This window comes from Pseudonaja textilis, chromosome 1 (genome assembly GCF_049901715.1).
Source record: "Pseudonaja textilis isolate UNSWEBS1 chromosome 1, rPseTex1.2, whole genome shotgun sequence".
Taxonomy (NCBI): domain Eukaryota; kingdom Metazoa; phylum Chordata; class Lepidosauria; order Squamata; family Elapidae; genus Pseudonaja; species Pseudonaja textilis.
In genome coordinates this window covers 178,011,159-178,083,247 of record NC_141990.1, presented here as the reverse complement: position 1 = coordinate 178,083,247, position 72,089 = coordinate 178,011,159, and positions in this window count along the sequence as shown.

Genomic DNA, 72,089 nt, shown 5'->3' with positions numbered 1-72,089 from the left:
AGAGTTGTTAAGCATGTATGTATTCTGTCAATTCAGAAGTGCATAATTGTAGATAAGGCAGTCTCTGAACTTTTCCATCTACAATTGGGAATTTTAAAGTTGACAGTTTATCCAATGGTTGGTTTTTAGATACTGAAAAATAGGGTTGAACTTTTGATAATGCTACCTAGATGTAGCAGTTTATTCAGAGAAGAAAATGTGTTCATCAACTATTCTGAATTGAAGTAACAGTGTTTATTAGGTCCAAAGTGCTTAATTAATTTAATTTTGATTTACCAAAAACTGAGTTCTAGTCTTGCCTTAGGCATGAAAGCCAGCTGGGTAATTTTAGGCCAATTACTCTTCAGTCCAACCCACCTCACAAGATTTTTGTTGTGGGGAAAATAAGAGAAGGAATTAGTCTTTGCTGTCTGTAGTTGTTTGTAAAACATAATGAAGGCAGGGAATAGAATAGAATAGAATAGAATAGAATAGAATAGAATAGAATAGAATAGAATAGAATAGAATTCTTTATTGGAATTCTTTATTGGCCAAGTATGACTGGGCACACAAGGAATTTGTCTTGGTGCAAATGCTCTCAGTGTACATAAAATAAAAGATACATTCGTCAAGAATCATACTGTACAAAACTTAATAATAGTCATAGGGTACAATAAGCAATCAAATTATATTAGCAAACAATCAATAAAAATTGTTAGGATACAAACAACAATGTAATAGTCATACAGTCATAAGTGGGGGGAGATGGGTGAAAGGGAGGATTAATAGTAATAGTAATGCAGACTTAGTAAATAGTTTGACAGTGTTGAGGGAATTGTTTTTTTAACTCTCTAGAACCGTGAGGGGGAACCCATGGCATGCATGCCGGAAGTGGCAGGCAGAACCACTTCTGCCAACATACAAGAGGTCGCCCAGAAGAGTCCCACTGCTCATGCGCGTGTGCTGCCTGCCTGACAGCTGATTGTCAGGTATCTGGCATGCAAGATACGCACTCACATACTCAGAGATGCACGGTGTATATGGGGGTCTCACCGCATGGCACGCATGGGGAGAGCTCACGCACCTGTGCAGGGGGCAGGGGGAGGGGCACGTATTGTCTTCTGGATGCTGGCATGCAAGCTAGATTTTCGGCACAGGAGCTCAAAAAGGTTAGCCACCACTGCTCTAGAATGGTTGTTACCTTAAAGTTGTGAAGCATCTCTAGCTGCTGAAGGCTCTACAGATGTGTTTTGTGGCACTCTGCTTGAAGCAGCCTCTCTTAAATTCCCTGCAATTGAAAAATTGATCTACAGAAGTGTTTCAGTCATGACTAAGAGCCTTCACTGAAGGATGTCCACATGTCCAGAATTGTCAGGGGTAAAGAGTTCATGGGCCAAAAACTCAAATGGTCACTTGATGGATATTCTCTAGATTCTAGAACAAGTCTTTGCTTTTTTTAAGTATTTTCTTTAAGTATCAGCTTTTAATGTAAATACTGTATTTCTAGAAAAGGCACCTAATTTTTATCTAGCTGTTCAGTTTTTGATAATTGCTGAGATACTTCTGAAGAATTCTGAGGAAATACTGGAATTTCCCTCAGGATACAGGTGAAACTCGAAAAATTAGAATATCGTGCAAAAGTTCATTTCTTTCAGTAATGCAACTTAAAAGGTGAACCTAATATATGAGATAGACTCATTACATGCAAAGCAAGATAGTTCAATCTGTGATGTATCATAATTGCAATGATAAGGCTGGCAGCTCATGAAAACCCCAAATCCACAATCTCAGAAAATTAGAATATTGTGAAAAGGTTCAATATTTTAGGCTCAAAGTGTCCCACTCTAATCAGCTAATTAAGCCATAACATCTGCAAAGGGTTCCTAAGCCTTTAAATGGCCTCTCAGTCTGGTTCAGAAGGAATCACAATCATGGGAAAAACTGCTGACCTGACAGTTGTGCAGAAAACCATCACTGACACCCTCCATAAGGAGGGAAAGCCTCAAAAGGTCATTGCAAAAAAAGTTGGATGTTCCCAAAGTGCTGTATCAAAGCACATTAATAGAAAGTTATGTGGAAGGGCAAAGTGTGGAAGAAAAAGGTGAACAAGCAGCAGGGATGACCGGAGCCTGGAGAGGATTGTCAGGAAAAGGCCATTCAAAAGTGTTGGGAACTTTCACAAGGAGTGGACTGAGGCTGGAGACAGTGCATGAAGAGCCACCACACACAGACCGATCCTGGACGTGGGCTTCAAATGTCGTATTCCTCTTGTCAAGCCGCTCCTGAACAACAAACGAAGTCAGAAGCATCTTACCTGGGCTAAAGAAAAAGAGAACTGGTCTGTTGCTCAGTGGTTCAAAGCCCTCTTTTCTGATGAGAACAACTTTTGCATCTCATTTGGAAACCAAGGACCCAGAGTCTGGAGGAAGAATGGAGAGGCACACACTGCAAGATGCTTGATGTCCAATGTAAAGTTTCCACAGTCTGTGTTGATTTGGGGAGCCATGTCATCTGGTGGTGTTGGTCCACTGTGCTTCATTAAGTCCAGGGTCAACGCAGCCGTCTACCAGGAGATTTTGGAGCACTTCATGCTTCCTTCCGCAGACGAGCTTTACTGACTTTCATTTTCCAGCAGGACTTGGCACCTGCCCACACTGCCAAAAGCACCAAACCCTGGTTCAATGACCTTGGGATTACTGTGCTTCAGAGGTGGTATTCAGCCGGTTCACGGTGGTTCTGGTGACCCGGTAGCAAGAATTTGGCATGGGTCACAACCGTTAGTGATTTCTAGCTGGCCACGCCCCCAAAACGGTTCCCGGTCGCCCGAGTAGTCACCGCTGCTTGCTTGCCCCACCCGTCCTCTTGCTGCTCTCGCTGCTTGCTTGCCCTGCCTACTCACTTGCCCCACCTGCACGACGCTCACCCGCCCATCCCAAGCTCATCCTATAAAAACCCTTTGCCACGCTTGCTCATGCTAGTCTGCTCTGTGGCTGCCTGCCTAAGCTGATTTGGTCTTCTACTCTACTCTACTCTACTCTACTCTACTCTACTCTACTCTACTCTACTCTACTCTACTCTTCCCAACGGACCTTCCAGCTTCCTCCTGTCTACAGGACCAGGTAAGTACTGACTTGCTAGCCACCCACCTCCCAGCCCCGGCCCTAATGCCCAGCACTCCTTCCTGTCACCCAGCATCACCCCGACTTTCCAGCCGCCTCTGGAGGCCATGGCTTCCAAACTGGGGCCTGGCACAGCCGGCCAAGCCTCCACGATGGCTTGTGCTGGCTGCCGAAGGCCCCTGGATAGTGGCTTTGTCTGGGGATTAAGTAAAAAACTGGTGTTTATCTGCAGTATTTTGGGGGGTGGGGGTGGGATGCTTTCAAAGTTATCTACTCATTAACAATGATCAAATACTAATATTTGCTTATCCTTTTTACTGGTTTCCTTATATCATTGGTGTTTTCTTTTATATTTTTACATTTCTAACTTATGTTTCTATTAGTTAGCCATTGATAAGAGAAATCCCCTGTTAAAAAGTATTCTAAACCTTCTCCTTGATTGTAAATTTGTAATTGTTAATTTATTCATTTCTGCACATTCTAATATTTTAATTCATTTTCATATCTTTGTTTTTCCACTGTTGTGCAAAAACAATTCTAGCAGCTGTTGTATGTGTAAAATTAAATGAATCTAACAAAATATTTCTGGTTTTAAATCCAGAATGCCCTCTGTTGGGATTTGAATTTGAGCTTAGTTGTCAGATTCCCATGGGGCCATGCAGGGGCAACTCTGTAGGCTGTCCTGAGTCCCAGACTTGGTTGAGCCTTGCTGAATGATGATGTAATATAAAATAGACTGGCCTAGGCCAGAGTAATGGCCCATTAGCAAAGGTTGGGTGGTGCTGAGTTTCTGCCTCTCTTGAGTTTTTACTTTTCTTTTTAGGGGAAATATTCTACCTTTTTAATACATCCTAAAATATTTCATTTTCCTAGGAGAGGGGTGGGTTTTAACTTCCAACAATGAAAAACTGTATCTTTCTTGTTTGTTGGACCCCATGCTGATAAGACTGTACATTGTTGCTGGGTGAAAAAAGAAATCCCTCCCAGTCACATGACTGCCAGGCCATGCCTAGCCAGTCACATGGCCACCAGGCCATGCCCAGCCATTCACATGACTATCAAGCCACGCCTACCAAATAAGCCACACCCATACAGTCACATGACCCCCCAGACCACACCCACAAAATAGGCCACACCCACAGAACCAGTAGTAAAAAAATTTGAATTCCACCATTGCTGGGCTTCATTGGCCAGCAAACTCGCTTGACTATGGGGCATTGCCAAGAGAAAGAAGAGAGACATGAGACCAAACAATGCAGAAGAGCTGAAGTCCACTATTGAAGCATCCTGGTCTTCCATAACACCTCAGCAGTGCCACAGGCTGATAGCTTCCATGCCACACCGCATTGAGGCAGTAATTTCTGCAAAAGGGGCCCAAACCAAGTACTGAGTACATATGCATGCTTATACTTTTCAGAGGTACGATATTGTTCTATGTACAATCCTTGTTTTATTGATTGCATGTAATATTCTAATTTTCTGAGATTGTGGATTTGGGGTTTTCGTGAGCTGTAAGCCATAATATCGCAATTATGACAAATCACGGCTTGACCTATCTTGCTTTGCATGTAATGAGTCTATTTCATATATTAGTTTCACTTTTTAAGTTGCATTACTGAAATAAATGAACTTTTGCATGATATTCTAATTTTTCAAGTTTCACCTGTACTTCCAGCTTTCCTCAGAACAAATTAGAATTGCTAGTGTGGAAAATATTAACATCCTGAAAGTACATAATTTGGAACTGAGAAATTAAAGGATTAGTACATTCTGAGATTACACTTCTGCAGTAGAAGTGCAATCTCAGAATGTACTAATCCTTTAATTTCTCAGTTCCAAATTATGTACTTTCGGGATGTTAATATTCTACTGCAGAAGTACAATCTCAGAATGAAAATCTAACTCATAGATGATTCTTGTTCTTTCCTAAAGAACAATATTTGCAATGATGACAACTGTAAATTGTTATTCCCATTTCTTCAGATATTTTGTTTTGGTGAAACACTTTCTACAAAACAACTGTTTTTAGTATTTATTCTGTTCCCAAATTTGAGGTTTTTAAATTAAATCTAGTATTTAAATGAAGTCCACTACCTACATAGTACATATTTGAATACTCCTTTGGAAAACTGCCTTGCCTTTTTGTATTTCTAATATTCCCCATTTATTGTTTAATATGTATTTCAAGGTAAAAGAAAAAAGAAAGCAAAAAGATGGAAAGCAAAAAAAAAAAACCCAAACTTATTTTGATACAAGAAATAATTCAGCCTCTTTTTAAAGCAAATCATTAAACCTTGACTCTGTGAAGTAATATACATCAGTATTTTCCTCAGCAAGATAATAATCATAAAAGAGTATCTGTGTAACTTACATGGTATTGAGTTCACCCAATTAGCAAGAAAATCATGTTATTTCTTTATAAGCTTAAAGTCTTACTCATTTTATACTGTACTATTCACATAAGGCAGGAGCATTCATGTATTCATATAAGGCAGGAGCCTTTTGCTGAAAGCAAATAATTACCATTTAGTCAGAAAGTAATAACTTGGATATGTCAGGTCATAGCATGAAGCCCTTTATGAGATATTAAGAAGCACATGTTTCACAAAAGGCACTGTGATTGAGCAGCATCAGTATATGGGTAAATTTTGCTATTCAAAGTGATGAGCAAGTAGAGTACGTATTCCCGCATGCTAAAATGGACAACACAGAAGGCCAGTAAAATTATGTTGGTGTCTGGTACAAAAAATGCCAATGATTTTAATGCCCTTCCATGACAGTAAACCCAGTTGTCTGAGACAGATACTTAATCCTGATTTACAACTGAGCAACCATCCTCATATGAGTGTAAAGTTCAGCTATAACTTAAGATCACACTGTGCCAAAAATGAACTTAAGCAGAGGCTTTGAAGAACAAAATCTAACTTTTATTTATACACAGATATGCGAGGAAAGCACATAGACGAAAGTAACTCTTCTTATATCTTAAGATTCTTTTAGAAGTAGAGTAACTGCATTGTAAAACACTCTAATTTACATCCTTCCTGCAAAAAGACAAATGTCCTTCTGGCACTTGTTTATCTTTCATTATCCCTTCTCCTATTGTCTGTCAATCAATCACAATTGACCATTTAAGAGGGCTATTAACAGCATATTTCATACTCCAGATGTAGGGAGTTAGGTTCCCAGGGAGTACGTTCCATTCAAATTGATTTAGATGGGACAATCATGTGTCTCAATAGGAGAGGGATGCAGGCATGTGTTATTATTAGTTTTACAACACCAGTTTTCTTCAACAGAAAGATAAGAAATACCTATAGAGTAAATACTTCTACATATATAAGAAAACAACTGCCTAACATCAAGATAAGACATGCCTATAGAGTAACTCTCTACTTAATGCTATAATATATTTTCCTTCTTTCCTTTCTTTATTACCCTTACATGAGGAAGATACTCAAGAAACTCAAAGAAGAAAAATTCATGACTTAGACTCAGAGTGGAGCCTTCACCTCAGACTTCAACAGTGGTGGGATTCAAATATTGTTGCTATTGGTTCGGTGGGTGTGGCTTGGTGGGTGCGCTTTGTGCACGTCACACACTTTGTGTGCACGCATGTGCCAAACGCGTGCTTTGCACAGGTGCAGAAGCGTTTGTGAAGGCGCAGAGGCATTCTAACTTACCTCCTGCAAGCCTGCACAATCCCGGTCGCTTCAGCAGCTGCCACGCAGCATTCTTCTGTGCCACACAAAGCAGCTGCGCTTCAAATTCAGCAGATAAAAGTGAGTACGGGAGCCCAGGCGAGTGGGTGGGCCTAACAGCAGAGCAACAGAGAGAATTGGTTTGGTCTCTGCTGCTCATCACTCCTACCGGCTCACCAGAACCAGACTGAATCAGTCGAATACCACCACCGGACTTCAAACTAAAATCTGTAGTCAAACAGCAGAAAAGAAATGAAAACTAGTTAGCAATAGTACTTAGACTTATATACCATTTCATAGCGCTTTACCCTCTCTGAACAGTTTACAATGTCAGCATATTTCCCCCAACAATCTGGATCCTCATTTTACCTGCCTCGGAAGGATGGAAGGCTTTGAGCTGGTCAACCTTGAGCCAGTGAGAATTGAACGGCTGGTAGTCAATAGATTAGCCTACAATCTAACCACTACACCACCACAACTCTCTAAGTTACAAAGACATTTGACCATTGTTTCGAATTCAGAATATTTTTCTACAAATTGTATTTTCAAAAAAAAGTAAAATGCAAGGAAACAGGGGGGAAAACTTTTCTGCACTCCCACTTTTGCTTTTTCCATTGCCCTTTCCCTTTCCATTCAGATTGTTGAGGTAGTAACTAAACTATTTTCCCCCCACCCCTAAAAATCTTAACACAAAATGTGAAACCAATTAATCCAATACTTCTAAGTGTGCACTTCATGACAGACTTGACAGAGTTCTTAAATTAAATTATATGCAAGAATGACAAAATGGATATACATTGCAGTTAGTGTTTTCTTATTCCTCTTTACTAGCATTGAATAAATATTTTCACAAATCTTTCACAATCACCAAGATGATTAACATTCAGCAAAAATTAAAAGGATGCTCATTTGTCTTTTTAATCTCTGTTTTATATTTGGCACTCACAGTAATAGCATAAGCTTTCTTTCCAAGGATCAGTGATGGGGTGATGAGAGACACGTTATGCAATGCAGAGTTCAGTTAACAGAGAGTTATGTATGCAGCTCTGCCACAAGTTACTCCCATTACAATTATGTGGAGAGGGAGTTAATTATTGTGTGAAAAAGATTACACACATATCTGCTTGCAAGATAGACATTGGTAAACCACAGCTGTGGAAACAGAAACATGTCTTTTCCATAAGCTGGCACGTGCATATATCTTTCTGTGTAACAGTTTTGGGCAAAGACTCCACTCCAAAATCTGATGGGCTCTCCAATACTCATGTAGAATATTGCTTTTGTTCCACAGATATTAAGTTCAATAACTCTCTTCTAACTAGCCATCTTGAGCCACAGACATCAAGCTGAGTCTTGGAACGCGTTTACGCAAAGAATCACCAAATGGCAACCGTAAGAACAATTTTCAGGGAAATGAATAATAAAATGAACATGGTTCTAAATAAAAACAAATCATCTTCCAAATAGCATTTCACTTAATCATATATTTCAAAAAAAGCATGTTCAGCAAACAGAATTTTGAAACTTTGGAGTTCATCTCTTACTAATGAATCCAGTTTCTTTGTTGTATGTGATAAAGTGTAATTCTCAAACATAACTTTTCGTGGAATGTTGTATATACATTCCCATCAGGGACAAGGCCCATAAGATTCACCCACTAGCTTTTCTATAAAATTTGTTCCTAAATGGGAGGCTACACACAGGACAAAGAAGTGGTCTCCATTGAATTAAATTTCAATTCCTTTTATGCATTAAATTCACATAATTACAGTTAATAATACAGCAAGCCCTGGATGTATTAATGTTTCCATTCAATCATATTAAGAGTACCGTTCAGAGGCAACTTTTAGATGGACTCTGCGGTCACAAGTGGGGTTCTGGAGTCATACTTTTATATGGGTTCTGGGGTCACAACTTTCAAATAAGGGTCCTTAGGTTGTACCCCCCTGCACTGAAGCCTGATTTTATTTACACAGTTCTTATTATCAGGCAGAGAGTAGGTGTGTCCAGTTTAGCACCAAGCATCACTCTCTCTAGCATTTCTGGATTCTCCCAGCAATTCAGTTTCCCTAGTGTATTTTATGATCTTCTAGACCTTCTAGTGCTTTGATCTGGCCGGTGGGGTCACCGTGGAAACAAAGCAAAGGACCAGTCCGTGGTGCCTCTGCCAGCAGAAACAGAGTTTTCCCTGGCAGAGAGTTGCAGGAGGCTGTCGCACTGAAAACGAAGCTCGGGAGCCTGTTTCCATTGGCAGAGTGTTGTTGAGCTGGCCATACCTACTCTGGCCTTGCCCACCAAAGTCAAACACAACCCTGATGAAATTCAGTTTGACATCCCTGTTCTAGACAAACCCCTGCATTGTGATGTCTACTACATGCAGGGGCAGTGGTGCCTTGTCATCTGGGTCAATAGTTAACACACACACCCGGTAGCTCTTTAATATTAGCTGCAGCTACAATTACAGAGGCTGCGTAGCAGCACACTTGTCAGGGTTACAGAAAAACTTAACTCCAATCAAGAACTCCAAGACAGGCATTTTCTCAAAAATTCCTTTTATTTGAGTAGGTATACTGGCACATTTGAGAAAACCTGAATCTGAGAGTTCCAGGTTTTCCCTTAGTAATTCAAAAGTCCTAAGCCAAACCTCTGCACCCATCAGTCCATCACATGATCCAATTACCATCTACCCCAGCTAGAGACATCCCTTCAACCACTCCTCCAGGTGCATGACTTTGACCGAAGAGAAAAATGCTATTATGTTTAACTACCAACATTCTACAATTCCCACCCTCCAACTTTCCCAGGCACAGGAATGTGGCAGTGTGGAAGCTTCTGGTACTAATCTTGCTTCCAAAGCTAACAACAGTGGCTATAATGTCCACCTTGAGCCAAATACAATAAGGGAAATATTAGTTTAAATCTAGCTCTTGATTACCTATACGTGCATTTTGATACTTTAATTTTTTTTCTAGTGGTAGTTCTTTATTTATGATGACAATTGGGACCAGAGTCTCCATTGCTAAGCAAGACAGTTGTTAAGTGAATCACAATCTTTTTGCCATGGTTGTTAAGGAAATAACTGCAGTTATTAAGTGATTTATGTAGTTATTAAAGTGACTCTAGTTTCCCCCATTTGCTTGGCTTGGTGGAAGCCAGTTAGGAAGGTCACAAATCACATGATCTCACAGCATTACAACCATTGTAAATTCATGAGTTGCTAAGCAACCAATTTTGGTCATGTGACCCTTGGAGATGCTGCAGTGGTGGTAAGTGTGAAGACTGGTCTTAAGTCATTTTTTGTAACTTCAGTCACTAAACCAATAGCTGTACATTGAGAACTATATATAACATCAGTTGATATTTGGGTATATGTTTGCATATAGATATAGGTATCAATACATGAAATCCAAAGTAGTCTAATGATGGCACCCAAGATGTATTATATTTTTTGTGGTTAATTTTGCATACAGATCCAAACCAGGGAATTCAATCCATTTTTTTCTTTATTCCAATTCTAAATCCTGTAAAAATACTTATCAAAGAAATTGGAATTCCCAGCTTTATACATTAAGTTCATTTAATTGAGGACAATTAACCAGTGGAACAGCTTGCCTCCAGAAATCGTGGGTGCTCCATCACTGGATGTTTTTAAGTAGACAGACACTTATCTAAATTGGTATAGGTTCTCCTGTTAGAGTAGAGGACTGGACTAGAGGTCCCTTCCAGCTTATTATAGTCTACTACTACTACTACTACTACTACTACTACTACTACTCTATTATTATTATTATTATTATTATTATTATTATTATTATTATTATTATTATTATTATTTTCTAATTGCAATTAATATCACAACAAGCCCTGGGGCTAATGAGCTCAGGCAGACAAGGGCTGCAACGGAGTACAAGATCCCTAACACTAACCGTAGCCCTAAACCTGAAATTCATTTTAAAGGACAAAAGTATTTACTCCAGTGTGGTCGAAAGAGGGAATTTCAACAGTAAATATTCAGATATTTATACCTCATTATTTCTGACAGAGATTAATAACATTGGCAGGTTAAAAAATGGGAATTCCCATTTCTCTAGTAAGTATTTTTATAGGAAAATAGATTTAGAATAGAAATCAAGAAAAAACAGACCAAAGTCCCATGGTTTGGAGCTGTTTGCTAATTAACCACAGAGCATATAATTCATCTTGAGAGGTCACCAATGGAACTGTAGCCCAGCATAACAATATTATAAAACTGTGAAAAGAATTGTTCCATAATTTCAAATGCAGAATGAAAAACAGGTTTATTAAAAGAAAAAGTCCTTTATGCACTTTTTTTTTTACTTTTCCATTTTCTCTCCCTGTTGTCTTCTTGCCAGTGTTTTATTTCTTTTTTACACTGTTCTGGATTGAATCCATATGTGGAACAGATTTTTGAATGCTTCATGAAAGTCTCAGTAAAATCTTACTTGAAAATGTATTATGGCTGTTTGTTATTTATAAATTCAATTATTATTCTGAACTTTAACCAAATATACAGTATTTTGGATTCTGTGGAGCAGTTTAATTCTGAGACTTTAAAAATATCACTATACGAGAGGCCAAACTACATTTTCTTCATGTTGGAAATGTTCTTTAACTAGATACTCATAGATATATATATAGTATCAAAGGTAAAGACTCTTTGCTCTTCCAGATGCATGTAGAACCAGAATTTGCCACCATCAGATGTTTTCAACAGAGACAACCAAAAATCACAGAGTTTATCGATTGCAACTACAGTAGTTATGACTGCTGTTTACTAACTAAATCAGAAACACAATGCCTTAAATTGTAGCACAGAGTAAGAATGAATTGGTCTCCTGTGTAAATCCTTACAGGTAATCCTTGCCTACTAACCACTCTTTCAGCAACCATTCAAAGTTGAGATGGCATTTAACAATCACCTATCTTTGAAGTTCTGGTATCACAATATTCTGGCAATCATGTGATCTACATACACACACACACACACACACACACACATAAATATTAATCACAGTCCATTTTGAATACATAGCAGGAAAAAGAGTCTTGAGAGTTAACAAGGTTGATGCTATATGGTACAAAGCTATTATTACAGAGTTTAATTGTTCTGCTTTGGAGACCTCTTCCCAGAAGGCAACAATGAAAACCAGTTATAGAGAGAATGTTTAAAGTCCCTGACAATGATGTGGACCCTGGTCAAGCAGTGCTTATGTCCCAGACAGAAGGAAGTGAACTCCCAATAATTTTTTCCACTGTCCTCACCACTCTCTGCACAGCCTTCCTGTCTGAAAGAGTAATACTTCCAAACTAAACAGTAATACTGTTTTGTCGGGTAGATCGGTTCGCATTGAGAGGCAAGACTCGGGAGTGAACATTCAGCTCTTTATTGAGAGTGTAGGAATGGAACAGTACAGGCTTGTGAGTCGCTTGGCTTTATACAGCCGGCCGGTGGCTCAGCAGCCAATGGCAGCGCTTTGAATCTCCCGCGATCGGCTCGGCCAATCGCGGTAGATTCTTAGCGCTCCAGTCACAGGAGTTCAGTCAGCCAATCACATAGCGGTCCGCGTGGACCAATCGGAATACGAGTCTTCAAGAATGTTAATACAGAACAAATACAATATAACAGAATATTCTCAATCATCCCTTTGTCGAAGGTGGTAAGTATAGGGGAAGGAAGATGCACTCTTTTAATATGACACAGAAAATGCAGGTGCTGCTGTGCCAGCTTTAGCAGTGTCTCACAGTTGAGTGACCAATCTAACCCACTTGTTAGCTGCACCCCCAGAAACTTAATATTATTAACTCCCTCCACAGCTGAACCTTTAATACACAGCGGTATATGTTTATGCCCAACTTTTCTGAAATCAAAGATGATCTGTTTAGTTTTTCCTCAAATTCTAAATGCTGTGGGCAGAGTTTGCCTGCAATACTGCACTTTAACTACTCTGCCACTAGGACTCCTTAGGAATAGTCAAAATACAGTCCAGATTTCCAAGAGTTAGGTCAGGATTGTCATAGAATTTCATGAGCAGAATCCGCACAAATATTATGCAAGAGCCAGAGATTAGATATTTGATTCTAATGATGGAACATTGCTTAAGTCTGCAATCAATAAAGAGATTTACTCCTCTGTTGGCAAGGAACCCCATAGAATATATTTGCTCTGGTCTTTGCTCTACTCACTTAGTATTTGAGACATTTTGTCATCATCATCTAATTGCTCCAGCTGTTCAGGTGGCACCTGTGTTTGATCAGCCTCAGGTTATTCATGGTTTTGTGTCTCTTGAGATTGACATTCCACAGGTTTTGCTGGAGCCTCTTCAACAACAGAGTTATAGTCTGAAATCTGAATCATGACACTCTAGCAACGTCTCTGCTCCTTACCTGGACTCCTGCAACTTCCTGCTTACTGACCCATGTGTCTTACAATTACAATAGCAACAGGGACTGTGCGGATTGCCATTGCTAAGTGATGTAGTCATGTGATGTCACCCTTTATGATCGCATGGTTTAGTGATGGCAATCCCAGTCCCAGTTGCCATTAAAATCCAAGGATATATTTAATTCAGTGTATTTATTTAACAGCATTTTTAACCCCCCCTTATTAATGTTTCTCACTATTTGTGAATATACTGGACTAATTGGCTTATTGGCCTGATGTAAGAAGACTTCTTATAAAAATTTTAAAAATTGTCCCACCTTGTTTCAGGAAATTAAGGCACAGAGATATTATCTTGTCCCACAGAGAATTTGTGCTATATTTTTTCAGGAGATTAAGGCAGTAAAGATGTCTATCATCCCTGCCCATTTTATCCTTACAAAACCCTGGTGTGTAGCTATAACAGAGAATTAATGACCTACTGAAAGTCACTAGTGATTCTCAGGAGTCTTATCAGAACTAATCCCTATCACAACATCAAACTGGACCTGATACTTACTGCTGTTCAGAACTGGTTTTCTATCAGTGATTTATTGTTTGAACAATATCAGTAAGTTTCATTAAAGATGGTGGGTTTTATTTATAGATTAATTATATACTGGATTGCACTGCAAAGGTGGGAAAAAGTGTGAACATTTGTGAAAATTTGTGAAACTTATACAATTAAGACCTAATGGTTTGAACTAAGTAGGGTTTTATTGCATAATTTCCTCTATTTGGGATAGGGTTCATTAGGTTTAGAGTAATTAATATATATATATATATATATATATATATATATATATATATATATATATATATATATATATATATATATATAAAACTTGAATATATCCATGAAGATTCCCAGTCATCTGGTCATGGTCATCCAAAAGGTGCTTTTTAAAAGGCAACTGGATTCTCTTGATTTTTTTTCCCTTGAAAACATTTTACTTCTCATGTAAAAAGGTTCTTCAGTTCAGGTCAAATGATTTTGTCAGAAAGATAATTCTTATACCTGGCACATTTAATTGGAATAGATTTTGTTAACTATTATCTAACTCATGGCACTTTTGTGTAATTCCTCATAAATCTATTCTAATCTGCTTCCACATTAATTTGATTACATATTTATTTTAAAAGTTGAGTTCTAATAATATTGTAAAATTTTTACTTCAATATAGCAATGTTAAAAATATTTGAAAAGTACATTTTAAATATTTGATTTTATTTGATCGCAGATTGTGTTGTAATATTTAGAAAATATGAACACTAATGGAAATTTTTTATGTCTGCATGTGGATTATAAAACCACATCACTAAACGTTCACAGAACATTCAGATCATTCCTTATTCAACCTCTTTCATCTACATATTCCTTTAAAAGTCCTTAGTTACTCTCAACACATTCGCTTGTTGTACATTAGATAATTATAGAGAAATGCAACTAAAGAGAACAGATATCTATTTTTTTTATAAATCATATTGAGCAAAATCAGAAATAGTTAAGTTAAATACAAACAAGAAATAAACAATTTCAGTTCTGGAAGAATAGAAACCTTCTCTTCCTGTATTTCTGGAGAAGTAATTTTATGAACACCTGGGATTAATCAGGAAGTCTTGTTAGAACACTCTGTTGAACTGGGGTGAGAATGAAAGACAAAGATTTTTAAGAACAACCAAACTACTCCTACTCCCACTGCTTCTTTTGCCCACCCTTGGTAATTCTATTTCTCTGTTTAGGTAAGGAAACATCTCAGAAATGAGGACCCAACAGGGCATGGGTTGTTGAGTTTTATTCTGAATCTCAAAAGATTGTTCTCCTATAACAACATGAGCTCTGCATGTACAGTAAAGATCCTGCAGAACCACAGTAAATGCTATAATACATAGCACAGTATTATCTTTCCCTTTTCATACAGCACTTTGATGCTAATAGAATTCTCAGCATAGGACGAGAGAAAATTGAAAGGTTTTTTAACAAATGGACTGAAAATTGTGCACTATCATTCTATGGATTTGTCAGCCTCAAGATCTCTTCGGGTACCCCAACTATTATCCTTTATTTCTCCCTTAGTATCTCTACTACTAGGCTTACTTCTTTCGGCTGTCATTAGCAACGGGGGAGGGGTAGTTGTGGGGGAAGAGAGCTGGAGGTGTTTTGCATTCTTTTACTGTGGGCAGAAGAAGGGGGATTTCTTCTTTCCAATTTTCCATTTCTTTCCTAGCCTCTATCCTTTTTGCGCAGCTGCGAGGTCTTATCAAAATATGTCAAGGTCAACGGACAGAGGCCTCATCACTACCTGAAGATGCTCACATGATCATATTCGGAACTTTTAATTGGCAGAGACTTCTGGACTTTGGGGGTGGGAACAATTCCATTTCTTTGTATGTGTGATCTCATGCGCCAAAATCTCACTTTCGAATTCCATTTGTAGCTTCCTTTTCATCTTCCAGTAAAAGAAGAACTTTGCTCTGAACCATGGAGTCTGAGTATTTCTTTCTTGGATTTTGAAAGGAGCACATACCGACATTATTCGAAAGTCCCCATCAGCCCACCCGGAGAAAACACCAATTTTTCTTCCGAGGGGTTTTCACATCATGTCATCTCCAGCCAGCGAGGAGGATGAGCAGGGAGCTGTGGGGGCAGCAAATGCTGTTACCAGAGATGCCAGCCACCGATTTGTTAGCTGACCTTACACTGGAAGAAACTCCAACCGAGATGCCCAGATGGTCGTTAGGAGTTGGATGGAAAATCTGGAAGACCCCCCTCCTGGAATCACTGTAAGTCGAAGAGGTGCGAGGGAACGGCTGTGGCAGGGGGGAGGAGATGGAATGCAGGCTGGATCAAGCCGGGAAAAGCTTTAAGGATGCTTCTGAGAAACCCGGCAGGGCTCCAACATATGAGGGGAAGAGAGAGCGAGTTCAGCCTGGGAAGTCGGGCTGCCACCACCCCCTGGCCCATCCCACGCCGGCGCAACCACCAGCTCCCGTCTGGGGAGCCCCAGCAGCGGGGTAATGCCTAGAAGACGCCACCTGCCCTCCTTAGATGTGAAGTTTGGAGGAAATCCCAAGGACTTGGGGTTTTTCCTGGTGCAGGTTGGAAGCTATATGGCAGAATATGAAAGGGAGTTCACCTCTGAAGCGGCCAAAGTAAGATGTGTTACCAGAACCCTGGAGGGGATGGCAGCTGACTGGGTGGTGACTCTGTATAATGATAACTCCCCCAACTGCGAAGCCTTGATGTTTTTATGACTGCCTTGAGGAGGAGGTTTGAAGACCCTCTGGCAGAGAGAAGGGCCAGGATCAGGATGAAAACCATAACTCAAGGGGAAGATCAGTTGCTGACTACACCCAAGAGTTCAGACAGCTGGCATATCGCATTCGAGGCTGGTCCCAGGAAGCTCTAATAGAAGCCTACAAAGATGGCCTAAATGAAGAGGTATACCACATGTGCATCTCCAGAAGGGATCCCCATGACTTGCAGTTGTGGTACCTGTTAGCGGAAGAGGTGGAAATAGATCTAGCCCGAAGTAGACGCAGAGGAGGCTCCGCATGGAGCACCATGCTCCCTCCTCGGCTCCGAGAGATCCCTAAGCCCCGGAAGGGAGGGGTGATGACAAGGGCCAAATCCACTGCCTGTTTCCGTTGTGGGAAGGAAGGCCACCGAATTGCGGACTGTCGAGTCAAACCAGATCCAAAAAGGACGGGGCCCTGGAAGGAAGCCCGAATCCTCCCCAACCAGGCCTCGCAAACCGGGCTAACGATAGGGAGGTTGTAGAAGTCACTCCCCAGCGGAAAAAGCTGGGACCCCGACTCCTCCCGGACGAGAGTGAGACCGACTCGGAAGATGACGTCTCGGTAAGTCCCAACCGGGCCCCCTTACCATTCCAATTAAATTAAGGTGCCCACCTCGGGTACTGAGGGGGAAATGCTGGCCTTATTGGACTCGGGTGCACGAGGTGCCTAATTAGCATGAAAGTAGTTAAAGGCATGGGCATTGGACTGAGAAATTTGAAAACGCCCATATCCTTTTACCAATTAGATGGGTCTGAAGCGGGGGTTGCCCTGCACGGTTCATAACGGAGCCCTTAGAGATGACCATGGGAACCCACAGCGAGACCTTGTGTTTTATTGTGGCTCCCGGGATGGAACACTCCCTAATCTTGGGATTGCCCTGGCTTCGGAAATGGAATCCCCAAGTAAACTGGAGAAAGGGGTGGATACGGATTCGTACTGACCAACCTCCAGGAAGGGAGGAGCAAACCCCCTTAAACCGGGGAGAATCCCCATCCCAAGCCCCAAACCCCTGCTGAGACAGTTTCCACAGGGGCCGAACGCATAGAAGGGGAGGAGAAAATCCCAAAGAGTACTGGGACCTAAGAGAAGTTTTTAGCGAAGAGGCCTCCGATGAGCTCCCTCCCATCGGTCAACCGATTGCAGCATTGAATTTCTACCGGGGGTGACACTACCAAACCAAAGATGTATTCGATGACCCCAAAGGAGTTAGAGGAATTGAGATCGCTTATCGACAAGAATTTGAAACGAGGGTTCATCCAACCTGCCAGACCTCGAGTGGCGGCCCCTGTGATGTTCCGCGAGAAGAAAGATGGCTCCAAGCGCTTGGTGGTGGACTACCGAAATTTGAACGCGGTATCCGTGGAAATGTGTACCCCTCCCTCTAATGAAGGACATGTTGGCTCACCTGGCCAAGGGGAAGATCTTCACGAAACTGGACTTGAGGGAGGCCTATTACCGAATCCGAATTAAAGAGGGAGACGAGTGGAAAACTGCATTCAATTGCCCAATAGGTTGCTTCCAATTCAATGTTCTCCCGTTTGGCCTACAGGGGCACCAGCTGTCTTCATGCAATTGATCAACCAAGTGCTCCACGAACATTTATACAAGGGGTTTTGGTCTACCTTGACGATATCCTTATCTACTCGGAGACCAGAGACCAACATGTGAAACTGGTACGGTCCGTGCTGCACAAATTGCGCGCTGCCAAATTGTACGCCAAATTGTCCAAATGTGAGTTCCATCAGGAAAAGATTGACTACCTGGGATATCGTATCTCACCCGAGGGTCTTGAAATGGACCCGGAGAAGGTACGAGCCGTATTGGAGTGGGCCTCACCAAGAACCCGAAAACAACTTCAAAGTTTCCTTGGATTTGCTAACTTTTACCGGCAATTCATCCCATGTTTTGCTAAAATAGCCATGCCTATCACCAACCTCCTAAAAACAAAGGAGAAGCGAAGCCAAAGCCTAGCCAGCCGTTGAATTGGTCTATGGAGTGCCAAGCCGCTTTTGAGAAGCTAAAAGACTATTTGCTGCCGAGCCCGTGCTAAAGCATCCGGACATGGATGTCCCCTTCGTGATCCAAGCTGATGCAAGTGATGTAGCGGTAGGAGCGGTCTTACTTCAATTAAACGAGAAGGGGACACTACAACCGTGTGCCTACACATCCCGTAAATTAACTGACACTGAACGTAGATGGGCTGTCTGGGAGAAAGAAGCTTTTGCAGTCTGCTGGGCTCTAATGACCTGGAGGCATTTTCTGGAAGCGCGAGGCACCCATTTGAGGTTTGGACTGATCATAAAAACCTGGAGGCCTTAAAAACGCCTCGGAAACTATCTCCTAAGCAAGTTAGGTGGGCCCAGTACTTCAAACGATTCAATTTCTTTCTGAAGTACATCCCAGGAGGAAAGAATTTTATGGCGGATGCTTTATCTAGGATGCCACAATACAACAGTGTTCGAAAAGAAGTGATAAGTCCGATTGTGCCCACCACACAGCTGGCAGCACCAGTGGTCACCAGGGCGCAAAAGAAGAAACAAGAGGCAGATCTGTCCAATGATTTGATCGAACAATTTAAAGAAGCTTTGAAAACAGATGAATGGTTCCAGGCAAATGCAAATAACTGCACTGTTAGAGATGGGTTAGCCTGGATGGGAACGAAGCTGTATGTACCTAAAACACTGAGGAGCCAAGTATTACAACAAACTCATGATTCCAAGGCAGCGGGTCACTTTGGTTTCGTGAAGACCTTACACCTGGTGAAACGGCAGTTCTGGTGGCCCTCTTTGAAAAAGACATTGAAACTTATGTAGCAAGCTGCCCAGTTTGCGCCTCAGCTAAGAGACCTCCCGGTAAGCCGCCAGGTCTATTGCAGAATGTGGCCAGGCCAACTGCCCCTTGGAAGGAAATCTCTATGGACTTTATAGTAGATTTACCTGAGAGTGCTGGGCACACGGTGATCTGGGTGGTGACCGACTTGTTTTCCAAACAGGCACATTTCATACCTTGCACCAAGATTCCTCGGCGAAGTCGTTAGCCAAACTGTTCATTATACACGCCTACAGACTGCATGGTGTTCCTGAACGTATAATATCAGATCGAGGAGTTCAATTTACCTCGAACTTCTGGAGGGAATTTTGAAGTTGATAGGCTCCACCCAAGGGTTAAGCTCCGCCCACCACCCCCAAACTAATGGGGCCTGCGAGAGGACTAACGGGTGCTAGAGCAATATCTCCGATGTTACATAAATTATCAGCAAGACAACTGGGTGGACCTGCTACCTTTTGCCGAAGTAGCGTATAACAACTCCGCTCACAGCAGCACTGGTTTTACCCCGTTCAAAGTGGCCACGGGACAAGATTTTGTACCCATACCTGAACTTCCTCAGAAACCCAATATCCAGTCCTTGGATGACTGGATATCTCAACTACAACTCAATTGGCCAGTCGCCGCAAAGCTCTGGACGAGGCGCATCAATCCCATAAGAAGTTTGCAGACAAGAAAAGAGCCCCACAACAGTCGTATCAAGTAGGCGACAAAGTATTCCTCTCAACCAAGTATCTGCAAACCACTCAGAGATCAAAGAAGTTAGGCCCTAAGTATGTGGGGCCTTTCCCTATTGAGCAATTGTAGAATCCCGTGACAGTTCAATTGACGCTACCGAAGACTCTTCGTCGCATTCATCCTGTTTTCCATGTCAGCCTGCTAAAACCCGAACACACCTGTACATTGAGACCGACCCAGACTGATCCCCCGTCCCATTGTTGATTGAGGGTGAACAACATTTTGAAGTTAAAGAGATTTTAGACTCTCGAAAAGGAGGGGTCGCCTACAATATCTTGTAGCCTGGAAACATTTCCCCCCTCTCATGCTGAGTGGGTGAACGAAAAGACGTTAGGGCTCCTGACCTGCTAAAGAAATTTTATACTAAGTATCCTGATAAACCATAAGAATGTATGCAATGCTTAACATATCTTTTTATTCTCTCTTACAGGGACTAATGTCCTTTTCTAGGGGGTCCGAATGTCAGCCTCAAGATCTCTTCGGTACCCCAACTATTATCCTTTATTTCTCCCTTAGTATCTCTACTACTAGGCTTACTTCTTTCGGCTGTCATTAGCAACGGGGGAGGGGTAGTTGTGGGGGAAGAGAGCTGGAGGTGTTTTGCATTCTTTTACTGTGGGCAGAAGAAGGGGGATTTCTTCTTTCCAATTTTCCATTTCTTTCCTAGCCTCTATCCTTTTTGCGCAGCTGCAGGTCTTATCAAAATATGTCAAGGTCAACGGACAGAGGCCTCATCACTACCTGAAGATGCTCACATGATCATATTCGGAACTTTTAATTGGCAGAGACTTCTGGACTTTGGGGGTGGGAACAATTCCATTTCTTTGTATGTGTGATCTGCGCGCAAAATCTCACTTTCGAATTCCATTTGTAGCTTCCTTTTCATCTTCCAGTAAAAGAAGAACTTTGCTCTGAACCATGGAGTCTGAGTATTTCTTTCTTGGATTTTGAAAGGAGCACATACCGACAGGATTATATATTCATATATCCAAAATCTAGAAAGATATGCCAACATAAAGATTAAGAGATTTGGTGGCGCAGTGGTTAGTTAGAATGCATTACTGCAGGCTACTTCTGCTGACTGCCAGCTGCTAGCTGTTTGGCAGTTTGAGTCTTACTGGCTCAAGGTTGACTCATATTGTTAGGGGCAATATGCTGACACTGTAAACTGCTTAGAGAGGGCTGTAAAACACTGTGAAGCAGTATATAAGTCTAAAGGCTATTGTTATTTACTATCAACCTCCAAATCTACCATATGACATTGATTGAAATTATAATATATATTTTAACTAGTGTGGAATTTATTTACTGATGTGTAAAAGATGGATCATCTCTAATCATAAAATGAAAGCCCTAAGATCTAATAACTTAGATCCTGAGGCATTCAGCATAGTTCTCTTTGTGGGGATATGATGGGGTCTAAGTGCCTTCTAGTTTTCAGAAAAGCTTTTTTGGAGGATTGGGTAATCCTCTTAAACAGCACAATATACTGTATTATGTTGCTAAAGCAAAGTTATACGATTATAACAATAAAAATATTCCGTTATATTATGGGCAAATTCTGTTGATAAATTCAGATGGGGCAATCTGAAGACCATAACCTGCTTTCAGGAAATTGCACTGTTACACACCAAACTCTTGCAACTGCATTAAAACCATCTCATCATTGTCCCAATGGTCTGGAGGCCAAGAAGCCTCATGAGTACTATCCTGTCCTATACAAATACTAGCCCAAATATCAGCCCTCTAGAAAGCATTCTGTTATCAATCCCTTGCCTTGCCTTGCCAAGTAACTGCTGTTTTGAATACAGTCTGCCTCTTTCTCTATTAAATCCCTAATTTTAAAAAAGAAGGAAGCAACAATTTAAAAAACCAAATCAAATCATCATTTCTATTTAGAAAAATGGCAAATAGCAGGGATCATCTTTCATATCTTCACACAAATGATAAGAAGGCACAGAAATCAATGGTGAAATTATACAGTATACTCAGTCTGGCAGAGACCTACCCCAACATCCAACATTAGGCATGCACACCCCTTACTTCCTCCAGACCCACTACTACATATCTAATATGCGAACTACTCAACACAAATTAAGATGGTTCCTCATCTTAATAGGCACAACCACATTCAACATTATATTTGTCTGTGAGACATGATTAAATGCATCTTTTCCAGTCTACATTACCACAGTCAGCGAATATCATGTTTATTGGTCAGATCGTGAAATCCATAGAGAAGGATGGAGTTGTTATCTTCTACAAAAAATCCATAAATCTAAAAAAGATTCAAATTAAACAGGAACTTGCTCTCCCAGAGACCATTGTCTGTGAACTGTCCTCAAATGCCACAATCCACTTCTTACTATGCTACAAAGCCCCTGATTATGACATAGTTCATGCAAAAAAACTAACTTCACTGCTAACGTGGGCTGCCTCTTGCCCTCACCCTCTTATTTTCCTTGGTGACCTCAATCTACCTCTTATAAATTGGACACTAAATGAATGTACATCCGAACCCATACATGCAACCCTGTACAATGCTGTTACTACACTGGGACTGGATCAATTAGTAACTAACAACACTAGACTCAATAACTGCCTCTACCTTATCTTCTGCAACAGCTTAAACTCAGTATATGCCCTACAAATACAAGAACCCTTTTCAAACAGTGACCACAGTATGATTGACTTTTGTCTCAATTTATGCCCTCACAAAGAGGATCATAATAATGGATCCGCAAAATACAACTTCAAAAAAAACAACTATGATCTCATAGATGCTGACCTATCACCTCTTGATTGGCACATTCTGTTCTCTAGCTTTAATACTACAGAAGACCATTATAATGCATTCTTGTTTGAACTTGAAAGAGTCATTAAACTAAATGTACCATTACTAACCCTCAAAAATAAAAATAAAAAAATTACCCATAACAATAAGGAACCTCCAATCAAAAAAAAAAGATCGCTATAGCGTAAAAACAAAACTAGCTACATAGCAAACCTTAAAAACTAATACAACACCCTATGCCAACAGATAAAGACAGAATGCACAAATTACCACTGCAAGCAAGAGAAAAACCCCTCGTACAAAATCCATCCGCACCTTCTACAATTTTGTTAACACCAAACTTAAAGATTAAAGAACCATCCCATCCCTAAAAGGACCAAATGGGAAAGACTGCAATGATGACGGTTTCAAGGCCAATCTCTTCAACACATTTTTCAGTTCAGTCTTTGTAAACAGCAATGGTTCATGCCCCACATTTCCTAGTCATACCACAACCAACTGTAATGACCTACTACATATTGACTTTACAGACGATAACATAGAAAAGGCACTACCTAACCTAAAACCATCCCTATCTATTGGCCCTGATGGATTATTGCATATTTCTTTAAAAAGCTCTCCTCTGCCATAGCAGAACCCCTAAGCATTATATATGAGATAGCATTCAGAACCAGCTCCTTACCAAACCTATGGTCCTTAGCTATGGTCATCCCTATCTTCTAAAAAGGTGAGCCCAGCCTGGTTGAAAACTGCAGACCAATCTCACTGTGTTGTGTCACGTGCAAAGTCATGGAATCAATCATTAACCAAGTCATCACTCTCCACTTAGAGTCAAACAACCTACCCTCCAAAAAACAATTTGGTTTCAGGAAAAAATTGTCCTGCAATCTTCAATTTCTACACTGCAAAAACATATGGGCTACTCTACTTACCCAGGGTAAAGCTACAGATGTAATTTACATAGACTTCTGCAAAGCCTTTGATTCAGTGGTACATGAGAAACTATTGTTAAAACTAAACTCTTATGGCATTTCCAGATCCCTCCATAAGTGGATTACTGCATTCCTGTCAAACAGGCAACAAATAGTAAAAATAGGGAATGCTATATCAAACCCTGCTCCAGTTAACAGTGCTGTCCCCCAAGGCAGCATTCTAGGACACACAATCTTTATACTCTTTATAAATGACTTTTGTGATCACCTTATAAGCAACTGTGTCCTCTTTGCAGATGACATAAAACTATTCAACACCACTGATAATGCTACTATCCTTCAAAGTGTCCTTGATTATGTGTCTGAATGGTCAAACATCTGGCAACTACAAATCTTGACCAACAAATGCTCTGTCTTATACATTGGTAAAAAAAAATCAGTACACCAAATACAAACTAGGCGGATATGACCTCGTTGATGATCCTTACTCTGTCAAGGACCTTGGACTTCTCATGTCAAATGACCTAAGCGCCAGAGCTCACTGTAACAGCATTGCCAAAAAGGCATTAAGAGTTGTAAATCTAATCTTATGAAGCTTCTCCTCCAGAAATATCAAATTGCTAACTAGAGCATACAAAACTTTTGCCAGACCAATACTCGAATACAGCTCTTCAGTCTGGAATCCACACTGCATATCAGATATTAACACAATCCAGCGAGTCCACAAGTATTTCACGAGAAGAGAACTACACTCCTCTGCTCGCAACGGAATACCCTATATCACCAGGCTTGAGATTTTGGACTTGGATAACCTTGAACTATGCTGTTAGACTTAAGCGTAGCGCACAAAATTATCTGCTAAAATATCCTACCAATCAATAACTGCTTCAGCTTCGACCACAACAATACAAGAGCACACAACAGATACAAATTCAATGTAAACTGCTTCAAACTTGATTGCAGAAAGTACGACTTCAGCAACAGAGTGGTCAATGCCTGGAATGCACTACCTGACTCTGTTGTTACATCTTCTAACCCCCACTCCTTTAACCTTAAACTAACCACTATTGACTTCACCCTATTCCTAAGAGGTCTGTAAGGGGTGTGCATAAGTGCACCATCGTGCCTACCGTCCCTGTCCGATTATCCCCATTTATTCGTACCTATTTCCTGTATTCTTACTCATGTTTATACTTATATCTATTACCTTGTAAGTGACTGACAAATAAAATAAATAAATAAGAAGGCACAGAAATCAATGGTGAAATTATACAGTATACTCAGTCTGGCAGAGATCTACTGGTAATAAAATAACTAAAACCAGATTCAGGGGTGGGGGTGGGGGGCGAAATATAAGTAACTGAACTTTCTTTTTTCAAAATCACCAGCTCAGGAAATCTATCTTTTTCTTTGTAATGAGAAATACATGCCTGTGTAGTATAGTGTGAATACACCAAAAATGGCATGGGCCCAATGAAAACCCCAAGAGAATATTAGATTCTAAGGGGAAAAAAACACCCAAGAATGCACAGAGCTTAGCACGCCCATTGGTATAACAACAGGAAACCTTTTGGTGGAGTAGTAAATTATAGAGAAGCAGTTGAATATTATCTTTGGCAAGGAGCTCAGTCTCTATGAACAGGATCAAAGCAGCTGCATTCTGACTTCAAGCAATTTACAATATGAAAAGCTGCGGAGTTGGAATGATGCCTCTCTTGGCAAGATGGTTATGGGGGGGATGGGGGAAGCCCAAAAACCCAAAAGCAGATGTATGAAAATACCTTTAATTCACCAACTGGATGGTAGCATTGTGCTGAGTTTCAGAAGTCAAGGCAAAAAGGTATTTCAAAGTGTGCAGGGCAAACATAGAATCTATCTGCCATTCCTTAAGTAAAACACACATTTCCTGGCTAAAGGATCTCTTTGCCTGCAAATCCAAAGCATTGCACCTTCCTATTATGCTTTAAAAAAATATTGTCAAACTACTTTCAATATCGTAGTACGGGTAATCCTCGACTTACAACCACAACTGAGCCCGGCATTTCTAAGTGAGACATTTGTTAAGTGAATTTTACCCCATCTTACCACTTTTCTTGCCATAGTGAATAACTGCAATTGTTAAGTTAGTGACACGATTGTTAAGTGAATCTGGCTTCCATATTGATTTTGCTTGTCAGAAGATCACAAAAAGAGATCATATAACCCTGGGACAGTGCAACTGTCATAAATATGCATCAGTTGCCAAGCATCTGAATTTTGATCATGTGACCATGAGGATGTTGCAATGGTTGTAAGCAGTGGTGAGATTCAAAATTTTTTACTACCGGTTCTGTGGATGTGGCTTGGTGGGCGTGGCTTGGTGGGCACGACAGGGGAAAGATAGTGTAAAATCTCCACTCCCACCCCACTCCAGGGGAAGGATACTGCAAAATCCCATTTCCTCCCCACCCCACTAACCTGCTTTCCAGCTCTGTTCTCCTGTGCAGGGCAACAAAAGAAGATCCAGCCAATCAGCTGGGACTTGGGAGGCAGAGAATAGATGGGGGCGGGGCCAGTCAGAGGTGACATTTGCCGGTTCTCCGAACTACTCAATATTTCTGCTACTGGTTCTCCAGAACTGGTCAGAACCTGCTGAGTACCACCTCTGGTTGCAAGTCCAAAAAATGGTTGTAAGTCCCTTTTGTAGTGTAACTTTATATGGTCACTAAATGAACTATTGTAAATCAAGGACTACCTGCATTCATGTGACTCACTTTTGTGCATTATTGTGCATGACAGCAAAATCAGCCTTTATATTCCATTGGTAAATTTATAAAAATAAACTTGAGGTAATTCAATAATCATGCACTGAATATTGCAGTAGAACAGAACAGAATAACAGAGTTGGAAAGGATTTTGGAGGTTTTCTAGTCTAACACTCTGCTCAGGCAGGAAACCCTATACCATTTCAGACCAATGGTTATCCAATCTCTTCTGAAAAACTTCCAATGTTGGAGCGTTCACAATTTCTGGAGCCAAGTTGTTCCACTGATTAATTATTCTAATTGTCAGGAAATTTGTCCTTAGTTCTAGACTGTTTCCCTCCTGGATTAGTTTCCATCCATTGCTTCTTGTCCTGCACTCAAGTGCTTTGGAGAATAGGTTGACTCCCTCTTCTTTGTAAGAATCCCTGATATATTAGAACATTGCTCTCATGTCACCGCTAACCCTTCTTTTCATTGAACTAGACATATCCAATTCCAGCAACCATTCTTTATGTGCTTTAGCCTCGAGTCCCCTAATCATCTTTATTAATCTGAACCTAAGCTGTTCTGTTGAATTCCATAACACCTAACACCTAGTGGTTTATGACTCATATAAGTGATGGTTTATCTACTGTCTGGTGGCAGACATTACAAATTCAGAGTTGAGTTTACAAAGTTCTGAAGCTGAACTACCTCTCTTCCTCTCTCTATTTTTCATTTCAAGCTTGCAATGTGGTAAGCTCTAAGATCATTGTTTCCTGCAACTTTATTAAGGGAAGAGGAATTTCAAAGGAGGAGCTGCTCATGGATTGAAATGTCCTTTCCTCCTGGTCCTTTATACGTAGTTACATTACATTAGCTTAATAAAACCACAATAATCATCTTTGGTTGATTATTACTCTTTGGAAAATGCAGCTATTTTGACTGAAGTGCCATCAACAAAACCAGACCTCAAACTCTTAAGATGAGTCACAATTCAGTCTCTGTTCTTTTCATTATCATTATTATTTCCTTTCTCTGTATTTTTTTCAGTCTGAATAAAACACAGACAACAACTAATGAATGAAAATAAATGGATACAGCCAAATATGGTCAAGTTCTGACTCACTGGCTAGGTATCCTTCATTTGAAGGAAAGTCTGAGAAAATGATCTTAATGAGCGGAAACCACTGATACAGACCATGTGAACAAATTTTGGCTACTAGCACTTATATTGACTCAGCTAACCAAGTTTGATTTGCTTCATTGGAAACAAAGAAGAAGAAAAGGGAAGGAGGAGTAAATAAGTGTCATGATCTACAAAAGACACTGTGGTCTAAAAATAATACATGCTGTATTTTGTGCAGTCAGAAAGCTTGGGAAGAGAAGTATATTACTAAAAAAACCTGGAGGGGATTCCTTCTCAAAGAAAATTTGTTTAAATGTGACTAGCCAGATAAGAATGTTCTCAGGGTCTTTTTAGGACTTCAAGAGATCCAAGGCAGAATGTTCGTTTGAATATACCATTCCTTTAAATTTTCTTCTCATTCTTACATTAATGCAATATTCTGTGAGTAAGTGTGTGTGTGTGTGTGTACCATGTGTGTGTATCATGTGTATGTGTAATATGAATCATGTGGAAAAATTCTGAAATAACTCTTGGCTTTGTATTTTAATTCTTCAGTTCTGAACTAAATAAATAAGTTGTGTGTGTGTGTGTGTGTATGTATGCATGTATGTATGTGTGTATATCTGTATGTATGTATGTATATATATATGTGTGTGTGTGTGTACATGTGTGTGTGTGTGTGTGTGTGTGTGTGTGTGTGTGTGTGTATTTGTTTGTTTTCTTAAGTTTTCGCGGGTATTTATATGTATGGTATTGAGCTTTGTTCGGGTATTTCCCCACGTCATTATAGTTGTGCTTTTAAAGTTGTAGCAACATTTTGGCAGAATCTCATCTGCCATCATCAGGTTTTATAGTGTTCATAGGTTGTCAGACTTTCACGGCCGTTTCTGTTTTAAATTTGATGCTAGCCTACGCTGTGCCAGAATGGTTTTTTCTTCATCCTGATTGGTTGGGAGTCTTGGTCTGTGGTTATTGGTCTTGGAGTTTGCTGTGTTCTGCTTGATTGGTGTTTCTAATATCTTCCATCTGTTTTGTAGCTTTTTTTGTCTTGATTGGTTGGCAACATTGTGTTTCCTGTATTGGAGGCTTTTAGTGTGGCTTGGCTCTGAGTAAATGGATGGCTATCATTTATTAGGAAGCTAGGTTTCATCTGGGTACCAGGTTGGGGTGTGTTTGAGCTGGAGGTATGTGGGGGAGTCTGTTTGTGCCCGGGTGTTTGGCTGGCTTGTGGTGTGGAGATTTGTTTGTTTGTGAGTGCAGGCTTCCAGATAATTGACAGTCTGGTGGAGTCATCTCTTCTATTCATGCTTTCATGTCTTTTTTCAATTTCTATGGCTTCTCTGATAATTCTGTAGCTGGGGTTTTCTATAGTGGCTAGGGTTTTGGTGCCATTGAAGTCGATGCTATTACCTGTGGCTTTCATGTGTTGCACTAGTAAGGAAGTGTGTTCCAGCTTTTTTACTGAATTTTTGTGTTCATCTAGGCGGGTACTTATTCTTCTATTGGTCTGTCCAATGTATGTGGCAGAGCATGATGCACAGGGGACTTCGTATATGCCTTGGTTTTCCAGGTCAATATATATAATGTCATTATAGTTGTGCTTTTAAAGTTGTAGCAACATTTAGGAAGAATCTCATCTGCCATCATCAGGCTTCTGTATAGTGTGTGTATGTATGTATGTATGTATGTATGTATGTATGTGTGTATGTATGTATGTGTGTGTGTGTATGTATGTATGTGTGTGTATATATATATATGTATATATATATATATATATATATATATATATATATATATATATATATATATATATATATATATATACAAAACACTGAATTTTATTTTGGGGAGACAGCCTAGAACAATGTCCCCACCCCGTTTAAGGAATTGTTTATGTCATTAGAAAAAGTAACAACTATGCTATCGGGAGGGAATTTTTACTGCTGGACCAGAAGTACATTTTTAAAATGCTGGGTTGAAAATTATTCTGGTAATTTTAAGAATTCCAGAAGGATGACATAAATGGGTCTCTGTTTATATAGAGCAGCAGGTAGGAAAGAAGAAATGAGAGAGAAATACTTATTTTTCACTTTTTAAAGCTATTCATTACAACTAGGTCTTACTCCGATCATTTTAAAATAATTGAAAAAATCTGGCTGTTAAAAACTGATGGAAGAAGGGAACGTTACATGTTTGAAACAAAAGGGGGTTGTATTTTAAAAGCAGGACAAGAAATGAAAGATCCATCTGCTACTTGCTGCATGCACACACTGTACTAAGACATTGTGTAATTTATTTGATTATGATTAATTTAACATTATGGTTAATTCAATAAATGATTGAATAGTTAAAGCAAATTGTGGTTAAATATACTCTATGAAGCAAGTTTCATGGACAACTTCTCCCTCCAGGCACAAGTAATTACATGTTAAGTAGTGTAGCTCATGGAGTTCAAATGTTATATGGGCATGCCATAGTCTCCCCATAAATGCCCATGCTACCACATTTTGGAGCACCTGCAGCTATGAAATGCCTTTAAGACCAGCTCTAGATAGAACACATTGAAATGATCCAATACTTAGGATAATAAATGTGGTAACTGAGAGTTTGCCCCCAAAGAATAACATTATGTATTTGTAAAAAGGCAAGTGAATATACCAGTTTTCCAAACCTTCCTTACTATTGGTAGAAAACCCTTAGTCTTCATATTTATGAAAAGGGGCTGAGAACTGAGGAATACCCACAGCTCAGAAATTAGACTTTTCTATCCATTTCTTTCCATCTTCATAATATGCCTCTGCCCAATTTGGAGAGTCTTCTTCTTTCCATGGCAGCTATGTTATGTCTTCTCATTCCTTTTAAATAGCATAAAAATTATTTCATGGAAAAGGGAGGAATAAAGCCCACACCTATAATCCTTCTAAAGATTCAAAAAAATTTCTACATAGTTGTGTATATGTCTGGGGTTTTTTTTTTAGATGGGACAGTAGTTTGCTAAAACTGAATTGGGATGGGTATGATTTCTGTTGTCTATATGCCTTGGAAGGCCTGTGCATTCTTCATCCTAACTTTATCACTGGTCTCCAGAGTACAGAGTGCAGCCACTAAATTAAAGGCCAGTTGCAAGTCTGGCTAACAATAATAGTTGCTTCCAACCATTCAGTCCAAAATTTCCTTGCTCTGAAAAATAGGGAAATTTAAGGTATTTTAAGAACTGAAGTATCTTCAAAGATGGTGTTCAGAATTAAACTTACCAAGATTTATTTTAATGGGCTCTGGTTTTAAGAAGCAAAATCCACACTTTCCAACATGGAGAGGCCTTTAAATAGAAGACACTAAGAATCCAGAATTATATATCCTAATTGCCTACAAAGTTTTGATATACTCAGAAAAACCAAAGACAGATGAAAAGAAGCCAGAAGAAGCAGCTCTATTAATTCCAGTTTTCAGAAGATGGATAGTTTCTACTTGGAATCCAACAGCCTTTGAAGGAGACTGTTCCAAGCCTATATCGTGAGATCATCAAAACACTATACAACAGAACAGCACAAGAGAATATAACTGGCAGTTGAATGGAAAAAGAAAGCCAACTTTAACAAATGGCAGAAACATTTTTTTCAAGGCACCTGTGAACCTTGACTCCAAATCTGCAACTCTGGGGAAATACTGTTAAAAGAAAAAGAAAAAAAAAGAAAATAAATCCCCTTCTTTCTGAGGGAATAAAGCTAGCCAGAAGCTAGAAATTAAATGTTCATACTTAAAAAGTTCCCATAGTTTTGAAGATTTAGTGATGTGATAAATTCTAGATGAAAGAAATGTGACTCTCTAGTTGTGACTAAACAGCTTCCAGAATCCTTCACCACTGGCCATGCTTACAGAGCTCCATAATAGTTAGAGGTTCTCCAGTCCCTCCCTATTGCAGGCATCTGTTGAATAAATTAACTTCTATTAGCTATAGAGTAGGAAGCATATTTAGTAGATTCCCAGATTTCCTCAGCCTGCATGGGCAATGAATTCTGAGAAATTAAGTTCTAGCAACTGGAGGATAAAAATGTTAAGGAAGGCAATGTTAGAGTAATAACCAAGCTTCAACTGTGCAGAATACAGCAGTACGGAGATTACTAAAAGACACACATAACACCACTTTTCCATGAAATGATTGCTAGTGTACTTTCAGATGCAATTCAAGATACTGGTTGTTGTGTTTACAGATTTTCATACCTTAGGACTGGGTTTCTGGAGTGAACATCTCTCCACAGTTGTTTCTAGCCATCCAATCCAAGGTGACTTTTCTGCCCTAGGCCCACTTTATGGAACATTCTCCCCCCAGAAATTAAGATGGCCCCAAACTTGCTGGCCTTTCATACAGTTCTGAAAACCTAGTGCTATATCAAGACCTGGGACTCCAAGTGTATGCAGGGACCCACTTCTTGGTTGTGTTGGTGGTTTGGGTTGTTTCTTGGTTGCCTGTATTTTATTTTTTTCTGATGTTTGTTACCACCCAGAGTCACTCATTGAAATGGGCAGCCATATAAATTGGGTAAAAATAACCCAGGATGAGTTCTTCAGATTGTTTTCAGATAAGTTTAATCAAATGTGACCATATAGTTAACAAGGTTAGCATACAATTCAGCCTCTCCAGTCTTTTGTGGGCACTTTAAAAGGATACTTCTCTAACCTCAGTCCAGGAGGTGCCTGCCATGACCAACTCACTTTAAAACTGGCAGGAATAAGCCTTCCACCATCCTGTCAGTGATGCCCTTTATGAGAGGAAAATAGCCTGGCATCCAGACCAGAGGTGGTATTCAGCAGATTCTGACCAGTTCTGGAGAACCAGCAGTGGAAATTTTGAGTAGTTCGGAGAATCAGCAAATATCACCTCTGACTGGAAATTTTACAGGATCCTTCCCCTGCCATGCCCACCAAGCCACGCCCACAGAACCAGTAGTAAAAAAAATTGAATCCAATCACTGATCCAGATATAAATTACTTCAGTTCTTAATTCACTTTGGCACAGCACATCTTTTTAAAAGCCCACTAAGAATGAGCATAGGACAGTTCTTGATCATAGCTGGACAGGCTCCAGAATCTGATATTAAAACTCATTAAGGAAAAAATGTATAGCATCCGTAGAATGAAACAACAGACCAGAATAATTTATTTAAGGATGCTTATAGAGTTGCATGAATTGGTATATAAAGTGGCACATTTTTCTATAGTTACTAAATGTCTTGATTTTAGTTCAGAGAAAAAGAGAGAGGGCACTTTTTTTCTAAACCCAGCATTATGTAAAAATATGTGATAATATCCTGTGTGTATTGCCTCAGAATAGCTATTATACTTCCTAAAATAAATGCATATAGTTACAGTGCATTTGTGAGATCATTGCTTTTTAAAACAGGCTGAAGTCTTTATGTGACCATTAAATATGGAAAACCATACTTAGGGTAGCATCTGGACTTTGAAATATAATTTTCATGCCAGGTGGGATTGCATTGCATTCCAAAACCTACTACATAGAAATCCAAGAATAGCATTTATATCATCTATTTAACTTCCAGGCTGCATTTTAAAACATATTCTGCCTCTTTCTCCATTTTACGGTTTTATATATATTTCAGAAGAGCTATTTGATAGTTCTTGCTGCTTTTGTATGATCACAATTTGCGTTTTCTTCCAGCTGTGGATTTACTGACCCCATCATGATGATAGATTCATCCTTTCCTTCATTACTGAGCTTCTGTTATTGTATTTTGCAAGTTGAGAAACACAGCAGCTGGCAAAAGCTGCCTTTCATTGGGCAGAAAGCAAAACTGGCAATTTCCCCTCTGCTTAAATGGTTCTCATTTTCTGCTTCCTGACAAGACACTTGTTTTCATTCACTGTAGACCAAATTTATTTTGAACAATTGATTTTCATTCCAAATCCAGCCCTGGGTCTTGCTTGTGCCAGCAGGTCAGAGTTTAGCACAAGACAGAGAGTGCTCTCTTCTCTTCTAAAACCCAGAAGCTAAATTTTAAAGACAATACAAAGGCTGTAGAAAAAGCGCCCATGTTCTTCCTGAAAAATCAGCAGCCCCATTCTGTGATTTCTCACAATTGTCTGGAATTATCGAAAGGATCTTTAGCTATTAAGAGTGAAAGCAATGTTTCTTGATTTGGGCATACTTTCAAGGCCACAAGCATCATTTAGGGCACCCTGTAGCAATGCAAGTTATAACTATTTTCCACTATGCAGGGATGACACAGAATAAGATACTATGTGTGGTTGGTTCACACCACAGTATACTGTTTATTTTATTTATTATTTATTAGATGTACGTGCTGCCTATCTTGCCTAGAGATGACTATGGTAGCTACAGAGCTACCATAATGTTAATTCAAGTTTGTGCTATCCGTTTTTGAGAAGATGTGAAATATTTATTTATTTGTCAATCGCTTACAAGATAATAGGTTAAGTATAAACATGAGTAAGAATACAGAAATAGGTACGATTAAATGGGGACAATAGGACAGGGATGGTAGGCACGATGGTGCACTTATGCACACCCCTTACAGATCTCTTAGGAATGGGGTGAGGTCAAATGTGGATAGTTTGAGGTTAAAGGAGTGGGGGTTTGAGGATGTAACAACAGAGTCAGGTAGCGCATTCCAGGTATTGACCATTTTGTTGCTAAAGTCATACTTTCTGCAATCAAGTTTGAAATGGTTTACATTGAGTTTGTATCTGTTGTGTGCTCTTGTATTGCTGTGGTTGAAATATTGAATACATGAGACCCATCCAAAGCAGGCCTTAGATACAGCAAGATTCGCTCTGGAAAAATTTAGGGAATTATGAAGATGCAACAAGGTGTGGTTCCCAAATTAACAGAAAGTTACATGCAAACTAGGAGTGATAGTGGAACTCAGATAGCAAAGTACCAGCAGGTAAGAGAAAAATACTAAAAATGGTCTTAGCCTTATTGAAAGCTATTGAACTCTATAGGAATTGTAGTCCTTTGAAGTCGTCACATAGAATAATGCATGATGGGTTCCCACCACAGTTCTTCTGGAACACAAGCCTAGCTAGCTAGCTAGATTTGAGTTGATTATGAACTCAAGTTAGCATGGTTAAAGCTGTTCATTCAGAAACAGAATAAAAGTTTGTAAACTTATATTTGCCTTAACTCTCTGAATTAAAAAGAAAAACCAAGTAGTGTTGCAGGCACATCTTTATGGCTTTAAGTATGACATTCTTCTGACTGGAATTGCTTCATCAGTAACTATATTTTATAGAATACTATTTTATTGTTTTACTGTTACTTTATTTCTATATTATGACCTGTGGTTGCAATAATAAACTTGTTTATTTACTTGGGCAGAGATGCTTCTCTCCAGAGTTTCTTTGGTGCATGATAGAAGGAAACAGGTGTCCACTATGGAACACAGCAGAGGAAATGATCAGGTGATTTTGCTTCCACCCTGTACTGGAAGGGTGTTTCTCCAGGAGTCTCTGAGAGGGCACTTCTTGAGAAACATTTGTGGGCTTGAAAATGTGCCATGGAAGACATGGCTGAGGTCCAAGGCAAACCTGACAGCTTTCATGTTCTAGTGGGGCACTTGTAATTTTCAGCTCAGCAAAAGAAATAAATGATTTTTGACAGTCTGTTTGCTAAACTTTCAGCCAGGCAGCTGCGGGCCATCAAAGCAAACAAACAACTTAAAAATTAATGTTTTTGTAAAAATCTGCCCCCCTTTTGTACTCAATTTAAAACAAAACAAAATCAAAATCACTCAAGATCTCTATTTTCTGATCTGTTCTAGACTATGGTATCATTATTATTATGGTTAGTCCCACAGTCATCCAGATGTTTAGGTGGAATTTGGTATTTTTATTTACCTATCGAATATTTCCCAAGTATCTGGGATAGGCAGATGTTTTCTCATGGTTTTGAAGGTATTGTCGCAGGTGTCAACATGCAAAATGACTTCAGCTGAAGCCATTCTTTCTCATGGTTACTTCTGTTTCATTTCTTGGTTGCCATTGGGGGCGGGGGGGGAGAATTTAGGAATGTGGTGCCTCAACTGTTAGTCAAAATACCTAACAGCCAGCGTGTGAACCAAGGTCATGTCAACTGACACCTGTCAGAGCTGAGCAGGAACCTGTGGCTGATCTGATTGGCCCATGTGACCTAAAAGACATGATTTATAAAGTAGGGGACAAAACCCTTACTGCCCACTATGAAAGCTGGAATGCCCACTAGTGGGCGGTAGGGACCAAGTTGACTACCACTGTTGTAGATGGTCAACTGTTTCCTTGGCTTCTTTGCAGAGGCAGCATTTGTGATCTGATGCTGACTTCTCAATTCTGGCTTTGTTCTTAAAGTTTTGGACATTGACCCAATCCAAACTTCATTACAGTATCTTGGCTGTATATACAGACAGTGTTGAGCAGTAATTCAATTTCAGATGCTGTTTTTCCATGCAGCTTCAGATTGTCCATGTGAAGGATATAGGATAGCAAGGCAGCTGTTTCTGATGTTTGATAACCATGGCCTGACTTGTTATGTACAGTTTTATTGACAGAAAAATCAGACAATGACAAAGAGTAATGGTGATGAGTTTTCTTGAAAGATTCCTCTCTTGATACTAGTCTCTCCCAATCAATAACCATTGACTAGTAACTGTGTCTTCCATTGTGCCAGTAATCTTTGCACAAAGCTCCTGATGTTCCTTCCGATTCCTGTTATTTTTACACACATGATTATCCAATCATGTAGCAAGGAGTTAAATGCCTTCTTGTAATAAATCCAAGCTATATTCAAGTTGGTCTTCCTTCTCTTCCAATTTTCTAAAATCTAAAAAATTAGGAGCTGATCTTTTGTTCCTCTGCTGTTTTGACACTTTCTTTTCTGCTCAGAGCTTGTTTACAACTAGACATGGTTGGACTGTATTAGCTACAACCATAGGATCAAACTCAAGGTCCACAGACAAGATCTGGCCTGCAATGTGGTTAGATCAGGCCCGTGGGGCTGTCTTGGAAACAGCAAAGTACTGGGCCCTGGTGCATTGGCCCTGGCCCAGGCTGGATGGGCGCTGATCTAAAACTTGGTGGCAACCATCCAGGCCGGAACATGGTCAGCATTAGATCAAGGCCACCCTGGAACCAGTGAGGGCTGCCCCCGCCCTACCCGCTAGGTGCATGCTGGAGACAGTGGATCCCCCCACCCTACCTGGACCACCACAGGCATCCTTTGATGTGAGTGATGGTAAGCTGGCCATGCCCACCCAGTTAGCTGAGATCACCTGCTCACACCCACCCTGGCCATACCCATCTGGCCCGAGGTCAACCACAACCCTGATGCAGCCCTCAATGAAATTGAGTTTGACACCCCTGAGCTACAACATCCGTTAGCAACTTGAAAGTTGTTGGTAAGCAGGTTAATTGGCCTCTAGTTGTCTCTTTTGCTGGAATTTTCATTATCGGGTAAGTTTTACCTGATGTTAACCAATCTTCAATTTCACCTCCTTGTGGTATACTATTAAACTACTTGGCAACAACTGGGTATAGACCCATCAGATGTTTCAACCAAAAATGATAACAATTCGTCTTCTCCTAGCATTGAGAAATTCTGAATCTTCTTTGCTCTTTTCTCCACCATTCCTGCTGTTTATACAAGTGATTTCATTTTAGCTTCTTTTTTTATTCTTATCCACTTCCTTTATCCAAGTGGCATTCTTGTATTTCTTTGGGTTGTCCAATGGCTGTACTCAGACTGTATCATTTCTTCTTTGTCAGTGTTAAGTGGCTCATTGCAGACTCTCCATAGATGGATTAGTAGAAGCATTTATGATTTGACTGAAATTAGAGATTTTGCCTATTGTGTACAATTCAAGTTTCATATCTGATCTTACTATAGCTATTTGCTGCTTTATTATTTCCAGTTACTTCCTTGATCCTCTTTGTTTCTAGGCAGTATATCTGGATCCAGAGTTTTTTTTAATCTTCTTTTTCATCAACTTCTTTTCTTTCATCTCTTCTATGTTACTTGCATCTAATCTTAGCATGCTGATCTTATTTTACAAGTTAATCTTCCAATTTGGTGGCACACCATTTGGCCTTTTTAAAAATGATTTTATATCCAAGATACTCAATTATAACTGCAGCCATACTGTATATGTATTGTCTTGTTTCCTGCAGGGAGCTCTTGCTTATATTTGATATTACAGTATTGGCATTTCTTAATACTTGTGCTAGATGTTTCTTTGGAACAAACTTCAATGTGAGCAACCTTAATCTGTTGTTTTCATGGCGATCTAGATGCACAGTTATTCTTTGTTTCAATTCTTCTCTTTTCAGTTAGAGAACTTTCTTCCTTCTGAGAAGGGAAAGGAGACAGCGCCTGGTTTGGGAATGACAATGATTCAATAACTATCCCAGCCTCCCCTTCTGTTGCCTCTAACTGAGTTGCCTCTACAATCTAAGCTCTTTCTTCTTTCTTTGCCCTGGTAGGCCATTACTGATTTTCCAGTTCTGCTTCTATGAATATTTAATTTCATATTATACATTGACATTGATCTGCTAGTGACTGTTCTGTTATTTCTGACTCTCGATATTGTTCTTTCCAGAACTGGTGAATTCTTTTCAGATATCGTCTTCTCATTGGACTTATTTGTAATAACGGATCAGACTTTATTTTCAAACTTTGTATATTTGTCCCAAGTAAACAATTTTTCTTCCAGTCATCTTGCAGCTGCTGGCTGCTAGTTGCTCAGCCAACAATCCTGAGTTCTGTAGCCCATTTGTCACCAGATGTCCAGTATCTAGTGTGGTCCTTGTTGACCCAACCAATGACTGATCTTGTATGGTTTTCTATAAATTACGACTTACCATATTGTATATGGGAGAGACACTCTTCATTTGGCTCCTCTGATAAGACCTGCCCATCATGACTGAACCTCTGACATAGTCTCATCTTCCTCATAGCACACAAAACCCACAGCCATGATTTTCAATTTTTTGAAAAATTCAATCAGCTAAATGAAAAAATAGATATGTCATTTTTTATGAAATGCATATGTGTGTGTCTGTCTGTAATTTCTATTTTTTCAGATTGCCTATTCAGTATTTATATTTGTTATCTAGTTATCTATAAAGTAATTCATTTTCTAATGGCATTTCTAATCATATCTTTCAACAAAACATTCTTATGTTTCTTTCCTAAATAACAACGTGACAATATGTAACAAATCTTTATTTCAAAAAAGCTAAGCAGGATTAAACCCTCACAATACTTGGAGGGGAGATCATTAAAAAGGCACAAAGTTACAGTTTTGGTGAGAAGAAATCAGCGGAAATCCAAAGAAAAACAGACTTTATAGTCAACGCTTTTTCTCCCATCATAAAACATTGTGCACTCCTCCATCCTATAATTACATGGCCACATTTCAGGTCATTTGCAATCAGCTGACATTTATGATTGGTTGAAGCTTATGTCAGTCATGTAGCCACAATTTGTAATAATTTTTGCTGTGGTGTTGTTGTTTTGCCACTTCCAGCAAGGAAAACCCATTTGGGAAAATGGATTTGCTTAATGATCACATCATTCAGATTTACAACTACAAGACTTTCTTAACAACCACTGTAAAAACAATTAAAAAACCAGGTTGATTATGTGGGTGCCTTAACTTAAGACTGCAATTACTTATGACCAAAATTCTGGTCCCAGTTGTCATTCTAAGTAGATAATTACTTGTAGATTTAGATGTGAAAGTGGACATGCAATATAGGTGGATGTAGATACAGATAATTTATTTATTCTACCTGTGCTGATCAGCTAATACATTTCAGTTAAAAGGACACTTATAGGAAGAGAGCAGCTATATTATCTTCTGTTGTTAATAAGTTCCTTTTAGTCTTTATAGTTTTCTTTTCTATAAAGGGGAATTAGCTCGATAGGTTTAGCTGAATAAAATAATAGGTTTGGAAAAAGGAATGTACCAATATTTTCAAAATTTTGGGGGATATGTAAGACTGAGCTAGCAGTTCTAAGTGCTGCAGAAAATCCTCTAGCATTAAAGAATCTAACATGTTCTTTACAAAATGGTATGCCTACAATAACTATTTATAAACATGTCCACAAAGCAGCAAAATGCATGTCTTTTTGGTATTGAACTTTCCATTTGTCTCTGGCCACATCAGCAGCTACAAATCCTTTTGGCTTTACTGTAATCCAACTACATCACAAGCAACAGTGCTATTTTTCCCTCTGCTCTTCCACAATTGTTGGTGAGATCCGTTCTGGCCTTGGGAAGCCCATCTTCTAATATCATATTGACATTGTCCTGGTTGTGAAGAACATTTTGTTTTCTGAATAGAATACAATTATGGGCTACCATTTTCTTCTCTGTGGATTGTACTTGATCTCACCTGTCACCTATTATATAACCACCACAGGTAACATTTCTGGGAATGTACAGTTCCAATTTATCATAGCATCCTTAGGTGCACAAATTATTTCCCTATCACAAGACAATGATCCTCTAAGGCAGTGGTTCCCAACCTTTTTTTCACCCCGCGCCCCTAAAGAAATTTCACTCGAACCTTGAACCCCCTGAAATTTAGACTTTAGGAACTACTGAACGCGTTAAATATATGGTAGGATTGAATCTTTTCAGCTATGTATGTGACAGCCACTAAATAATGATACTTAACTCTAAAATGAAAACAAAGTTAATCCATTGCATAATAAATAAAAATGCCAACATATAGCCAATATCCTACTATTTACCTGGACTTTTCTCGCACCCCCTGGAATATCGTCTCGCACCCCCAGGGGGTGCGATCACCCCAGGTTGGGAACCCCTGCTCTAAGGCCACCATTTCCAAAATATGCCCCACAGCACTTGGTGTGCCAGAGAAAACTCATCGGCCATCACACAATATTTTAAAATTTTGCAGCATCCATTTTCATAGCTGGGGGTTTGGTGATCTTTTGGACTATGGGTTTCATGAAAAAAAATAACTGCAGCAGTAAGGGTGCTGTGTACCAAGAAAGTTGAGAAACCTCTGCTGTAAGGTGATAGCACTTTTTAAGTATAATGCTGAAGTGTTAACAATTTAGGTAACATGTAAGACTAATTTTAATATACAAGAAATGTTTGCTTTTGTGTTTTCCTTCCATTCCAATAATAACAACAAAAGCAATTAGAGTAACAATCTCTAAAAAGTGCCTTGTGGATCATGCCTCCCATTGAATAAGAATGTGAAAAGTAAAGTCATCTGAATAAGGAAATACATGTGTTTGATTTTACCACAGAAATCCCTAGACAGAGGCAATGATTCTGTCTTTTCTGGCATGATGCACAGTGATTTTGAAACAAGTCTGAAATAGACATGACATGTAATTAACAATTGCATGAATTGCCTTCTTTTTAAAAAGTAAAATGAATTACAGATGGAGATGGGTGGTATAAGGAGATTTGAATTCTCTCCCTCACACACATTAACAAACAGAAACATACCGCACATACATTATACCTGGTCTATATCAAGTCTTTGCATAGCAATTTAGATGTTGTTTTTTTAAAAAAAAGCTTTTGGCGCAGTTGCTAATTGCAGGAGTGCTGTCTGTCACCTTCAGTTTTGCCTTTTATGTATCTTAGATGTCAAGTTCCCAAATTCATTTCAACACATTGGATATGAAAGAGAAAACGTAGATTGAAACCATCAGTTAGTTCTGATCCTTGCTAAATTCAGTGAAAATCCTGCAGACTAGGAATCAGCAGTCAATATATTATGAGACAAACAAAGGTTTTTCATGGGAGGCATGGGAAAGTATTCTGTTGCATTCAGACTGAGTAAACAAATATATATTTAAGACTAAAAGTTCTCTCTCCGTGTGTGTGTGTTTGTTTGTTTGTTTGTGTATTTGTGTGTGTGTGCTGTGACTGTTTACCTATCCTGTGTAGAGTTGTAGTCATAGATATAGGGACTAGACAAGCCGTAGCCTATTGGATTATCTTTTCAGATATTTTTCCTTACCTGAACAGAGAAAGAGAATGAATAAAGTAGGATAGCAGTAAGTAGGAGCAGTAAGAGCAGATGTGACTTCCAACTTCCTGCCAGCTTCCCCATTGACTTTGCTTGTAGAACACTGGCAGGGAGTATCAGAAATTATTTCCCCTCCTCTTCAGCTGACTGCTGAAGTGACCATAACTTTCCAAAGTATCATTCTCATGGATATTATGGATCCCAGTATTCTTTACATTAGCCCATTTAAGTTATTTTGGTTCAATAACTGTTGCCCTATACTTTCTAATTTGTCAGTTGAAGGTTATAAACAGAGTTTTAATAGGATACTAGATAAGCCATAAACCTTTGGATCATTCTTCTTTCCACATTTATTATTTAGGCTTGTGCCATTTCCCTTTCCCTCATAAACCTTAGGAGAGCCCCATAAAGCAGCCGCAGCCTCCTCCTCCTCCTCCTATCTGTGGAAAAACCTGCCACAGCCAAGAGAATGATGGATTCTGAGGAAAACTGCAGCCCTGCTCCCCATTGTGTCCCCAAAGGTTCCTTTCCTACAGGGAGAAAGAAGACTCATCCAGCAAACATCCAAGTCACTCCCACATCTTTCCCTCCCAACCACTGCCATTAAGAGATTCCATATTTCAAAGGAGTCAATGGCCACTCACCTGTTGGGTCTTGACACCAGCTGATTGGATATAGAAATCAGAGGGAAGCAGGAAAGAAAATGGGGATATGCCCGTCCCATTTTCTTCTTGCAACACACATCCTATGGGTTTCTCAGAAGTGTAGTTGGAAGATGCAGTGGTCTTACAGCAGCCACAAATTTTCCAAATTAATTTCAATGAGAGTCATGGATCCCAACATTATGTAAATTAGCCTGTTATTTTAAGTTTAAAAATTAAGTTAGCAAGTTATCTTACTTCAATAATTGTTGTCCAATACTTTTCAATTTTTCCCAATTGAAGGTTGCAAATAGACAAGAGAGTTTATGTGGGGGAAAGGGGGAAATAGAGACAAAGAGACAGCAATACATACATACATATATATATTAAGAACTTTGCTTTCCTAAAAGCTGTTCTAAAATTACTTATTTCATGGAGAGGCAGTTTGATATCCTCCAGAAATTTTAGATTTTAGAGAGTAAGTTTGATAGCAAAGATTGTGGGACTTATAGCCCCAAACATCTAGAAAGTTTCAGGTCATTAACTATGATTTGCACTTTGATACATGCACAATATATTATGTTAGCAATAATGTGACCTACTACATTTATTTTTATATCCTTATAACTTGGCATTAAGAATATATTTATATTTAAGGATATCTGCAAGTAGAAATTAAGTAGCGGTAAAATGTCTTTTTTAGTATTAAAGATGCTAATCAGATAAATTACATTCTAAAACTTTGGGAGGCCTGAATGGAACTGTGGGAGCATTGTCATTTCTGGAATTAAAATCATGATTTTGATTGATATGGTTTCCCTTTCTGAAACTCAACCATCTTAAACAATCTTTGAAAAATGATTCTCCCTTATTGGCCTTTGGGTACATGAATGTGGTTAAAATAACCTTCTAGCAAAACGGCAGGGCAAATCAGACTAATTCCACTCATATGATCAAAAACTATTACAATATTATTGATTAAAATGTTTTGAAGAGGACTGGAGTTCTTCTGCTTAGTTTATTGCCTAATATAGAAATTAAGCCAGAGTTAACATAACATGTAATGACAAAAATCCTAGGAAGAGGGCAAATTGGTTTAAATCAGAACACTGTCCAGGTTCACTGTTTAGTTTTGTTCCATTTAGCAGAAAAAATATACAAAACCAAACAATCCAAGTTGTTGGCAGCTTGTATTGATTTAACATCAGCCTTTGATCCAATTTCTCTAAGCAGCTGTGGAACAAATTACTACTATGGATAAGAAATGGTTGTTTTGGATCCAAGCTTTAAATTAGAATACATCAGTTCAAGTGTACTGTAATAACTATTGTTGAAGTGGTGTTTTCAGTGGATGGTGTTTTTGGTCGGAGAAACAGAGCAGAGAAATCTGATCAGCAACAGTGGTGGCTGGGAAGCCAATCAATGCACAACACTAATCGGGCCTAGATTTGGATCTTCTGGGTGCATATACTGTATCTATTCCCAAGGATAAATGTAAGGCTGCATGCATGGAATCAACCATTCTATTGTAGGCTGTTCGGTAGCAAAGCCCTCTTGAAGATCAAAAAACGAAGTAGAGGACTACAATGAATTAGGGACCACACTGACAAGAAATTTCAATGCTGTGTGGACATGACAGAACAGTGGAAAACAAATTACAAAAATTATTTCTACCACGTAAATTTTCTTTTTCAGAGAAGGCTATTAGAGTGTAGCTCCCAAAGCCATACACTAAATAAAAAAACAAACAAACGAATGTAGTTCATCTGGAAAGAAATGGAGGGAAATTACTCATCGTTTCTTTAAAAACTTGGAACAAATGTTAGAGGAGCAGTGACTCCTCCCATCCTACCTTCAATGAAGTAACACCAGTTTCATTTCAAGGGTAAAAATTCCACCCAAGAAGGGATACCCATTAGTCTAGTAAGTCGTCTTCATCATCAAAATAAGCAAAAAATCACTCCATTATCAGGCATGACTTGGCTAAATACTGTAAACAGTGAAGCTAGAATGATCTCCTAATTGTAGTACTCCTAATTGTAGTACAAAGAAATCAGAAGTGTTACAGAGATTTGTATTCCAGGATTTAAAGTCTAGGTTGCTCCTTCAATATTTTTTCATGTCAACATTTTTTTCCAATTTTTAATGTTGCATTTCCCCATAAAGTTAAAGTAAATGGGAAAAATATTGTATCTTATTTTTATTACACAATACATTCTGTATCTTTCTAACTAACGTAATTGTTATCAGAGGTTTTATTTAAAGTTTAATTTTAAAAAACCAGCCAGGTATTGTTAAAGCCTGGGGAATATTCGGTAGAAAATAAAAGGAATTAGCCAACAGGCTTACTTAATTAAATATCCGAAACTTCTTTGTAACTGTTACCAAAATAACTTTCTTTATTGCTTGGTCATTATACTAAAATCTAACTTTGGCTTATTTAGTTTTATCACCATAAACTAAACTGCTGCCAGTATCCAAGAAAAATTTAGAAAAGACTCACAGATGTTCAATAACCTTGATAGAAAACTTAAAGCCAGTATTGGTTAACTCACTTCAGTTGTCAGAATGAAACATTACTGAAATTGGCTATAGCAGATAACCACAGTTCCCTGCCCTATTTTTTCATAGCTTTGATCAACCAGCTTTAGTGATGAGGTGAGATTATCTGACTGTGAATCAGAGGTGGTATTCAGTGGGTTCTGACCAGTTCTGGAGAACTGGTAGCAGAAATTTTGAGTAGTTCGGAGAATCGGTAGCGGAAATTTTGAGTGGTTTGGAATACCACCTCTGACTGGCCCCACCCCCATCTATTCTCTGCCTCCTGAGTCCCAGCTGATTGGCTGGGTCTTCTTTTGTTGCCCTGCACAGGAGAACGGAGCTGGAAATCAGGTTAGTGGGATGGGGAGGGAATGGGGTTTTGCAGTAAACATCCCCCAGGTGGATGGGAATGGAGATTTTACAGTATCCTTCCCCTGCCACACCCACCAACCCACTCCCATCAACCCATGCCAAGTCCATCAACCCATGCTCACAGAATTGGTAGTGGGAAAAAAATGGAATCCCACCACTGCTATGAATCTATTCGTGCACAGAGAAGGGTAGACTTGGAAAAGTATCTCTGCATGTATAACAGAGCTAAGTAAAACTGGGTAGAGTTGTCCTGATTGTTTTTAAAGGTCAATTAATGCATCCTAAAACTTCAGATTACTTCCTCCCTTCCTTTATTTACAGAAAATAATGGTCTTGGTTAGGAGACACATTTGTATCTTGAGATTCAGGGGTTGCAATGGGAATGTTCTGATAGCATTTTGGTAAGCTGCTGTAAGCTGCAAGGCCATGTTCCTTGTGTTTCAAATAGTCTATTAAATAGTCCAATTCCTCTGAAAATTGATTTTCCTCACATGAATGCATGGGTGTTCGACCTTAACTTCCACAAGAGGCATACCTAGTTCTTTCTCACCATCTGGCACTCTGTTATTTATTCCATATGATCCATTAAATTTGAAGGGCTAGCAATCAATCAATCAATAAAGTTGTAGTATAGAATGGCCTATTTCCTTTTTCAGAGATCATATGAGGGGGGTGCTAAAATGTATATTGAAATACCCAACAGGTGGTACAGTTGCTAGAAACTTTAGCAATCTCTTCTCCTAGGAGAAGGTGTAGAAAACTGAAGTTAGGCCAAAATGGAACTAGCAATAGCAACAGTACTTAGACTTATATACCACTTCATAGTGCTTTACAGCCTTCTTTAACCAGTTTATAGTGCCTGTATATTGCCCCAACAATCTGGGTCTTCATTTTACCGACCTCAGAAGGATGGAAGGCTGAATTAACCTTGAGCCTGGTAAGATTTTGATCTGCCAAATTGCAGACAGTCAGCAGTCAGCAGAAGTAGCCTGCAGTACTGCATTCTAACCATTGAGCCACCACGGCTCTTTTATAACTATATCAAAAGAGCTAACATCAGGTTTCCAAACATGTCTTAAATGCAAGTCCTGCAGCAAAAATCAGTCTTGATTCTGAGACAGGATGTACCATCCACAGGATCAGCTGAATAAGGCTAATCAAAGGCCTAGGTGAGCAAAATAGGGTCAGCAATCTAACACCAGAGTACATAGTCAAGCTATTTCTAAGTGCTATTTCCTGACTGTCCTTGGGCAGTGGCTTCTATACAGGAAGAAGGTGAATCACTACCCCATTTAGCTGGCATGGGCAGAGGTAGGAGGGCAAATAACAGTGTGGTGATATCATTCCTTTTTATCTGCAGGGCTTGTTTTGGATAACAAGATATGATGTGTCACTTCTAACAACAAAAGTTTTTTAAAAAACATTACAAAGTTGTAGTTGATATACAAAGAGCCATATTTCCATCCCTTCTTGGGAGATAATATGCTATAACATCGCTTAAAGCAGTCATCAAAACCATGATTAAACTAATGGCAGAACCTGATATCATTTCTCTTGCTTGTGTGGATAGAATCAACAAAAACAAAATTGTTAAAAAATCATTTCTGAACAAGCAGAAATTAAATGTCCATATTTCTATGAGCGTATTATAATTCCTCTTTAATATCAACCGCAGACAAACTGAGAATGCTAGGAACTTTCAAATAAAAATTGCAAAGTGGCTGTGTGCCAGCAAGCAGATAGGACAGCATTCAGAATTCTTGTCTTCTGGCCCTCCCTTGCAATTTATATCCCATACAATTAAAATTGCACTGCGTGTAATAAATACAGGATTTACTTCCAAGTATAGTTTTCTTACATATAATCAATTTTTCAAAACATTCAGCAATGTGAATGAAGCTAGTATCAAATTTTCTTTACATCCTGAAGGGGATGTGGAGAATGTAATAGAAGAATTTACAAGTCAGTGGGAGGGACACTTTCCCATAGGAGTCTTCCACATCATATTCTCTGAGCCAAGAAGCATTCCCAAGCATTATAGCTTTGCAGATGTTGCTGACAATTCCAGCCTCAGTTGCATCAGTTGAAAAGTACTTCAGTGAACTGAAATGTCCTTTGTCATCATTTAGTCACGTCCAAACAAGTACAATCCCAAGTGGTAGGAATAAACAGATTGTTTTAAATCCAGACTTATTTTAGTTCTGCATATATTCAATACTCAGTCCACTGCCTTAAATAATTGCATTAAGCTGTTCGTGATAATTTATAATTATGAGTTGAATTTATTCTAGGGTTTATGTTTTGATAGAAAAGTTTCTAATTGCGAACTAGATTACTAGGCCTGAAGAAGTATGGAATCCCTTGGAAATATTTGATCCACCAAATATTTTTTCTGTCTTTCTAGATTTTAGGTATGCATTTGACTTCACCTCTACAGACAAACTGTGGTCCAAAGTTTAGGATTTCACAGAAAAGATAAAACTTGTTGCATTGCCTTAGTGACATTATCTAGGGCAGCTTTCCTCAGCACAGTATTGTCCAGATTCTAAAACCTGCATCAACTCATTAGCATCAAAAAGGAAAGACTGAGATATATATTGCCAGTGTAATAAACTGTACCCCACATTAATAAGGCACAAGGGTAGTCTGTAGGGCTATTGTGCCTATGGACTTAAGCATCTGTTCAGTTTTTCACTGTCCAATTCCCTTCGTTGGAAGCTTTTTGTTATCCCAAGAAATTATTTAACATGCTGCTTTGGACCTTAATTCCTTTGGAGAAATTACTCCTGGTGGCACACTTTGGGATGTAAAGGGAACTAAACCTAGGAGATGTTACCTCTTGTTTGCAGGATGCATGCTGTGGCCTTCCTAGGCAGAGGTGGTATTCAGCAGGTTCTGACCAGTTCTGGAGAACCGGTAGTGGAAATTTTGAGTAGTTCGGAGAACCAACAAATACCACCTCTGACTGGAGATTTTACAGTATCCTTCCCCTGCCATGCCCACCAAGCCATTCCCACAGAACCGATAATAAAAAAAATTTGAATCCCACCACTGTTCCTATGGTGATCAGGTTGGTATTCTCTCTGTTTGTATTGGGGGGGATTCTGAAGACAGAGCTATTCTGGAAACTATTCTAATCAGATTAACTATATTTTTCTTGAAATGTTAGCTTTATTGCATTGTGATTTGATTTTAAACCCACTGCAGATGTTAAAACTGATCTATCCTAATTGCAGTGAGATATAAATAGATTTTAAAAAACTGGCACACAATGAAGACTCCATTAGAAGCAGTAATTTTAACTTAGACCAGAAATAAGATTTTGATTGTCTATCCAAAGAGAAGATGACTGTATAGTCAAAAGATCATCAGCTTAATAGCTGTTTCAGTGATTACATTGTTAGGCAGAAAAGGGACTGAAGATTACTGCTTATTTCTATTTGCTGAATCTAATTCTTTTAGATAAAGGGATATTGGTAAAGTGAAATAAAGATTATTGAATGGGATATCATACATTATATAAGTTGATATTTTGACACAGTGAATTCCTAGGGTCCTTAATGGAGCAATAATCATATGTACTCGCACAAAATAAGAACTTGGTAGAAGAATAAATCAAGTTTCTGACTTTCCTTTGACTTTGTCAGAAATGATGGCATCAGACCAACCAAAGAAAAGTAAGCTGAAAGAGTTCAACATTTAGACTCTTCTAGAATAGCCAAATAAGTGAGGAAAGGGGTAGCGAAAGTCAAGTGACATCCAATGCTATCCAAAGTCTACTTAAACTTTTAACGGTTATATTATAGACAAGTATATGCTTTGGGTTACTGTAGACTAAGAATGGGAAAAATAACACTACTTGGAATTGAATCTAGATAGTGATATATCCATCACCCAGAAATCTAGCACTATATTTCAAAGTTTGAAGAACACTAGTCATTTATGTGAATATTTAACAAGAGCTAATAACTGCCTCAAATCATCTTATCATTCAGCATAGACATTCTATGCCAGGTACATATTAAAATCAAAATAAATGTCATATCACAGTAGCCTGAAGACATACACATCACAAAAGCTAACTCTGTGAAAAGTAATCAGGATCCTTCAGTGAAATTATTGCTTTAAGAAATGTTGTTTTGGCTATAGCTCAAGGATTCAGAATCTTAAATTTGGAAAGAAACTACTTGAATAGAAGGGTAACCCTTAATTGATATTTAACAGGCTTAGTGATTATAAGAGAAGTTTTCATATAATCACTAAGCAGTTTGGCATTGTGGTTAAAGCACCAGAGTGGGAACCAAGAAACCATGAGTTCTAATCCTACCTTAAGCACAAAGCCAGATGGGTGACCTTGGACTGGTCACTCTCTCTTAACCATAGGAAGAAATCAGTGACAAAGCACTTCTGAAAATCTTGCCAAAAAAGCTACAGTCTAATCCAGGCAATAAATACTGACCATGTACCAGAAATATAAATTGTCTGAAAATATTGGCTGGCTTCCGCTGAATGAAAAAGAGAGCATTATAAGACATTTAAAGCACCCCCAAAAACCTCTGTTAAAAGCTGAGTTTCATAATAAGTACTAAAAGTGTGAAGTGTGGAAATGAAACTTGATAAGTAAGGGTGATGAAAATCCAAATTACTACATGGCAAAAACTCAGTCCCTTTGTTTCCCCCTATTTATCATCTGCAGCTCAGGTCATCCTAGACTTCTGCAACTATCTTCTCCTCCGATGGAGTGACCTTTAGCTCCAAAAAATTTCAGCCAACTTGTATGGATGGTTAGAAATGAAAGAATTTGTAGTCTAAAACATCTGTGGGTGGAAACTTTTCAGTCATCATTGAGATGGAGAGAAGAATCTTTGCTGAGGTGGTTGTAAAACAGCAGCAGCCGAAAAAAGAAATTCTTTAACTCCCAAAAGAGGGTGGAGTCTGTAGCTGAGTCAATCATATTCTTTTTTTTTTCAGCTGGGCTCCATTTTTAGCTGGGACTAATAACCATTCTCAATGTTGACAATTATACATTTAGAGTCTGAACATGGACATGTGTGCAGTAAATACTAGGCCAGTAATTACAGCTGTTCTGGTCCAGTAAATATATTTTACCCCTGATTTTTAGTTGAATGCTATAGTTATGGTCAAAACGGAACAGTACAGAAAACAGATACAACAGACATGTTTAGATATGCCAAACATCTTTTCAAGTGCCCAAGCAGTTTTCAGAGGGTTTTTTTTTTCCTGGAAGTTAAACTTAATGTAAAGTTAAACTTGCGGTAATCTAGTCTAACTCCATTAATGAATTATTTTTGAAAATGGCACTTGGTGTGGCAGAGGTTCACCCTGGGAGGAGGATGGGGTCATTTAAACTGCCTCTCTTTTACCTGTAAAAGATCCAGTGAAATTTACTATCGTGTGTTAATCATCATGTAGCAGCTACTCAAACTTAAAAGTGGAAATTTCATGTTTCTATGCATTTCACTCTTGCTATTATAGCCTTAAGAAGTATTTTAAGTTTTTCTGCTTCTTTTAAGACCCCATCTTAAAATTGCTCTTGGTTGTGTTGTAGAGCGGCGGAGGAACGAGGCTGAGCCAGAGTGAACGTTAAAGGCTTTATTGCAAGAATAAAGGGTTGCCGCGTCTGCCTTCTAACTTGGCAGGTTAGCTGGCGGTAACGGGCTGACACTGCTCGACAGCCGCTTTTATAGCCGGCTGTCAAACGGTGTCAGCCAATGGGAGCGGCTGGTGCTCCCGCTCAAACAGTGGACCTGGTTGGGGACTCCAACCGGTCCCAAAGACATAACACTTCCTTACCCCAGCCGGGAGCATGCATAGTCCTTCAGGTAGGTTGGTTGTCTGCGCTGGCGGCAGGATCGGCGTAGTCCGGGCAAGCTGCTGGCTGGAGTCAAGTCCTCGCCCTCAGGAAGCATCTCGGCAGTTGTTGAGGAGCGGGCTCGGTCGGGTGGGGCGCTCTGCGACCAGGTAAGCCCCCTGTTCGGGCTGACCTTGGTGAGTCGCTTGGTCCAGACGGCAGACAGGTTCGCTTGGTTGTTGGCTCAGGGTCTCTTGTTGGTAGACCGGGTCCTCCAGCGAACTCTCTTGGTCAATGGGGTAGATCGGGTCCTGCAGGAGCTTCCGTCTGGGTAGACCGGTTCCGGCAGGGAGCCCTCGGTGCTAGGAGATTGGGCTGGGTTGGCATCAGCTGTGCTTCTCCATCACCTTCTGAGCTGGTCCACGTGTCACGCCACAGGCGTCCATCTTCCAGGAGGACTCTGTAAGATCTAGGACCTGTGACTGACACCACTTGACCAGGTACCCACAGAGGGTCCCCTGCATAATTTCTGGCGTACACCAGGTCATGCAGGGCAAAGTCCCTGACCAAACTGTCAGATCCTATAGGGGTGTCAGGGCAGTAGTGGGGTGCAACCTGTCCAGGGTGGTCCTGAAGGCGTCTCCCCATCAAGAGCTCTGCTGGGGATTTATTTGTAGTGGTGCATGGCATTGTATGTTGGCTCAGGAGGTAACGGGACAGTTTGGAGTGCCAGTTTTCCTGGCCAAACCTGGCAAGTGCCTCTTTGCTGACCTGACTGCCCTCTCAGCCATCCGTTGCTAGCTGGGTGAAAAGGAGCTGTAAGGATGTGTCTGATGCCCAAGTTGGCAACGTACATACTAAACTCGCAAGACGTGAACTGGGGGCCATTGTCAGACACCAGCGTATCAGGGAGCCCATGGGTGACGAAGAAACGGGTCAGAGCCTTAACAATTGCTTGAGTGGATGTTGAAGGTAGTAGGGCCAAGTCTATCCATTTGGAATAAGAGTCTACTACAACCAAGAAGGTCCTTCCATGTACTGGTCCAGCCAGGTCGATGTGCAGGCGAGACCAAGGACCACTAGCACTTTCCCACTTGGTAGGCGTGGCTGCTGGTGGGGCAGCCCTGGTTTCTTGGCAAGGTTGGCATGAGCTTACCCAGTTGGAGATTTGGGCATCCATGCCGGGCCACCAAACGTAGCTGCGGGCCAGAGCCTTCATCCTTACGATGCCCGGGTGGCCCTCGTGAAGTACCTTTAGGATGGGTACCCGAAGGGTGGCTGGGATGACTACTCTTGTTCCCCACAACAGACATCCTTGTAGCTTCGACAATTCCTGCTTACGGGTTTTGAAAGGAGCAAAGTCAGAAGTGTATTGTGTTTCAGGCCACCCCTTCCCACCCAGTCCATGACTTGGGCAATTATTCTGTCTTTTTTTGAGTGCGCAGCAATGTCCTCGGCTGTAACCGGCAATTTCAGTTCATTAACTTCAAAGATGGCATGAACGGGTGCTGGGTCTTCGACTGGGACTGGCAGGGGCAGTGACTAAGGGCATCAGCGTGACTCAAGTTTTTTCCAGGGCGATGCACCAACTTGAATGAGTAAGCGGCCAGGAACAAAGTCCACCTGGTCATTCTAGGTGATAGCTTATCCCCTGATAAAAGCCCCAGGAGTGGTTTATGGTCAGTTATAAGTTCAAAATGGTACCCAAACAAAAATTCATGAAACTTTTTCACTGCAGCTACTGCAGCCAAGGCCTCCTTATCTATTTGGCTGTAGTTTCTTTCTGCAGCAGAGAAGGTCCTAGAGAAGAAGGCAATTGGTGCCTCAAAACCGTTGGGAAGCCTGTGGCTCAGAACAGCCCCAATCCCAAAGGGGGATGCATCAGCAGCTAGGACCAGGGGGAGTCGTTGATTATATTGGATTAAAACTGCATCAGATGTGAGTAAGGATTTGACTGACTTGAAAGCATGGGCTTCTTTGGGTCCCCAATGCCAGGGGGATTCTTTGTCTAACAGTCTGTGTAAGGGTTCAGCAATAGATGCTTTGTGCGGGAGAAATGAAGCGTAAAAGTTTAGTAGCCCTAGAAAGGCTTGGAGCTCCGTCTTGTTAGTTGGAGTGGGTGCCTCATGGATAGCCTTTACTTTGGATTCGACTGGGTGAATGCCAGAGGCATCTATCCTATACCCCAGAAAGTCCACTTGCCTAGTGGCGATGGCGCACTTCTCCCTTTTAAGTTTGAGGCCATGCTGCCTAAACTTCTCTAGGACTGCTCTGACCCTTTGTATGAGCTGAGGTCTGTCAACTGCTGAGACTAAAATGTCATCGAAATAAGGGACAACCCCGGGAGACCTTGGAGAATCCTTTCCATGAGGGATTGGAATATACCCGGGCCACACTTACACCGAATTGGAGGCGTTACACTTGAACGCCCTCTATGTGTGACTATGGTTTGTAATTCAGCTGTCTGATCATCAACAGGGAACTGATGGTATGCCTGGGACATATCTAATTTGGCAAAGATGGTGCCGGGCTCCGAAGGTGTGTAACAGGTGTTGAATAACAGGGACAGGGTAGGCGCTGACCTGCAGATAACGATTGAGGATGGTTTTATAGTCTGCGCAGATTCTTATGCTGCCATCTTTCTTGAGTGGGGTGACTATGGGGGTCTCCCATTTGGCAAAGTCAGTTGGCTCTAACACCCTTGCTTCAGTAACTTATCTAATTCTAAATCTAACTTAGGACGGATGGCAAAGGGCACTCTGCGTGGCTTAAGGCGAAGGGGAATTGCCTGGGGTCCACGGTGAAGGAGATGGGGTGCCAGAATAGCAGCCCAGCTTGCTGCTAAAAACATCAGAGTAGTCAGAGAATAGGGCGCCCACGTCAGAGGTTGAGACAGCATGGATCCCGTTAGACTAAGGCCGAGAGAAGGGAACCAATCTAGTCCCAACAGACTGGGAGGGCACCATTAACAACCACCAAAGGCAAATGGTTTTTAAAACCTTGGAACTGAACTAAAAACTTGCCTTTCCCGAGGACAGGATGTTCTTGCCTTGGTAGTCCCGCAGTGTCAGGTGGCATTTCTGCAGCTTCTTCTTTGAGAATCTGGGATGAATCTTATTTAGGGTTTCCCAGGAGATGATCAAAAGTGCAGATCCCGTGTCAACCTCCATTCTGCAAGGCTTACCTTCTAAAGAAACAAAAATACTGATTTTATTAGGAGTCTTGGAAGTATGGTTCAAGCGTGGTAGCAAGTATAGCAGTCCTCCACTTGCCTTTGGAAATTAGCAGGTGGTGGAGGTCTCTGAGGAAGGTTTCTCCCTGCTTGGCAGACTCTGGCTAGGTGGCCTTTCTTCTGACAATTTAAACAGATGGCATTCCTAAACCTGCAGGATGCCCTAGAGTAGGATCCCCGCAAGCTAGGCAAATGGGGGTTGCTTGGGGGTGAAGCTGTTTCTCTGCCCCGCTCCTTCCTGTGAGGGCTTTTGTTGCCTAAGGCGGTTAATGTCTGTTGAGTCTATGGGGGCTTCTTCGAGGGAAACTTCCTCTGAATGAATAGTGGAGCTGCTGGGTTTTAAAGGAGTTCCTTGAATCTCAGCTGCTGATTGGGCAGAGAGTTCAGCAGCTTGAGCTTCTTCTACGGCTAAAGTTAGGGTTAAATCCTTTTTGGCTAGCAAGCGCCTTTGAAGCCTAAGGTCTCTAACCCCACAGACGATTTGGTCTAATAACATGTCCTCTAGGTAGTCTCTAAAACCACACTGTAAGGCAGCTGTCCTCAGAGCTGCCATATACTCATTAATTGACTCCCCTCAGCCTGCCTTCTAGTTCTGAAGGCATATCTCCTGGCTATCTGGGATGGTTTAGGTGAGTAGTGGTTGGAGGGATCTCTTGGAGTTCATCCCAAGTACGCTCCTGATAGCGCGAGGGCAACTAGTGCTGTAGCGGTGTCGAAAACCGCAGCCCCACAGTAGCTGAGGAAGAAGGATTTTTTCTTGTGTTCAGCAGCATCAGTTAGACCAATAGCGTCGAGGAAGTAGCTGAAACGGTTTTTATATGAATCCCACGTTTCCTCAGTAGGCTTGAAGGGTGGAAATGTCGGATTGGCATTCATTTTTTTGAGGCGGCAGTGCCTTTCACCTTAGTCATTGTGATTCAAAAATTCGCGCTCTTAGAAGAGCGTTTGCGGCTGCGCCTATCAGGCGGTGTCTGTCTCCCCAGCTGAGGGGCTTTTTTGAGTTTCGCGCTCTTTGTGAGCACCGGCGGCTGCGGCTTCAGTGCCCGTGGCTTCGCTCTTAGTGGCTACCGCTCAGTGTCTGTCTCCCCGGCTGAGGGGCTTTTTGAGTTTCACGCTCTTTGTGAGCACCGGCGGCTGCGGCTTCAGCGCCCATGGCTTCGCTCTTAGTGGCTACAGCTCTTCTGAATCGCACGTCTGGCAGCCTCCGATCGCATCCCGCCCTCGTCGCCAGTGTTGTAGAGCGGCGGAGGAACGAGGCTGAGCCAGAGTGAACGTTAAAGGCTTTATTGCAAGAATAAAGGGTTGCCGCATCTGCCTTCTAACTTGGCAGGTTAGCTGGTGGCAACGGGGCTGACACTGCTCGACAGCCGCCTTTTATAACCGGCTGTCAAACGGTGTCAGCCAATGGGAGCGGCTGGTGCTCCCGCTCAAACAGCGGACCTGGTTGGGGACTCCAACCGGTTCCAAAGACATAACAGGTTGCTTCTGTAACAGAGGCGCACATTTCCTGGGAATAATAGGCTACTGCCACCTGTGGATTTTGAACTTTGCAGAATATGGGGAACTAAAAAAATCTACAGTATCACTATCTGAACCTTTTGTGTGCCTCCAAATAGATTTAGTTTAAATTCCCAAGCGCCAACATAGAGAATCATATCAGTAAAGGAGGACATGTTTTCAAAATGGATAAACGTTTTTCCCATAGCCAAAGCACATGCTAAATCAATGTGTAAATGTGTCCTTTAAATGTTATCCTTAAGATGCTATCCCAGCAGGTATCCCAACAGCTACTATCATTCAGCAGAGGGGACTCCAGCCACCCAAGCCAGAGGCCTGGGGGAACAGCCAGGTCTTTCTGAACCTTCAGAATGCCAATAGGTGAAAGCCATCTGGATCTCCAAAGGAACTTCCTTCCAGAAGGTAGGAACTGCGATAGAGAAGGCATGCTTTCTGGATCCTGTTTAATTAAAAAACCCAGAATGTGCCAATCCTGCCTACTCAAATAGGTTTGGAAGATACCATGGGAGATAAGCTGTCTCTTGAATAACTAGGTCCTATGCCATGTATAGATGGGTTCTTCTTTATAGGTTATGACCAGCCCCTTGGTTTGCACCTTGAAGCAAACTGGCAACCAGTGCGGCTAGCAGAGCAGAGGCGTTCACACTGGCATACCAAGGAATGTCCATAACTGCGTATGTTGCCACATTCTGGACCAACTGAATTTTCTGAAGGATTTTTTATATAAATTTTTGTATCAAAATGTTGTAAAGAAAAGGGTATAGTGAGAACAAGAGAGAGATGTCTGTGCTATGCTGTTTCCAATTCCATAATTTAAAATTTAAAATCATTGCCCTTCATTGCCTGCTTGTAAGCACTGCTAATTTCCTTAACAATAGTATCTCACATTGGTTCAGAAGAACTGAGTATTTTCACACTTTAGCCTGTTTTTAGGAAAGGAATACTTAAACAATCCACTTCAAAGGTGGTATTCAGCAGGTTCTGACCAGTTCTGGAGAACTGGTAGCAGAAATTTTGAGTAGTTTGGAGAACTGACAAATACCACCCCTGCCCCCATCTATTTGCTTTCTCCCGAGTCCCAGCTGATCGGCTGGGTCTTCTTTTGTTGCCCTGCACAGGAGAACGGAGCTGGAAAGCAGGTTAGTGGGGTGCGGAGGAAATGGGATTTTGCAGTATCCTTCACCTGGAGTGGGGAAGGAATGGGTATTTTGCAATATCCTTCCCCTAGAGTGGGTGGAATGGACATTTTACAGTATTCTTCCCCTGCCACGCCCACCAAGCCACTCCCACAGAACCAGTAGTAAAAAAATTTGAACCACACCACTGAATTCCACTTATATAAAAAGGGAGAAGTGAAATAACCTGATTGTGCCATCAGCATATTTTCATTCTTTAAAATCATATCTTTCTTCATGAGACAAGTTCCCTCCAAAGTAAATGCAAGCAAGATGGTGGTTTGTCGAAAACATTTGCCTGGGCTGATAACCTCCAGAGACATAGAGTTAGAATTTTCTGTATCTCTTTGCTGCCATCTGGTGGTCCCTCAGAATTATGCAGCTATAGGCCAACTGTAGACATTGCACTGGGAAATAATAAGAACACTAGCTTCTTGCCATGAAAAGCATTAATCTAATATGTCTGAAGCTTACATTCTCCTCTGTAGCTGAAAAGTAACAAAATGGTGACTCTTCCTTCAATAATCTGCACGCTCAAAGCATTCCCTCAATTCTGCTACCACAATTTAAGGCAATCTCTAATGTCTAGTCAGAAAGAAGATCTAAAGGATAAACTACAGAAACAGTGTTCTATATAAGGAATATTAAGATTACCACCTACTGAGTTTAGATATTATTTTTCATATTAGATATAAAAGTCTTGATGGGCATCTTTCTCAGCGGAACAGCTGCATAAACATTATGAATGTTACACCTATACCTGTCTGCTTAGAAGTAAAAACAATGGAAAGTTCTGATGAAAGGCTTACTGTTAGAGGGGCACATTGAATAGCTTTCTTGCATCTCTATTTCCTGTATCTGCTAACCTCTTGTGGGAGTGATTATGCAATAAATATGTTTACCTTGGGAATTGTGCATGGTTGAGTAGAGGGTTATATGATTAGATTTCATTATTTGAGCGCTCCAGCTGGCACCATAGGTATGAACACAGCCGCTTGTAAAAAAAAGTGGGAATGGGTAATGGGAAAGTAAGGCAAAGAAATTTGAAATGTGACAAATAATGTAATACATTTTGAAATGTTTTCTTATATGGGTATCCAGTGTGACACTCAATCACATGCAAAATTGGCATAGTACACCAGAATAAAAAATTAAATGAGACAACTATCAATTAGTAAACCCATTTAAGTTTCCATAATAATTGAACCATGGTAGGAGAGGGTTGCACAACATATTGAACTTTAATATAATCGTATGACTTGTTGTTCCACTACATCTGGTGGTCTATTTCAAAGTTCAGTGAGCCGTGTGAACCCAGCCAGGCTCACATTCATTAAGAAAGCCTTTCTCTGGAAATTGTTCCAGTCACAAACCTTGATGAAGAAGCTATGTGCACATTGCTTTGGAAAGTGCAAATCAGGTGCCAACCTTGACATACAAATTGGTTTATTAAAAGTTAATGCTATATTGTTCTTGTGATATATTTACAGGTAAGGGAACATAGGGCAGAAGATTTATTCTGTATAAACTAATACACTGCCAACTGCAAAAATATACTACTGGATTTCCTAAAATCAATCATACCAGCTAAGGGGGCAGCTTATTACAACATTGGGAGAGTTGCTGCACATTTGGACTTATGCAAAAGACTATGATTTTTTAATGCAAAGGAAATAGATGTTACAGCTTATACATTTGTGTCAAAACCAGTACTCTCCCAAGTATTGCATTAAGAACAAAAATCCATTTTCCATTTGTTTATAATATTTCATTTTGAATCTTTAAATCTAGTTTTATAGCTAATTACATCACAAGATCTCCATGTTATACATCCTTTTTATCATTAAAGTTCAAAAATATGTTATCATTTTGCAAAAAATAATGTGGACATACTTTGATGAATTAAATTAAATGTTTATTTTATAGGGCTTATAAGCTATTCCAATCAAATTTTGAGCAGTATACATCTCAATTTTCATAAATTAGATCAAAGCATTCCATATAATTTACAATAAAATAGCAGGTTGTTGAGTAATTTAACATTATTAATTTCCTTTTTGTCAACAGGCAACCTGAATAATTTAAGTCTAATGAATGCTGCTATTCAATCAAGTATTGCAGTAAAAACATGAAGTTTATTAAAAAAAAAACAAAGCCATTTAAACACTTGCTTCTGTGCACAGAACATAAAACAAGATCAAAGAATCTCAAACTATATGCCACCCTTTGCCTTTTTAAATTTACTAACAGTCTTTGTCATACATAACCCATATGTAGATTGCAGTCATCACAGCAACAGCTCAGAATGGTAAGAAATCTGTTTATTTACTTAAATAATTTATAAGGCCGCTCATCTCAAAAATGAGTCTATGTAGCATACATAGGTTTAGAGTCTATCAATAATAATGCATATTTAATCAACAATAATACATATATAAATTATCCATGTTCTAAATCATGTCCTACGTGAATGACAGCCAAGCTCCTATCCAGAGTTTACTGGACAGCCAAGCCCATCAAGTGTCATTTCAAGTTCACTCCTCACAGACATGGAATCTACAGCTCCACAAGAGACAGTTGGATGCCCAGGATCATGTACAAAATCAGATTAACCAACACTTTCCATTTCTGCTAGAAAGGAAAATAGTCTGTCTTTTTCAAACAAAAGTAGAAGTTGGGAATGGAAGCTAAGAAGAGAAATAGGATTCATTTCACCTTCCTGTCAACCCCAGAATTAACTTACTAGAATCCTTAGGGATCTGGAGAAACATCCGGGAAGAACCTGAAACAGAGGGAAATCTGTTTTAGAAGCACATCTACTTTTGAAAGGAGATGAAAAAAAAATATTTAGCTAGAAATGTTGAAATGTGTTTAAGATCTGGTACTTTGTCTTTACTATTGTCTTCTGTACAATCTCAGTCCATGAGATTTATGGAAATTGGCACTTCTTTCCATCAGTTGCTTTGAAATAGGAGGTAAATATATAGGAGTTAAATCGTTATCTTCTTGGTAACCACGCAGAGCCTTTTCCTGGATACTTTTAAAGTGGAGTTTCTTTTAAGAATCTGCTGATTAATCAACCCTGTATTTTTATTTCTTCTGGCACTGATAGTTTTGCACTCAAACCAGTTAATGTTAAAAAGAAACTCTTAGATTCTATTTTCTCCATTTTGGGATAAAATTTGATTGTATTTATCTCTTATGAGATTGATCTGTTTCCCCATAAAGGAGGATGAGGAGAAGAAATTTATTTCTCTGGCCACACAGTTTAATGCTAGAAGGCCATGAGATTACATTTCATTTGTCTAACTTTTTCTCCTTTTTAGTTCCCAGTAAGTGATGCAGGGTGTGGGAAACCTAGCTCTCTCACATGCCAAGGTCAGAGAAAGGAGGCACTTTTTAGAAAATAAATGATGGCAGCCAGATTACCAACACAAAGGAGGCAGGAGGCAAAAAAACCTAGAGTGTATACTCTAAGATGGCTTCTGTTCTGGGAAAGGACTGAGAATGTCAGCATTTTACCCTGCAGGCTCCACTCTGCAGCATTCTCTGAACCCCTTTCTGTATATTTTCACTCGTCTGTCCCAACAACCCACTCAGTCCTCCTCTTCCTTCTTACTAAACTTCACATTTCCTCTGTCTATTTTTGTGCAGTTTAACTTAATTCCATGTGAAGTACTGCTTCCTCACCAAACCTGCCACTACCCTATCTACCAAACCCTATATGGCCATTTCCTGGAAAGAGCCAGGTGTCATGATAGAGATGTGTGGGTACAGTCTGATATTTAACATTTAGCCTGGTGGTTAAGGCACTAGACTAGAAACCAGGAGATTGTGAGCTCTAGTCCTACCTGAGGCATGAAAGCCAGCTGGGTGACTTTGAGCAGTCACTCTCTCAGTCCAATTCATCTGACAGGATTGATGTTATGGGGAAAATAAGAGGAGGAAAGAGTATTAGTTATGTTTGCCATCTTCAATTATTTATAAAATAATGAAGGTGGGATATCAATAAATGAATGAATATTCACAATCAGATGCATAAAAACATTGACAGTGGTAGATAATCTTTTTAATGCCTTCAGAGTACAAAAAGAAAGGAAATTAATCATAACTTACAGAGAAGGAGATTTATATGATCTCCCCACTTTTCCTTTTAATATATTATTCATTGTAATATTACTTGTTTTACTCATTTATATATTGTTATTGCATTCTAAAAATAATCTCTTGTATTTTTAAGGGCAATGTATGCTTCAAACTTGATTTGGAAAAAGTGTGCACAGTAACAATATTTTGTTATTGCTGTTGTTAGTGTTATATCTTTTATTCATTAAACATGAACATTAAAAACTGAACATTTAAAAATGTATTGCAAATACCATTGACTGGTGTTAATGGTTGATATGGGTTGCTGCCAGTGTCCTAGGTATCAACTAAGCATTTTCTTAAAATATACAGTGTTCTGTGTAGCACAGGTTTTTTGCAGTTCTGCTGGTGTTATTGCAGGAAGCTGCAATTTCTTGATGTGTTTTGTAAAATTCTTGGACATGGTACCAAGTGCCCCGATGACAATGAGTATCACTGTTACATGTTTCATCCATAACAATGTAGTTTCAGTGGTCAAGGTCATTGTTATTATTGTTGTTGTTGTTGTTGTTGTTGCACAGTCAGCCATATGTTCAGATTGGATTTGATCTATCTATTAAGTCCTTCCTATTCAGTATTACCTTATGTCAGACTCCACTCATTGGACCGGCCACTGGCAGGAGAAATGAAGTTCCGTCAGTGGCTGAAACTTTGGAGAGTGCTGGCAATGTGAGCCGGCACTAGCCATGGCGGAGCGTCTTTTACTTTAACTGCACAAAAAAAGCTGTTACCTGTTCCTGCCGTGTCCTGCCTCTTCAATCTGTGCACCCACTTAAATTTGGCAACAAAGGTGGGATCCTGACCTGAGGAGAGAACAAAGGACAACCTCATGGGGATTCGGACACCATTTTCACTGGCCACTGAAATGATCACAACCCCACCGACCAACATGTCACACTGCCTGATATCGATCCCCTACAACGCAGCCAAGGACAAGTGGTCCTCATACATGGGCTGACTCAACCTACATCTAGAAGTCAATGGACTCCAGGCTGCCCCCAACATGAAGAAGAGAGCCCTATTCCTAACCTACTGTGACTCAGAACTGTACGAGATGGCAAATGCGATCTGCGCAATATGTCCTGGGACAAGCTACAGCAGGCATTGAAGGAACATTTCAACCCTTCTCTGTCATACCTGGCCAGCTGACACGAATTTTACATAAGGAGCCAGAGGGATGGGGAGACGATAAATACCTTCATAGCCACCCTTTGCAAACTGTTGAAGAACTGCAGGTTCCCAGTTACCAAAGGCATAAATCGAGATCAACTCATCTTGGGAATGAGGGACCTAACCCTACAAAAGTAACTGTTGGCTCGAGAAGACATCTCCTTCAAGGAAGCCATCAATGAGGCCCGAGCTGCTGAATTGTCAGACAACTCTGCCACATGAATAAAGGGGACCAGAATGGTACATGTCACCCAGGTCAACCGCCACGCCAACAGAGACACCTCAGCCTCTGAGGCAAGCAACGAGGAAGATGGGGAGGAACACAAAATGAAGTCCGGTAAGCCAGAAGGGAAACAAGGGATAAAGCTATGCGGGGGTTGCGAAGGAAACCACAACTGCTCGGCATGACGTTTTAAAGACACTATATGATGGCATTGTGATAGCAAGGGTCACATCGCAGAGGTATGCCAAGCCAGCCAATCTACCAACAAGCAAGCCAAGAGAGCATCCTCCCCCATGAGACAATATGGATGCCAAGGGGCAGGCCGGAAGACTCCTGGCAGGAAATTCAAAAAGAGAGTCGAAGCCAGGGAAGAAGAAGCACACTTCACCTTTGTTGGTTATGCTCAAACCCAGGTGAGGCGAACCGATGCCTACGAGGCCAACAAGATAATAGCTACCATGACCATTGAAGGCAAACCCTACCAAATGAAAGTAGAGTCAGGGTCCTACATATCTATGATCTCGTGGGACATCCTTAAAAGACTGCAACCCCACATGCAACGCAACCAACTGGAACCCCAGAAGATCATACTAAAGGATTACCAGGGCTACTGCATACCCGTCCTCAGCAGGAAGACAGCCTGCATAGAATACAGCAGTTTCCAAGGAACTCTACCCTTTACCATAGTAAACTGGGACCTGCCAAGCCTACTGGGACAAGAGTGGTTCAAGCCTCTCCAGATCTACATCACCAGCGTTCATGTTTCAGAAGCAACCCCACACACACATACCTTGCAGCACTGGAGTGCAACTTCAGTGAAGTGTTTGATGACAAGCTGGGCAAGTACACGGGGACCCCTATATCATTTAATCTGGACCCCAACATAGCCCCTGTCAGACTAAAGCCATGGCGAGTCCCATTTGCTCTCTGGCCCAAGGTCAAGGAGCAATTAGATAAATTAATTGCCCAAGGAGTCCTCAAGCCGACTGACCACGCCAAATGGGAAACCCCAATAATCATCCCAGTTAAACCAGACAGGTCAGTGAGAATCTGTGCTGATTACAAGACTACCCTGAATAAGGTCCTACAACGAAGTGCTACCCATTGCCCATGGTGCAACACCTCCTGCACTCCCTGGGCCAGGGAAACATCTTTGCCAAGCTAGATCAAGCCCAGGCCTATCAGCAATTGCTGGTCGACAAGGCAACCGCTGAGGTACAGACGATTGTCACTCATCGTGGCATGTTTAAATGCAACCAGCTACAGTTCAGAATTAGCATTGCCCCCAATCTGTTCCAGAGCATTATGGAAAGACTGTTACACCACATTCTGGGAGTAATACCATACTTTGACAATATCATAATTTCAACCAAAAGCAGGGACCAGCTTATAGAGAGCCTGCGGGCAGTGCTGGGGAGGTTCCAGGAAGCTGGACTAAAATTAAAAAGAAACAAATGCCACCTGGAAGTTCCCCAAGTAGAATTCCTGGGCTTCCTAATCAACGCATCAGGCATCCGACCCACACACGGAAGGCTGCAAGCAATCCGGGAAGCCCCCACACCCCAAAATAAAGCGGAACTGCAAGCATTTCTGGGGTTGCTCAACTTTTACAATTATTTTCTACCACAGAAGGCAACCATTGCAGAACCGGTCCATAGACTGTTAGACAAGATGGCTGATTGGACATGGGGATAACATAAAGGTTAAACGCTGAGGCATTTAAAAAAATAAAAAACATTTTAACATCAAGCAGTGTCCTCATCCAATACAGCGAAACACTGCCATTGACACTCACGTGTGATGTCTCCCCTTACAGAATCGGTGCAGTCCTCAGCCACAAACTACCCAATGGGAGAGAAGCCCCCAGAGCATATTTTTCTAAGACTCTGTCCAAACCAGAAAGAAACTACAGTCAAATCGACAAGGAAATGCTTGCCGCTGTTGCAGGAGTCAATTGCTTCCACGAATACCTCTACGGATGACAGTTCAATTTGATTACTGACCACAAGCCTTTACAGGAATATTTGCTGGGGATAAACCCACTGTCATGCCCCTGGTGGAGACTCACTCTGAGGAAGAGGAGGAACAGCCAACAGGGAGTGGGAGTGTGGCTCCAGAGGTGGTGGAGGAGGCTGGGGAAGGGCAGAGGCCGGCTGAGCAGTCAGAGGAGGATCCAGGCGCATCCCCTATCCATCCTAGGTCATGCAGGGAGGAGAGGATCAGGGAAAAGTGAGGTCTACTCAAGAAGAGATTACCATGATCCTCCTCGTGGCTTGCAGGTGGGAGCTATATATATAAGTTTGCAACTGCGCAGTTAGAATTTGCAGAAATCAATTTAGTGTTCTCCTTGAAAGAGGTTTATCTTTGCTGGCGTTCTTCCAATGGACTTTTCTCGATTATTTTCCTGGAGTTTATGATTAGTTATCTTGGCTTGCTTTGGAACTTTCATCAATGCAGTTTGTTTTGGTTTTCTGTTTGCCTCATTATTTATTTTTGTGACTTTAAACTGTGCCTAATAAAACAGTGAAGTTAAGTTGAAGGCTTTACCGGACTTCAATATATGTTTTGGGTTTTGGGTTATTTTGAGAGACTATGGGTCATCACACACACACCGAACATCTCCTCGCCCAGGATGTTAAGGTGGACCATATTCCTGGCCGCATAGAGCTACCACCTAATCCACAGGCCAGGAAAAGATATCTCCAACACTGACACCCTGAGTCGCTGTCCCCTCCCAGATCTTGCCGAAGACCCAGCACCATCGATGGCAGTGCTAGGAACCTGTCCACCAATTAGTTGGGTTGGCAATATATAAACCAACAATATATGTTTGTAGCTTTAAGACAAAATCATTGTATTGATTTATACTATATTCTGATTATATTGCAAATTACCATAAGAGGGAGCTAGAGATCATAGCTCTCTCTCTGACATTCTGTCTCTCTGACATTCTGTTTCTATCTAAGGTTCTCAATTGTATTTATGCTGTGCTTATATTTTGATATTTTTGTTTACTGTAAATGACAAAGGCAACTGGAAAGAAGACTTTGTAATTGGATATTCTTTGGACTGTAAAACATATATGACCTGGACTGTTTATTGGACTGTGCTATTTCTTAAAGTAAACTTTATCTCAGTTTAGCGTATCTGTGTGTGGCTGAATAATTATTCATAACTACTCTCATAAACGTGTCCATGTGCATATCCTTGTTACTCAAGGGTTATTCTGTACATATCATAACAGAAAGCCAATGGCCCAGACTAATGAAGTCGATGGAGATCACGAGGCTTATGGCAAGAGACAAAACCATGGTGCAGATTTTAAACTGGGCATGGAGGGGATGGCCAGAAGCCATAGAAGGGATGAATTCAAACCATTTAGAAACAGACAGGCTGAGCTGTCAGTAATCAAGGACTGTCTACTGTGTGGGGAAAGGGTGATCATTCCCCATGGCTAAGGGCTCAAATACTGACATTGTTGCATGAGGGTCACCCGGGGATCATCCACATGAAGGCACTTGACAGAAGCTACGTGTGGTGGCCAGGACTAGACAAAGAGGTCGAGACCTGGGTCACTACCTGCACCCCATGTCAAGAAACCTGACCAGCACCCCCAGTGGTGAACCCCGTGAAGTGAGAAACCCCCACTTCCCCCCGGGCCCAGGTACACATCAACTTTGTCGGACCCTGCCAAGGACAAACATTCCTGATAGTGGTAAACGCTTACTCCAAGTGGTTAGAAGTAGTCATTATGAAGTCAACTGCTAACGGAGGCCACCATAAGAGGGATAAGGAAACTATTCTCCACCTATGGACTAACGGACATGTTAATGTCCAACAACAGACACAGTTCACATTGCAGCCATTTGAGGGATTCCTAGCAGGGTTGGGGGTAAGGCACACACTCTCCACGCCCACATACCTGACCACTAACAGACAGGCAGAGAGAATGGTAAGATCCACCAAAGAAACCTTCAAGAGAATGGGACCGGAGACTGGCAAGAAAGGGTTGACAGAATGCTATTAGCCCAACACATCACACCACATGCAACAACACACCGCAGCCCCGCTGAGCTGTTGATGGGTCACAGGCTGAGGTCAACCCTAGACAGGATACACCCCAACTACAATAGTGAGACCCCTGCAGACTCCACCGGAAAGTGCAGGCATTTTACCATAGAGGACCTGGTCTCCGCACACAATTACACAGGAAGGCCAACGTGGGTGCTGGCAAAATTGTAGAAATCACCAGGTCCATATCATACCAGGTGGAAACAGAAGGAGGAAAACTGTGGAACAGGCACACCGACTAGATCAGGGGCTAGGTCACTATCACAGACAACCAGCCAGAAACCCAACACACACAACCAGAACCACCCCTGGCAAAATCTCTAACCACAGAGAACACTGAAAGAAGTAATCACCTAGCCTCAAACCCGAACAGAGCATGGGAACACTTAGCTTTAGAAGAGGAGGTCCCGCGGAGTACTTCTGGGGCCTCAGGATCAACGGGCCCTGCTGCACCACAAGGTGACTTTGAGACAGTTCCACAGGCAGGGCCTGGAGCAGCGGTGGACCCATCCACACAGGCCGCTGCCCCAGGAACAAGTGAGGTGCGCAGGTCCAGTTGCACCTGATGAAGCCCCGCCTACTTACATGATTACATATGGTATGCAGACGTGGATTGGATGGGCATTAACTAGGAGGGGAGGGGTGTTAAGTATTACCTTATATGGTCACAAGAATGGTGTCTGATCTCAGATTCCACTCATTGGACCGGCCACTGGTGAGAGAAATGAAGTCCCATCAGTGGCTGAAACATTGGACAGCGCCAGCTATATAAGCCGGTGCTAGCCGCAGCTAAATGGCTTTTACTTTAACTGCACAAATAAAGCTGTTACCTGTTCCTGCCGTGTCCTGCCTCTTCAATTCATGCGCCCACTTAACACTTCCAAAGAACCTGTGATAAGCAGATGTTGATGTTTGATGGTGTTAGAAGTATTGCCACAGAATATAAGTAATTCTGAGTAAAGCTACCTTTTGCAGTTGTCTAATGGGGATTTTGTCAATGCTAATGATGTTGAAGTGGTGCTTCAGTTGTTTTGGGATTTCACCCAAGGTGCCTATTACTATTAGTACTTTCTTCTGCCACAGTCATGCTATTTCTATTAGTAGTTCTCTGTATCTTGTTATCCTTTGCAGTTCTTTCCCTTCTATTCTGCTGTCTATATGTACTGCCATATACACTATCCAGACCTTTTTGTCTTATCAACAATTGTTACATCTGGGGGTTATGTAACAGGTGCCTATTGGTTTGAACTCTAAACTTCCAAGGCATTTTATCTTCTTCGTTTTTTAGTACTTAGTCTATTTTATGAACTACCAGTTTGCAGGCACATTGTATTTCTTGCCGATCTTCCAATGCATCATTATTATTATTACTATTATTACAGTGCTATTGAAAAATAAAAAAAAAAGAAATAGGATGTAGAGAGAAAAAGATAGCAATGTTACAAATGCTTTCTATTGTGTCTCACTGAGCCCACTATTTATTCTGATTCCATTCACTGCAGGTTTATACTTCTACAAGATTTGTTCTATGAGTTGGAGACCATCCCTTGTGAAATAACGTGTAAACATTTTGTTCTACGTTTTTATTCCTTTTTATCAATTTAATTTAAATTTTATCAAAATTAAATGCTGTATAGTATATAATTTGTAATGTAGTCAATTTTTAGCAGCTGAGTGAATGTATGTATGTATGTATGTATGTATGTATGTATGTATGTATGTATGGCATTCAGCTTTGTTCGGGTATTTTCCCACATCATTGTAGTTGTGCTTTTAAAGTTGTAGCAACGTTTCAGCAGAATCTCATCTGCCATCATCAGGCTTCTGTATAGTGTTCATCTGTGAGTCAGACTTTTACAGTGGTTTCAGATTTAAATTTGGGGCAGCCTATTGCTGTGCCAGAATGGTTTTTTCTTCATCCTGATTGGTTGAGAGTCTTGGCCTGTGTTTATTGGTCTTGCAGTTTGCTGTGTTCTGCTTGATTGGTGTTTCTAATATCTTCTGTCTGTTTTGTGGCTCTTTTTGTATCTTGATTGGCTGGCAACATTGTGTTCCTTTATTGGAGGCCTTTAGTGCAGCTTGGCTCTAGGTAAATGGATGGCTATCATTAGTTAGGAAGCCAGGTTTAATCTGGGTGCCTGGTTGGGGTGTGTTTGAGCTGGAGGCATCAGGGGGGATCTGTTTGTGCCCAGGTGATTGTCTGGCTAGTGGTGTGGAGATTTTTTTGTTTATGAGTGCAGGCTTCCAAATGATTGACAGTCTGGTGGAATCATCTCTTCTATTCATGCTTTTTGATCTTTTTTCAATCTCTATGGCTTCTCTGATGATTCTGTGGCTGGGATTTTCTATAGTGGCTAGGGTTTTGGTGCCATTGAAGTTGATGCTATGACCTGTGGCTTCCATGTGTTGGACTAGTGAGGAAGTGTGTTCCAGTTTTTTGACTGCATTTTTGACTGAACTATGCACCCTGACTAAAGTACTGATAGCCAACGGCTTCCACAAAAGCAAAATCACTGGCTTGATCCACAAAAACACACTGAGACATAATGGAGACCTAGAAGATGAACAGACCTCTGGAACAGCTGTCCTGCCCTACATAAGAGACAAAATCAGTAAGATACTACACAGGCATCACATCAAGACTGCTTTCAAAACAGACAGAAAAATAGCAGCCATACTAAGAAACCCCAAAGATAAAATTGACCTGTGCATCATGCCCTGCCACATACATTGGACAGACCAATAGAAGAATAAGTACCAACTTGGATGAACACAAAAATGCAGTAAAAAAGCTGGAACACACTTCCTCACTAGTCCAACACATGAAAGCCACAGGTCATAGCATCGACTTCAATGGCACCAAAACCCTAGCCACTATAGAAAACCCCAGCTACAGAATTATCAGAGAAGCCATAGAGATTGAAAAAAGACATGAAAGCATGAATAGAAGAGATGACTCCACCAGACTGTCAATTATCTGGAAGCCTGCACTCACAAACAAAAAAAATCTCCACACCACAAGCCAGCCAAACAACTGGGCACAAACAGACTCCCCCTCATACCTCCAGCTCAAACACACCCCAACCAGGCACCCAGATGAAACCTAGCTTCATAATAAATGATAGCCATCTGTTTACTCAGAGCCAAGCTGTACTAAAAGCCTCCAATACAGGAAACACCACAGCTGCCAGCCAATCAAGACAAAAAAAAGCTACAAAACAGACAGAAGATATTAGGAACACCCGTCAAGCAGAACACAGCAAACTCCAAGACCAATAAACACAGACCAAGACTCCCAACCAATCAGGATGAAGAAAAACCATTCTGGCACAGCAGTAGGCTAGCACCAAATTTAAAACAGAAACAGCTGTGAAAGTCTGACTCACAGACGAACACAATACAGAAGCCTGATGATGGCAGATGAGATTCTGCTGAAATGTTGCTACAACTTTAAAAGCACAACTATAATGACGTGGGAAAATACCTGAACAAAGCTGAATACCATACTATATATTACTAATTTTTCTAATTGTTTTACCCATTATAGGGTGCAAATAATACATTATGAAGTACAGATATTTGTAGGAGCAGTGGTATTTATGCAATATAAACTAGAAATTGTTAACACTGTGATGTTTGAATAAGTTAAACTTTTAATGGGAAGGAGACAAATGATATCAATGTTAAATATAATTTCTAAAATGTTAAACATATGGTTGTTAAAGCTAAGTATGTCGTTGGTAGAAAACTGCAAAAAGGCTTACATTATTTATAATATAAATAGGTTTCTTTGAACTTCAAGCTTAACACTAAGTCTCCATTCTAATATTATTTATTACTGTTTATAAATTTTAAAAGAAATAGAGAAAAAAGAACTTAGAAAAATAGATATGTTTGGTTTTTAACTTCCTCCTTCTTTATACTCCAAATGATTTGCAATATTTATATGCATTTAAACCCCTTAGAAATTATATTATGTTTGGGTTTGGATTTGGATTTGCCTTGATGTATTGTATATCTGGAAGCCATTCTTGCTTGAATTTGGTTAAACTTTCATTGTGAATATTTTGTTGTTAGTTTTGCTTTTGCTGCTTCAGGTTTCCAATCAGATATTGCTGGTGTTGGGCAAAGCCATAAGAATGTAGTATCTCAGTCAACTTTGATGTTTCTTGTAAATATACTCTAGAATTGTACCTAGTGAAAAGAATTATAATTTCATTTTATTTCTCAAATTATCTCTATGATAGTATGTATGCCTTTTCCAATATTTCTGAGAGCCTTTTACCACTACATATTTTTGGTCTTCAAAAGACTTTGAAGTACAAGTTTGAATGCATTTCCCTTTAATCATTACAGCTTGATAAAAATAGGTGTGGGAGATTCCAGAGGAACATCAAATATTTTGTTTAATCAGCAAATTATAATATTAATCTTTCCCTCTGGCAACACATTTCAAGGTTCTATTTTCATACAGTACTGAATAATGCCGGCAGCTCCCAGGAAATGCACTTAATCCTCCTTTTAATTCTTAATAAACAGTGGTATTGGAAATTTTCCATTGTTTGCGCAAACTTGTATGTCCTGATATACAGTATATCAGAAGTGACTTCTCATTTCCTTAGGGAGGGTAAAGTATCACAAAAAAAACATTTTATACACAGCAACTATGACAGAATCCATCATAGATAGGGTCAAAGTTTTGGTAGCATTTGAAGTGCTACAACACTAATATTTTATTAAATCCAAAATGATTCATGGTAGTCTGAACTATAATGCATCACCAGAAGTCAAACATCCAACAAGGATCACATTCCCACTGCATTTAAATGCATTGTAGCCTAGTTTTTTGCAAAGCAGTGACTCATCCCAGAGATAGAATTTCTTTTTGCTCCCTATCTATTTTTTTGAAAGAATGAGATTCCAGTGATAATAATTTGAAATATGCTGACAAGTATCTCAATCCTCGACCAGCAACTCTGCATTGCATGGCTTGAAAACCAGTTTATAAAGCCTTACTCCAGCTGGTAATGACCTCAAGCCATGATTAAGCTTCCTCCTTCTCATATACCACCACAAAATATGCTACTGAAGCTTGGGAAACATTCCAGAACAGACTCTAGATGGAAATGCTGAGGACACAGAAAGACAAAAAGAAACTTCTAGTGTACAAGAACAAATAATATGTGTAGCCTGAAATTTCTTACAAATTCTGATTATAAGGAAGTGTTGGATGAATCAGGAAACAGCCCGTTCACTCCAAAGGCTTGCAGAAACTCATCCAGGGATATAAGCAAAGTTCACCTAACTGGGATCAGAAACAACTCTATGAGTGCTTATAAATCCACCCTTATAAATCCACTTTAAGTGAGAGAGGAGATGAATTTTCCAAGGCTCCAAATTCTTATTTAGTTTGAATTTAAACTAAAAGTGAAAAACGCCCAGTTCACACTTTTCTAGATCATTCAACCTGATTAATG